This window comes from Oryza brachyantha, chromosome 1 (assembly GCF_000231095.2).
Source record: "Oryza brachyantha chromosome 1, ObraRS2, whole genome shotgun sequence".
Taxonomy (NCBI): Eukaryota; Viridiplantae; Streptophyta; class Magnoliopsida; order Poales; family Poaceae; genus Oryza; species Oryza brachyantha.
The window spans coordinates 8,030,529-8,091,476 of record NC_023163.2 but is presented as its reverse complement, the minus strand read 5'-3'; the positions used below and the strand labels follow the sequence as shown (position 1 = coordinate 8,091,476).

Sequence of the window (60,948 nt, the reverse complement as noted above, 5' to 3'; positions counted from 1 at the left end):
AATTTTTCATGTATGTTTAAATATTTATCTTATTTAAAAAATATAATTATTAATTATTTTGTTATAGTTTGATTTATTGCTAAAAAAACTTTAAGCATATTTATAATTTCACATATTAAAAAAATTTAAATAAGATAAATGATCAAATGCTGATGTAAAAGTCAATGTATTAAATATAAAAACATGAGGGAGGACATTAAGCATTAGGCTGCATTCTTGCTCCATATATATCTCAGCTTCTTTTTCGGTTTTCGTGCATGTACATGTTTTTGAACCGCTAAATCTCTCTTTAGGTAGTTAATTTTATTATTTATATCATTAAATAGCTATAGAAAACCTTTAATCTTCGGTCCAATCTCAAACTCCACTAGAACAAAAGTATGGTCACAGAGCTAACTAAACTTTAGGTAGCTAGAACAAAGTAGAAACTTCTCCGCAGCTTTTGGTCACAAAGCTTAATCACTGATATATGCGAGAGTGAAAGGTTATTAACTCCATAGCTAAACAATTGGCGTCAGATTACACGGCTCAGCCAAAGAATGGCCAGTCAAAAAGCTACGCGATTATTGCATATGCATGGCCGGTACGTACTCGGTACTCCATGCATATAGATATGTGATCAGCTGTCGCATCAAGCAAGGGTATTAATCATAAGCTAACTAGCTAAGTGAGTAATTAAGCTAGGATCTAGTACCTACCTGAATCCATGTATGCCTAACTAGACGCCGTGTTTCCATTATTCCATATATACCAACCTGCAGGCCGAACTAAAGTGATGGCCGATCTTGACTACCATCGACTATAAAATCACCATGTCCCCTCCCCTGCCAATACGTACACAGAGATCAAAGATCTGTAGAGAGAGAGAGAGAGCTAGAGAGAGAGCGAGTGAAATAGAGCTAGCTGGAGTACGTAGCTAATTGTGCAGTGGTTGAGATGGGTGGAGGGAAGGTGTCGTCGGCGCTGGCCTCGCTGTTCGGGTTCAAGAGCGGCGCCGGCGAGAGGCAGCAGGCGGCGGCCGGCGGAATGAAGCAGCAGCAGCAGCAGAGGTCGTGCTACTACCAGGAGCGGGGGAGGAGGGTGTGGCCGAGCGACGACGACGACGGCGACTACTACGCCGAGCGCGACATCGACCGGAGGGCTTCCGAGTTCATCGACAAGGTGCATCGCGGGATGATCGCTACCGGCAGCGACGACCAAGATGGGTGATCAATTAGTGTGTGTCTAGCCTTGCTTGCAGAGAGTTACAGCTTGCTTGCTAGATCATTAATTCATGGGTTGCCGGCATTGGTTGTTGTTGCATCATTGAATGGATTGGCTATAATTGCTGTGTAGTGTTTATGCGCTATTTACTTATAATTTGGTTGTCTGTTACATAAGTACAGTAAGTGATGTAATTGGACTGTAAAAATTATATGTCATATTTATGTTTATGTTGAGATGAGGAAAAAGAAAAAGAAAAGAGAATAAAAACGGGCTATAGATTTATAGTCAATTGCAGTACAAACTTTAAAACATTATGTTTATGAGAGATGGGTCATATATTGATGACATAGGATACGTTTGTATGTAACTATTGCAAAAATTGGCCGTATATTAGTCCTTAATAATAATTTTTTGAGCTAGCTGTTAACTCTTCCATTGACCTTACTCTTAAGTAATGCACTAATGCCGATCAATTGCCTCGTTCTGTAAAATTTGTACCGATGTATGTGTGAGAGAGAACTAATGATCATGCTCTCATGTACTGTCGGCATGCCTCGTTGTTTGTACGTCTTCATGTTTATGAACCATATATGTTTGTTGGAGATCACTTTAAGCAGAACATTTATGGTCATTATATTTGGAGGATTTTGTTATTTGTCAACAACCAAATGGATTGGTTTTTAGTCTTCCAATGTATATTTTTGTCTTTTCTGACTGTGTGATTCTTTTCCCTAGCTAGAGAAAGTAAAAACTCCTAACGTGAAGGTTGAACCAAATTAAACATTGCGGAACAATGGAGTTACTTTTACACCTTAAGATTGTATATGCACATTGGTCTCCTATCATTCCTCAAATATCGATCAACTAGTACGAACGATTCAAGAAAAAGAATTTAAGGGCCTCCAATTGTTGAGTAAATAGCACTTCCTCCGTTTCATGCTACAAGGGTAAATTTGAGATAGATAAATATAAAGCAACGAGAAGAAGAGAGAAGTTGCCTGACAATGGGCCAAAGGTGGGTCAAGGTTGCAAGGTAGGGAAAAAGAATCACTCTTCGTCTTTCAACTATTTGTCAAGTTTTAAAACTAATGCAAATCGAGTTCCTAAGCGGTATTGAGGGCGGTTTCGGCTAATATGACACGTACGTGGCACATTGACCTAGTCATCGCCCCATGTGTCATGGACGTTACGCTTACATGGCACTCTAAAGTATCTAGGCTCTGTTATTTGTTTAGTAATTAATGACAAGTGCCCAATTGTGGACTAACTATCGTATTTGAGTTCAAGGAAAATTAGGTGCACTTGATGTTTAAGCCAATGAAGATGACCACTTATTGAAATTGATGGCAAAACGCTACGAAGCTAAAGCGAAGAAATCTAGCATTCTGTTGTTATCAATTGAGGTGTTGAGCGATCTATCTTTAGCTAGGATTTGGTTTTAGCTTTGTTGTCCTATCAAGAGGGGTGGTAACCTTGAGGAAGAGAAAATCATAATGCCACACTAGAGCGTGCATGGACTAGGTGTTTTTCTCTTCCTTAGGTGTTGTCCAGTTCGATCGAGTGCCTTCGACTAGTCTAACTGGATCTATGCATAATTGCTAGGATGTTCTAGTGGGGATGCTAGTCTGACCTTGCACCCTTGGTCGGTCGAACCAACTACGTCCAAAAACGACGGGTTTCTCTAGGGGGGTGGTAGTAGGACCATGCACCCCCAACGGTTGAACCGATTGCGTCTAGACCGTTGGTGAGTTCTAGATTGTGCGGTGGTCGGACCGCCTGGTCGTAATGGTAGATACAAGGAGGGCCTCCCAGCGGTCTGGCCCCCTCTAATATAGTTTTTGTATGTAAACATTAAGCAATATTGTATTAGCTCCTCTTATGTTTAAAATTCTAGCTACACCGTTGATCAACATCATCTAGTACTACTAGCTCCTTTGAGGTAGGGTGTCAATCGGATCAATGAGCAATTTAATACAGCGCAACCCTTACTTTTTGAACCATTCGAAGGGCCCTGAAGTTTGATCGAAAGTGGGTAGAGTTGGGAGAGTATATATAATCACACCAACTACAAGGAGTCTCACTTGGCACTCCAATTCATTTTTATCAACCCCTTGCATTCGTTCTTACTCCTCTAAAGCACATGTACTCATTTTTAGTGGTTGGAAAGTGTTTGTAGCCAAGGCAAGCACATTTGCATCATTGTGTAGCTAGAGTGGTACTTGAAGGTTGATACGTGTTACTCTTGAAGGTTGCCACCTTCTAGACAACTTGGAGGAGTTGTTGGGTGACCTCTCCAAGCAGGTTGTGGAGAAGGCCTGTTATTGGTTGTAAGTGGTTCAAAGTTCATCACCATCAAGTGAAGGAAGAACTCTCTTAGTAATCAATGCTTCGGTAGACCACTTCTGAACTAGCTCCTACCTTGTCCATCCTAATAGAAGTACTAGGAGGCTTGGTAGTTTGAAAGGTGAAGTTGGGCTCACCTCAACAGGGAGTAGGAAACCGATGAATTTTTGAACCTTGTGGGAAAAATTCCTTTGTCCTTGTCTATTTGTTGCATTTACTTGTGTGAAAAGTACATACGTTTGAGCCCACGTCACCCTAGGATTGTAAAACATAATTTAGTTGCTTACTTAGTTGTTTTCACTCCAATATTAGCAACTTAGATTAGTTTTGAATAGTTGAAATTAATTTTTAGTATCACCTATTCATCCTTCTGTAATCGACATCTTGATCCTACACACTCCAATTAGAATTAAAAAACAAACATACATGGTACCCAAGTGTTAGTGATTATATCCCTTCTTCTCTACCTCATATGTCTCCTATTTTCCTATTCTCCCAAGGGAGTTTCGACATGGAGTCGTTGGCGATGGTGACCAATAAGCTTGAGCTCACCATCCTATCTATAGGGCGGTGGTAGTTGTTGCGATTAATCGATGAGAAGGTTTTAGACCCAACGCAACCAACACACCACCACATTCCTCCCCTATGCGCTCCCTCTTCTTGGTTATCGAGGAACAATCTTGTGCTCTCGTTACCATCGCCATCGGGTCTTTTAATCACTGTGCACCTAGTGTCATCACCGGCACACGCCCAATAGCTAGGCGTCGACGAGAGAAGGCAATGATCACTTCTCTACGAGAACCCATGCTCATGTCGTCAGATCCAAAACCGACAACCTACTTTGGTATGACCGAGGCAACTGGGGGATGCTTGACTTCCGGGCCATATCGTGGGGAGTTTTATACCCAACTATTGTTTGGAGACTGCCACCAAGGGGTTCTCTCGTAGATCCAGAGGCCGTGACTGCTAACCTTGCCAACTACTCGATCTCGATCAATGAATGATGATATTGTGGTGGAACGAAGCCTAGAAGCTTGACCTACCACTAGGGGAGCGCCACCCACCTCCACCTCTCTTGCTTGGATGGGCAGGTCAGCTCATCCCTCCTCACCCCCTGTCCCCACTCGTTGGCCACCATTACCACCGTGAGCCAACTCGATCTCACCGCACTTGGGAACGTCGCGTCAAGAACATGGAAAAGAGATGATGGAAGGAGAGAAGAGGTGAGAGAGAGGGTTGGTGACATGTAGGTGCCACTATAGTCGTAAACATTCATTGAAATGTGGGCATCATATTTTTTCTCTTCTAATGCCGCGTAAAAGCCACATCAACACTACATATGACAAATATCAAGTCAAACACGTCATTTAAGCATCACCTCAACTGAAAATTGCTCTCAATACTATCGAGGAACTCAATTTGTACTGGTTTTAGAAGTTAACAGATGCTATGGCTTCCATCTTTTTAAGTTAAAACTGCTTATAAGCCAAAATTATAATTCTAAAACTTAATTTTGAACTTAATTTCGTGATTTTCTCATCATGGTTTATTTTACAAATTTTTAGAGTTATTATTGATATATATATATATATATAAGTTTTATCTATAAATTATTTTTCATTTAAAAGAACACGGTTTCACTAAAACTATGAGAGTCTAAGTCCGATTTTATGGTTGAGGGATATACATAAAACTCGGGTCCATAGTTCAAAGACGTAAAGTCAACGTTTTCAAACAAATTACGAGAACCCAAATGAAGGCTCATATAGGCTTTTGCGAGCAGGCCGGATAAACGGAGGAAGTGGGCCGAGGTTGCAAAAATACGCGAGCCCATACGGAGTTTCCCCCTCTCGTTCTTCTCGCCGACGAAGGCGGGTTTCCTTGCAGTCGAAGCGACCCGCCGCAGCAGCAGCGTGGTGGTGGGGTGGGTGGTGCCATGGGTGGTTCCGACGAGGGCGGCGGTGGAGTGGAAGGGAGAGGGTGGGAGGCGGCGGTGAGGGAGGAGGTGGGGGCCGCCGGCGGGTGGTGGGACGATCCCGACGGCGCGGAGCTCCGCGCCAGGTTCAAGGCCTTCACGGGGCAACGCCGCGACTGGCCCCAGCCCAAGCTCCTCTTCTGGAAGGACCTCGTCCTCCGCGTCGCGCGCCGCCTCGGCATCTGCTCCGCCCCCGCGCACCACGTAAGCGCCTCCTCCTCCTCCTCTCCCTCCCCCTGCCACCCTACCTATGGTTCGCTTGTTTGCTCATCTCACACGGCGGTGGCGCTGACAACTGCAGGTGACGGGTGTTTTGTTCACGCGACCTGGCGGCCTCACGCCGCTCTGCTTGCCGCAAGTTCTGGTCAGTACGCACGACGGGCTTACTCTCTCTGTTAATTTGCTGCCAAACGGGGGCCAAAATTTGTCATTGTTCCAGGAAGAGATGCGTGCTGACGGCGAAATTCTGCTCAAATCGGAGCTAATCGATCCGACCGCAGGGAGCTTATATCAGTTGGTCAGGAGGGTGAGCCAGATGGCTCTTGTCTCAAAGCAGCCGATTGTGCAGGAGGACATCCTTGTGTTTACATCGTTGGTTGAGGTATATAGGAGTATTCTATTTTTTTTCAAGCTATGGCATGCCGAACGCGGCCTATGTGGATAGTGTGCCAGTGCTGGTAATAATTCTTATGTGGATATCTGCTAGTCGATCGCAGGAACGGGCTGCTGAGATTGTTGATCAGCTGAGGAACTCTCATTGGACGTCAACATGCATTGTTACTATTGGTAAATTCAATACCTTCTTTCATGGGCGGGAGAATTCTCATGTTGCGTTATGTTACTTGACACAATGTGGGAAAGCATGGTATATTATTGATAGGAGGCAAAAAGATTCTATTGAGGTTTGCACTCTTCACTGTCCATCATCTGCAGTTTCATTGCAGCAAGTGTGCTGCTGTACTTTACTTCATTCTGATTGTACCTTCAGGGTGTGAAGTTTTCGCTCATGGCTGCACAAGTTCCTGCAGTCTCAAAGCTTGACTATGATACCTTGCATTTAGTTTGGACAGAAGAAAAGTTGCAGCAGCAGCTTGATGTGCTTGATCGCCAATGGGAAATGTTAGTCTACCTTCCAGCTTTCTACCTGCAATTTGCATGCATGACTTGTGCATTATAAAGGAAGTGTTCATAAATTGGCTTTCTGTTTTAGATTTTAGCAGTTGCATAGGATAGTTGTAAGTTTGGGACTCAGGAGTGCAAGCATAGTATCACCTACTGCATTGTTTGTGATATGTTTTACTTCTGTTTGCTAGTTTTTTCTGTTATGTAAGGGACTGGCATCTACACATTCCTTTCTAGGTATTATCTAATTTTGTTTCATGTCAGATGAAATATCTGTTCACATTGTTGGAATTATGCTATCATTACTGTGTTTTCCCTTCTGAACCCCAAAATGAGAGGTTCTATTAATAAATGAGTGAAATTACGCTTCTCTAATGGTTTGATGTTATGATAGTTCAAGAAGAAGGGCATTGGTATCCTTCAAATCTGGCAATAAACAAGCAGCTTATCGATATGTGCGACAGTCCAAGTTGTTCTCAGAAAGCAGGAAAAGATGCACACCACTGCTGGAGAGGGTTGAAGAAGTTATAAGTCTAATGGGTAGTGCTGAAATAACTAAGAAGGTGTATTATTTTTGTGGAAAAATATAATGTTTACTAGATATAGACATGAAAAACAATGGATGTGCTGCATGCAAAATTAATTCATTACACATTGTCATTCTCTACTAGGTTAATGAGGCAATCAAAATCAGTATTCAAGCAATGAAGGAGCATCATGTGAGCATAGAGGAGGTTAATGAGCACCTAAAGGAGGTCGATGACCTTGTTGTGACACAAAGAGAAATTGATGCTGCCTTAGGTGAGGTTTCGTGTTCCTTTTTTACAAGGAAATTCCAGTTTTCAGTCAAGCAAGTTTATCTTACAGCAAGTTTATCTTACACATGCAAGGTAAGGTATTTTTTGTATGCTGTGATGATTTTCTTCAGGGAAAATAATATGCAGTTTTTGGTAGTCCGAGTTATCTACTAGATTTAGGGCTCTGTGCTGTATTGGGAAAACATTGAGCAACTTTTGTTGTTCCCAGCCACTAAGAGAAATTTTGCAAAGATAGACTGTTGTTTGACATACCTAAAATCAACCTAGCCAAACCTGATCCAGCTCAAGTTCTGAAATCCAAGTAACCCAAGCCCTTGCTCTGAAGTTCTCAAATGCAGATCAATTCCTTGCTTGTGCACTCATGTTTCCGTCAACTGGAATGGTTGCTCGCACAGCCTATTCCAGCCTATAGCAGCTTCTCAATGCTCCTTACTACATCCACTCAAGCCACCACAGCTATTAATGTAGTGAAGAAAGAGGGCATCTAAGAACATTCATGCTTGTGGGCATACAATCTATCAATTGGATGTGGTATACATGCCCTGCTGGCTGCAGCCTGCAGCGATTAGATCAGCCTGCAGCGATATATGGAGCATAATGGAGTAGTCTAGGAGTGCTATTAGAGAAAAACTGCGGTTTAGAGTGGTCTTTTGCAAAAGGGGTGCTACAAAAGCCAATTTTCCTTTGTTCTTTTGGTGGTACTTTTCCTGATGTGTACGTTCTTTTTGGTGCTACAGAACCCAACCATTTGCTATATATATATGTCTTCTCATCTACAGCATCAATTTGTTTCCCTCTTTTTGTAAAAGGATTTGTGGACGCTTGTATGTTACTTCTTTGTGAAATTCTGATTCAAATATTGCAGGATCAGTAATACTCCAGTCAGTGGATTCTGAATCCGAAGAAAATATAGAGGAAGAATTCATGAAGCTGGAAGCAGAACTGCAGGATAAGAGCTCTCACATTCAAGAGAATTCAGTTTCACATGGCAATGATGAATTACCTGATGAAGATGTTGATCCATTGAGCAATAACCTTTCAAACATTAAACTTGAGGCTGTCTAGATTTCCACATTAAATTTTGTACATATTGTGATTTAGTCACATCTTTCCCCCCATTAGTATGTGTTGTATTTCTTATGACTATTTTTACCAAAACAGGAATTCTCTATTGCAGAAATATTTTCTTACAAGTTTGACATGTTTTTTTTTTCGGTATCAAAACATTTATGCCTACTGAATGTCTGCTATTTGAAGTGTATGGCTGCCTTTTATGTCTGTAAAAATGAAAATTTGCTAGGAGAATGTCTACGAATTTACTTTGTAATGAAACCAAAAGAAATATCTGCTTCACATTTCATACTGTATCTATATTAGAAGCTTAGCTCTTGTTACTACTTTTTGGGCCTAAGGGGTCATGTAAATAATATATGTCCATTTTGATAATATCATAGTAATGCAGATAGATCAGTATCTTACATGATATTTTTTTCTGATTGGCAGGTTCAAACTTTATTCTTTTATGAAGTGTGCTTATTGTAATAACATAACCGTATTAATTGTCAGCTCATCTGATTGTTGTTGCAATCTGAAGGGTGGCTGCAAAGCATGAAAGGATCTTAATTCTTAACAATGGTATTGATTGGTCAGAAAACTGATTTTCTCTGCGTAATACTGGCATGTGAGAAATGGCTTGCTCCTTCAGGAACTCTAAATGCAGAAGCACTATCCGTCTGGCTGGTGAGTCTGTTAAATTAAGTCCTTTACATTTTTTTATGAGGGCCGTTGGATTAAGTCTACATTATTGATTTTGGTAAATTATTTGTCTGTATTCTGATTAAACAACACACAGTGGTCATCCAATAACCTAATAGTAAATATCACATCAGGAAGTTAGGATAAAGTAGTAGTTGGATCTTCGAAATAGAAAATTGCCATCAATGATAAATTCTGGTGAATTAAGTGTTTGGCAATGCCAAGCGAAGAGAACACAGATTGTTGAACATAATTTTTAAATGCTAAAGAAAATAAACATATATAAGAGGTGCTATGCTCAGTGTGCTTTAACTATATAATCATAATTCAACTATAATATTTATTTAGGTCGCAATAATGTTAATTCTAGTTGAAACAGCAATCCTTGTCAATTCTCAAACTGTAGGAGTTCAAAATGTGTCTGGCAAGATATGATGACATGTTGCTGTGTTTCTGAGTGTGGATTCAGCTAGTCCCGATAACAGTAAAAGTAAAAACTTTGGACTTACAATATAAATAGTGCCCAGTACCACTGTCCTATTTCTGTGGTTCTGTTTGAACATTGGAAAGAATCTTTACAAGCAGGATATCAATCTGATTAACTGTGTAAGGTGATTGTGATTTTGATTGTTGAGCCCATCACAGTGTACCTCTGGGTTTATTCCAATAATATCTAGAGTAGAGACAATAGAGTTCTCTTATCATGTGCATGTCCGAGGCCAACTAACACCACATGAAATGTTTCCCAGGCTTCATTTCTTAAGCTGGACCCACTCCATTCCTTGAATATATATGAACGTCAGTGTTGCCGTTCTCAGGCATCACTGTCCACAATTTCCCCGTACTGTAGATGATCAGGACATACATAGTTGCTGAATAAGACTTAAAGATATCTTGAGATGGAACTAAGTAACTGTACGCATTCAGTGGAAAGTAAAATATAGATCGCAGAAAAGGAGAGGTGGAGAATAAAGAGAAGCAGACGATAAGCTGGCAACAGTGAATAATCTTGCGAGGCGAAGCATTTCCTTATTTCGAGGGGATCAAGATCCATCAATGGGCGATCTGAAGATAGGACTGAAAACTGACGACAACACATATAGGTCTGAAATTTCATTATAAGAACTTGAATTATTGGAGGGGAACTTTGCTTGTGCTTTCTCCACATGCACGGATGCATGAATCCATCAGATGCCTGTCCACACCAGTCTTCAACGCTACGTCATATCAGGAATAAAATAGGAGAGGAAAGCAATCTTGTTCCTCCATTAAGTGTTACAATAATGCTAGATACCACATCTAGCTTATCCTCTTACACATGTTACTGTAGAATGATGTGCTTGGGCAATGAAAACCGTACAATTCAAGATGTCAGGGTAAATGAACCAATAACCTGTCAAACTTTTCTAGTACAACGAGGTGAGTGCTTTGCTTCTTTTAGACAAGAACTATATACTTTAATGGATTGATATGCAGCATTTTAGTTGTATCCCTTCATTGGTTTCCCGCGTCACACGTTGGTACGTGTTGGCACCTGAGCTTATTTTAGTACGACTGCTTAATTGTATTATAACGATAACACTGCCACCGATTGTTTAATGTTTGTTTCCTGATGGACTAACAAACTAAGTTGACGGATGAAGTCAACAGACTGATGCTAACATGTAATCAAGCATATGTAAAATATGCTCATGATTGAGCTTTTGCATGTCCTGCAGTAGGCATGTGTCCTTTAACCGAACAGCATACCTTTTTTTAGAAAATGGGACAGCGTACTGATTTATCCTTTGGCAGTTTGGCAAACTACTAGGCTGCAATTCAGGCGAATACTCTATTCTCTACACGCCTCATATAGTCATGTCCGATAAATATATTCATTTGTTATGTGTACAAGCGAGTAAATTGGCTCATTCTTCTCCGATGTCCTGTTATATTCAACTGATGTTTCACTGTTGACATAATTTTCAGGGTAGTGATGATACATACATCACCAAGTTCATATTTGTTGAAGAAAGTGTCTCTAAGTCTCTTCCTTCTACCGCTGCAAATAATCTGACCGAATTGGTTCTACCGATGAGCATAAGCAATTGTGTGTCATATTAATTCATGATTACTTGCACCAGAATGCCCTACACAATAACAGGTGAGAGTTGAACCAGATGTAGACCACGCGGTCCCGGCATACCGTTCCAAGATAAACAAGGGAAAATAAGATATATTGGTCCAAGATTTCTGACAGGGCAAAAACTACTCATAGGAAACTGCACTGTAAGTCAAGAATTACAGCTTGTAACCTGGTAGTATCTCTACCATCTACATTTTACACAAAATTTTGGAGCGTCTTGGATGACACATCTGCCTCGTGGATCTTGATACTCAAGTAAGTTCTCCCAGTTATGTATTGCTAACACTTTCATATCTGGAAGTTGTTAGTTGGTCGTACATGAAATTCCACGGCCATTGATCTTATTAGGAAAGGAACATTCTGCAGATTTCAGTGGTAGCTCTCAAATTTAGCATGAAAATCAAGTTACACCTACTGGCCTTTCTTTATGTTTCAGCCCCATCTCTCTCTCTAGCGTTGGTCCCCTTGCCGGTACCATCTGAAAATTGACTGCTTTTTGTTTGGGCTGAAGAGGGTATCTTAAAATGCTCGTTGTCACCCTGGAATATTAAAGTAAATCGGAGTAAGTAATGCTCGCAGGTACTAGCAAGTAGCAAATGTCTTCTATTTGCTTGATATCATTTGTTAATTAGTACCTGCATAATGATCTGCATTTGTGGATCACCTGGATTTGCTCCCTGTATGGCTTCCTTGTTCAGACATTGCTGCTGTTGATTCTCTATGCCTTGCTGCTGATCTTGCACCATGTTAGCCATGGCGCCTGACACTTGAGGAGGGACCCCGCTTGGCCTAACAGGAAGACCAGCCAAAGATGCAAATGGTGGTACACTAGACGCTGGCGAAGGAATTGCTTGACCAGGAACTCCAAACATTGGCATGGTGCTTGTGCCAGGGATCCCAAGACCTTGTGGTGACGCACCTGGGATCATCGGGCAAGGAAAGTGAGCACCAGGCATGGGTGGCATCGGAAGCGCTCCAGTGTTCATGTCGAAGACACCCATGCCGTACCCCAATCCTATGCCAAGATGCGGGAAATGAGCCATCGGTGGAATTTGCAAGTGCTGCATGGCTGTTGGCAATAGCATTGGAGGAATGCACATCCCAGTTCCCATGGACATCATCTGTGTCAATGACAACTGCACCTTGTCAATGCATCTTTGTACATATTCACCAGACAGTCATGGTACATTTGATGGAAGGCAGTATCAATGTACCTGTACTTGAAGCTGAAGGGTTTTGAGGTACTCTATAGCTTCATCCAGCATCGAAGCTTTGTCAATCTGCAAAAGATATCATCCCTGAAGTGACCAAATGTTCTTGATACAGAGACATCTCAGAAGGAGCAAGACGATGGAATGGTTTGTCTGTACCTTGTTGCAGTTGGGAATCAGTTCTTGCAAAGCGCGCATTTTCTCATTGATCCTGTCCCGTCTCCTCTGCAAGATTGTCGGGTTACAATATAGTCAATACAACTGCAACATGAGACTGAAGCAAATGGATGTCAGATGATCAGTGCATTGAAGATGTAAGCTGCTCACCCTTTCTGACAAGTTGTGAACTTCCGCTGTGCGGCTGCGTTTCGTGCTCCTGGCTGCGGATCTTCTCACTACGCCCGGTTCATCGTCAAGATCCTGCAAGGGAACCAGTTTTTTTTTTACCATGAGAAACTAGCGAAGGTAATCGTCAGCTGGTCTGCAATGCATCTATCTCATACCGTTTACTTACTTCATCTTGGCTAGCTGAACACTCTGTCTGGGCCTGGCTCTTCCGCTTCGGCGGGCGCCAGAGGTCGTCACTCCCAGCGCCGTTGGCGGAGCACACCGACGACGTCGCCACCGTTGCCGCCTCAGGTACCTTCCTGGCCTCGTGTTTGTGGATAGGCATGGTTCGGCCTGCTCTGTCACGGCCCGTCTCGTGCTGCAGGTTAATGGCCGCGGCCATGGGCGCGGCCGCCGTGGACGCGAACGGCGTCTCCTTCGGCTGCGGCGGCCACGCCGCCCTCCGATCGGCGAACGCCGGGGCGCTCCTTGGCCCGCTCGCCGTCTGCACGACCGTTGACTCGACGCGGTTGCTCGCCGTGCCATTGGACGCCTTGTCGGTGCCTTGCGGCCTCTGCGCGCTCTGCAGGGTCGCCCTTGCCAGGACGGCCGGGCGGGAGAAGAGAGAGAAGTTCATCACGCCCTCGCCGCCGCCCGGCCGAGGCAGCTTGGATGCGGCGCCCTGTGGCTGCTGCTCGGCTCGGGTAGTGGGAACCGATAGGCCACCGTGGCTTTCCTTGGAGGGTTCCCTGCAGGCGGTGGCAACTGGAGCATTCCTGTTAGTGGAAGCTGGCAGAGAAGCGAGATCGGCCGGCGGCGTCGCGGCCGCCGCCGCTGCTGCCGCCGCCTGAAGCTCCGAGAAGAAGTCCGAGCCATAGTCGGCTGCAGCCAGAGCAGCAGGGGCGGCGGCGCCGTCGTCGTCGTCAATTATCGGGTAATGGATCCACGGCACGGTGTCATCGTCGCCGTTGTTGTCGTGGGCGGCACCGAAGCTAGGAGCGAAGTCGTGCACCGCCGGAGCCATGGCCAAGGCGCCGAAGCCGGCCCCAACCTTGGCGAAGGCATCGCCACCACCGAGCTGCCTCTCTTGGGCTCTACTGCTGCTGCCGCCGCCGATGCCGAAGCCGAACGGCGGGAAGGCCGGCTGCGGGTGCTTCCTCCGGCCTTGCACCACCGCCTGGCCGTTCTCCCACAGTAGCTCGGCGAAGTCGTTGCCGTCTGACCTGCACGCACACAAACACACATGCATCAGCTTCCCCGGTCGGAAGCAGTAGCACAGGCGAAGGGCAAAAGGCTAAAGATCGCATTGCACCCACATCCGCGCAGCACAGGCGAAGGAAGACGATGGGCAAAAACTCCTACTGGACCTACTCCCAATTGCGGAGACGAGCTCCAAGCCGAATGCGAGGTGGCCGTGTAGGGGCCGCCAGGTGCGAGGTGAGGTGAGGTGAGCTCCGTCTCGCTCGCTTGGAAGCCGTAGACGAAGATAGAAGAGAAGAAAGGAAGCCGAAGCCGAAGCCGAAGCGTGGAGAAGTTTGGGTTCCACGCCGCGTGTGGGATAAGGAGAGGTTTGCCTGCGGGGTGGGGGGGGGACCTCGGCGGCCTCGGCCTCGCTCGCGCCGGGAACGGAATGGAGAATGGACAAAGCGCTAGCAGATAAGGAGGACGCAACGCCGCGCCCGCGCAGCCGGGTTCCCTGCACCGCCCTCGCGTCCATCCACGGTATGTGCGTGCGTGCATGTATCTGTAGTCTGTATCATCCTCCACTCCACCGTTTCACTAGTCTACCCCCTCTCCCTCCCTTGTGTTATTTTTTTTTCTCCTATCCCTTGGAACGACGCTCCTTGTACTCAGGACGAAGCAGTGACAGACGACGGTGCATCGATGGACCTCACGTTTTCACGCTACCGCCACCGGTACACACCTACGCAGCCGCGTGTCTGGGCGGGCCGGGGCCGGCACGAGGAAATAAATGGGCGTGTGGTTGGGTGATTGGAGGGGGACCAACCAAACCGATCCCGGGCTCGGTCGATCGCTCGATACGTACCCTGGCTGCCTGCAGCGAAAATGATGAGCAAGCTTTGCGCCGCTGAGGGATACTGGTCTCCTCCCGTGTCCCGCGCGGTCAGCAACGGCATGGCAGCTGCGCTTGTGTTTGTGTGTACTTTCCCTGATGCTCCCCGCTCCCCAGGTCCAGCATCCGTCGTGGCAGACGCAGCAAGCTGCATGATGCAGCGCAGAGCATGACATGAACTGAAACTATAGCCGAATAGTAACTGCAGGGCCAGGAGTTGGTTGGTTGGTCCTGACATATGTCCTTTTCCTTGATTATTCTTAAATTTTGGTCGGTTTTTATACGTATGTGTTTAGAATAGATAAATAATATATTTTTAATAAAGCTTTATATAGAAGTTCATTATCTGATATTTCTATAGTAGCTAGTTTTATTATTCACATAATTAAATAGTTATAAAAAATTAAATAATTTTTATCTTGAGCTAAGAAGAACCTAGCCGGGTAGCCAGTGGCACTCCTCTTTGTGGCAGGTGCAGGTGCAGGTTCAGCTCGATCGGGAAAGCCAAAAGGGGTGGTGGTGGTGGTTGCTGCTGCCAAAGCAACTTTTGCTCGGCGGAGATCCAGCCCAGGTAGGTGCGTGCATGGCAATGGCAGTATGAGCATGGCCGTGTGACTGGCTGGCTGACCGATGATGGGAAGGCTCGAGGACGACGGGCACAAACACTTCAGTCTCAGAACGAGCACTACAACCCCGCTAGTCCTTGCTTCCACCGATGACAAAGAAAGCTGCCCCCTCGCGTCACACATGTACCACATACCTCCACTAATGATTGACCCTGCCGCCAGCCAGAGGAGATACAAGAGAGAGAGAGAGAGAAAGAGAGGGTGCCGCTACTGTACTCCTACCACTTGAGCAGTAGTACGGCCACCTTTGCTTTGACTTGGGGCTGCCTTTGATTACTCAAATTCCATTTGGCAGATCAATTAGGTCTAATGGTCCTCACATCACACACACGCGGCACCACTGTCAACTGCTTAATGACATCACATCACCATCCCCGGTTGCTGCCTGCCGGCCGCTGCAAAGAGCAGAGACGGCGCAGGGAAAAATCAGATATCTCGCCGCCTCCTCCATTCCTCGGTGACTCCCTTTCTCGGGAGCCGGGCATGTGTAGTAGTAGTAGCGTAGTGTAGTGTAGCGCGCTGCAGGCAGGGGGCATTAAACATAAACATATGCCATCTTGAGCTACCGGGGAGTATGGGGAGCTCTTGTCGGCTAGCCTTTTTCCAGTCCGGAGACGGCACCCCGCAATGCTGCTGCATGGCTATCTCAGGAGTTGTTTTATACTAGTCCTATGATTTTATTACTACTTGGTTCTTCTATAAATTATCTTCAGATTTTTTTTTAATTTTTATGTACATGTTTTCTAAACAACAAAATGATACTCCACCTGTTCGTAATGTAAGATTTTACAGCATTGTTTAAATTCATATTTATGTTAGTGAATCTATACACATATATAAATTATATACATTTATAAATAAATAAATTTAGTTACATATGAAATGGATGTAGTATATAAAATTTAATTGTCTTCTTTGTAGAGTAGTTTTTTTTAAGTTTGTACTGGTCATCGTTTGTATTATCAAATATTTATAGACAATTTTTTTTGTCTTTCCATTCTTTATGAACATGGCCGGAGGTGTTTTCATATGACTCTGCTAGCATGATCCTATCCTAGGAGTGAGTGGTACAGTACCCCGTTGTTGCTCAACTGAATCAGGTGCATGTACCTGCTACAGTTCGTAGCTGTACGCATCACAAGAGATTTTTTTTCCCCGCCACAGGACAGCTCAAGCTTTGCCATTGGGTTTCTATTCACACCGTACGGTCAGACCTTGTGCCGTCCTCGTGCCTTACTAAAATAAACATAATAACAAAGCTAGGGCCATATGTTTATCAGTTTTCTGATTTTATATAACTTGTACCAGTTCCTCTTTTTAAACAGCCTAGATATATAATAACAAGACTTGTACCAAAATTGATAGCAAGAACTTCAATAGTTGTTCAGAGGTGCAAGCACCGTGTAAGGTGTGAAGCCATATTACACTAAATCAATTAAACTTTCCACCCTTTCAGAAAAAAAAGTCATACTTCTCCGCTTTTCCTTCGAGCATGTTTATGGCACTAATATTGCCGTTTCATCTTATCGATCTTTTATGTTGAACTACTAGAAGAAAAGGATCACTATCTAGCTAGGTTGATTATCACACATTATGAACTATGTGTACCACTAAAATAACTAACATTAGTTTTAGTTTGATTAATCCAAACACTGGTGGTGAACTACTATTAGTTCAATACATATGCGGAAATGAGACGCTGATTATAATAACCAATTAACCATGATGTTTAATTATCTTCAAAATACTTCTGCTGATGCTCATTGCAATCAGGACAAGGCAGAACAAATTAGAAGTCATTTAATCATCTCAATATTAAAAGTTGTGAAATGTTGCCAGACTCGCATATACTTAATATGCATAGTGAGATGTTGGTTTAATTTAGAGGTTGAAATTATATCATACCATCTTTTTTCTACATTGTTGATCAAGCTATATAAACATCAATTAATATTTTTGCAAATATAAGTAGGAGAAACTATCCATTAGACTACTAGGGGGTCTTTCGGAAAGCAGGAAGTTTACAAGAGCTTCATAGAAAATAGTTCAGTTCCTACAAAATCCATGATATCCTCCAAATCAACTCCCTAAAATTGTTTCCCCTAAGCAACATGTATATTGGATGGTCTATGTAAAGAAATTTAGTGAGTTATATGGATGGGATTGCAATAGGAGGGTGATGGGAAACAATGGCTGGCTTTAAAATTAATTTTGTAAAATGCTCGTACGATTTCTATTGATAGTTTCACAGGGCACATATCTACCTTTTTTTCCATATATACACGTGAGATTATTGAAGATTCTTTTGTAAGGGCATATAGGACATTGCCTTAGATTCTTTGTTCCTACTTGTGATGCTTTAATCATGTGGCAAATAGTGCATATATGCCAATTCACATCAGACAGATATTGCAAAACACAAGGGATAATTTGTTCAATTCTATGGCTATGGGTTCAACATATTTTGCATCTCCAATGTGTACCACCAATTGATCTATCATGCCAACATCACAAAACATATTAAAATTGACTTCAATCATATAAGACAAAGTTAATTTGTCGCCCATATAGAGTGTCGACATAGTCAAATGCCGTTACATGATCTACAGATTTTTTTTTTAATCGAGAAGTCAACATGAAGACACGTGTCGATCAAGGATCACCAAAGCTATACATGTGGCTATTGATTGAGATATATGTATGTAATTGAATTTTTTTTGCACCACATAAGTCAATTCAAAGCGAGTTTGTTGTTGTATACCATTGTGTTGGATAAAATCCTAAACAAAAATGTATGTATAATATATACTCAGTACACATAACTTGTCATGAGATAACAACAAAATGAAAAGTAAGGTCTCTCTAGGGGCGGAGCTGCTTTAAGGGAGGGGTTTTCCAGGAACCTGGTTTAGAAAATCTTTTAGCTAGAGTTAATCTATTTTCACTATATATGTACTCCTCTATCCAAATTGAGACACCGGTAGTAGTCTAAACCTAGTTCAAAGCAATAAAATATAAGTAAGTGACACCTCTCTGTATTTCGTTCTAGCTCGTCCTTCGATCTATTATCATTATTTGCTTATTATACTAGCAGCCTGAAAAAAAAAAGAGCACAATTAAGCTTGTCTCTGGTTATTGGCTACCACATTTTACAGATATAAATCTGGCTAAGTACTGCGGCAAAAAAATGTTGGGAAGATAACGCATATGATATACATGGGTCACTGTTATTTGACATATTACATATATAGCTATGTTGTGGCGTATATGGCAAGAGTATATATGGCTGGTCACATTAGGTTTTGCAAAAATATGGCACCAAATTAACCAAACAAAAAACTAAGTAAACAAAACATGTATGTAGCTAACCAAATGTAACATTAGCCACATGTGATATCTATGGGTCGATCGAATCATGTGGCTTTGAAGCTGCAGTGCGTCCATGGAACCATTACGCCCATACATGCATGTAGCTATGCATCATCCACATCGCCTCGTTGATCCTCATATCACAATGAGCATGCGTGGACACTGCACAACTCCTCACCTTGTTTTTCCCTGCAGCGAGAGATAGATATATAGAGCAGGTTGTCGGTAAGGCAAGGAGGGGTTTGCAACGAGAGGCCTGAAGAAGGCCAGCTGCCTGCTTGCCGGGCCGGCCAATTTATAACAGTCCAAAGCAACGTACGTACGGCAATAGATTTGAGCGAGCGAGCGAGGGAGGAGGAGTCGTGGAGAGCAAAATTCGCTTCGTTTTAATTTGTGATGCATGCAAGTGATGCGACGTCCGCCGTGGCTGTGAGGCGAACGTACTGACGAATAAAAGATTTTAGCGGACGCGCGTGCGTCGACGGAGGGCGGCCGGGTCGACGGCGACGCGCTGCAGCAGCTAGCCAATGGGCGGCGTCGGCAACAGGGGGCAACGCGCGGGGATCGTATAACGCTCTCCCGTGCGGTCCGTGCCGCTCGACGCGGACGCGCGCGCGCGCGATTCGCCGATGGCGAGCGAACGCTGATGCAGTGCACTAGTTCGGGAAATATATTCTAAACTAGGAAATCCTCTTATCTATTACTCCCTCAACGTGTTTGACTTTTTTACGATGTTTGATCATTTGTTTTATTCAAAAAATTATGAAAATATTATTTGTTTTGCTTATGAATTACTTTATTATGAAAATAACTTTGAACATGACTTGTCATTTTTTATATTTGTACTAAATTTTTAAATAAGACGAATGGTCAAACGATGCTAAAAAAAAGTTAAACATCTTACATTATGAAACGGAGATAGTACATGCTATTTAAGTAGTTATTATATTTTTCTAAAAAATATGAAGATAGATTTATACTAAATATATAACTTCACAAATGCGTAATTTTAAATATGACTTCTACAATTTGTAGCAAAATTAACAAATATGACTGTGAGGACGTATATGTATTCTATTCAGAGTTTAATTTGTTATTTTTGTTACGAATGATAGGACTCATATTTGAAATTGTATGTTTATAGAGTGATATATATTATATTAATCATTCTTTATAGAAAAATTATTATTATTTGGATAACATGTAATAGACGAGAGGATTTCTCCACTCTTGAGAGTTTAAATTTAACTCCCACTAGTTTGGAGTATATATAATATTCTCTCCGTTTTATGCCATAAAACTTTTTGATCTTGTCTAAGTTTACATGTGCACTAATAAATCTAGACATAGGCCCCGTTCGCTGGTGAGATGGATAAGATAACTTATCCAGCATGGAAAACGTAGCAATAGATTAGTACATGATTAATTAGTTATTAATTATTAAAAATATAAATTAGATTAATATGATTTTTTAAAGCAACTTTATTATAGAAATTTTTTACAAAAAATACACCGTTTAGCAGTTCGAGAAGCGTGCGCGTGGAAAACGAGAGGGATAAGATAACTTATCCAGCTCCCGAACGCGGCCATAGTAGTATATACAAAATCTACTGCTACCTCCGTTTTATAATATAAGATATTTTACTTTTCTGGTTGCAACGTTTTACCATTTGTCTTATTCAAAAATTTAATATAAATATAAAAAATGACAAGTCACAGTTAAAGTTCTTTTGATAATAAAATAAGTCACAAACAAAATAGATGATATTTCCATATTTTTTGAATAAGACGAATGATCAAACAATGTAAGTAAAAAAAATAGTCAAAGATGAAACGGATGGAGCAAGCCAAATCTGGCCGTACGAACACGGCGAGCGAGCGGGGTTGGCACGGCGCACGCGCGGCGCGTGGACGTTCACGTGCGCGCGACGGCGACGCGCGCGGCGCTGAGTCCTTTTGCGCGCTGGCGCGGAAGAGAGGACGACGGCGACGCGCACCGGACCGCGCGCGCGCTAGCTGGAGCCTGGAGCCTGGAACCGGCCCGGCCGGTGCCGTCGCCGTCACTGGAGCTTCCCGGCCGGAAGAATATATATATACATATGGACTTGGCCCAAGCGGGATGGGAATTGGGATGGCGACGGGTCGGCGGTGGCGTTGTCGACCGAACGCGCTAGCTGCGCTCGCCGGTGTTCGCTCGCCGAAAACTACCCCTCAACTTGCCGTCGTTCGCTTCCTCTTCTCTTCTCTTCTCTTCTCTTCTCTCTCTCTCTCGAGAACGACAGGGAGGACGATCACTATCTACCACGCGCACACTCTCTCCGCTCGCTAGGTTTATCTATCTCAACCCTGGAATGCTCCAGGTAAACTAGACTCAGACGAAGTTTTCAGGAAAGAAATTAAGAAGATGGAAATGCGTCGATCGATGCTGACCTTCTCTTGATGAATGCGGAAACAAAAACGTAAAGATCAATCTCAATCTCTCTCTCTCTCCCGATAACACGACGCATATATACATTCCATCAACGTGTAAATGTATACACTCAAAAACTTGTCCTTCGTAACAAACGGGCCTGTAGACCAGTGATTACATAGGCCTTAGTACTATTTGAAGTCCTGGGTTCGACTCCTCGTGGAGTCATACACCCAAAACTTATAACCAGGGGTGCATCCAGCCATTGAAGAATAGGTTAATTGCCTTCTTCCTTTTTCAAGCTACGCCATGTTATAGCCAAGCAAAGTACCCTATGCTACATGCTACGGTGCGTTACATGGATATCTTTTCGTGCTACAACACCCGCCAAATCTGAGCTACTCTTTTTTATATAACAGTGATGCAACGACCACTAAAGTTATAGTTATACCTGTAAAGTTATAGTTATACTTTTTATATACTACCTCCGTCCCTAAATATTTGACGCCGTTGACTTTTTTCTACGCGTTTGACCATTCGTCTTATTCAAAAAAATTTATCAAATATGTAAAGTTATATATATGCATAAAAATATATTTAACAATATAAGAAATAATATAAAAAATAATTAGTAATTAAGTAATTTTTTTTGAATAAGACGAACGGCCAAACATGTATAAAAAAGTCAACGGCATTAAATATTTAGTGATGGAGGGAGTATATGCTTTCTCACTAAGCTCATTCTTTGAAACGCATAAGATTGATGTAGTTCTTGATTCTATCCATTCCATTATTCTTCAGTGTTGATGCTTCCAAGGGTTTTCATTTCTTATACATATCCAGGAGAGAATATATTCATAAAGACATGCGCGACTAATCCGAGGCCGTACACGCACTAGTAGTGTTGGTAACCAAATAAAGGACAGACGACCAGTCATTCAATGAACAAATCAAAGAAATTCTACCTTAGGCGTTACTGTCATATACCCGTGGCCAATTTGTGCCCGGTCTAACCTTGCACGTACGTGTTCGCTATCTGACTACTCTATCTATTATAAAGTATAAACATTTATAAATTTTAAATTTTATACCATAATATAAATATTTACGTATTGATCCGCTATTGTTTCAATTATTGCAATTATTTCAGAGCCAATTATGTGTTTGGAAAGGGAATCTAATGTAAAATTTAAAAGTTGATCACTGAAGTGAATAAAACAAAATATTTGATATAACCATAGCATAAATAATCTTAAAAAGCTTATATTTTAGCACGATTCTAAACCAAGACACACATAAAAGTAGTAATGGACCTATGTCTATGTCTCCTATCACAATCCAACTCAGCCTGTATATATTTTTAGTTTAAAAACCTATAAAATTTTAGGTAACCTATTTTAAAACCAAAAGTAAAAAATTTAGTATAAAATGGAGGACCCTACCGCAAGGCACCTAGCCCACTAATTAATTGAACTTGGATATTCCTGCACGGGGCTTTCATGCATGTTTTCATGGGTCCCCTGGTACTTTGATTTGATGTGAGGCATATATTGCTTTGGTTGGTGACCTTATTTGTGAGCCCATAGCTTTTGGGGTCAGGCTCCTTTCAAGCTACATAGTATATGCGATGGTTGTTTGCGAAGGAAATTGTGTGGGTAAAATCTGTGAAAGCAATGGGAAAGGGTGGCTAAGTTGGTTGTGTTCGTGTAGCAATGAAGTTTGAAGATGGAATATTATCTAATTTTTTATATGTGTATAATAATATAAACAATAAAATTGACTATTACAAAGTTAAAAAATTTGGTTTTGAAAAGGAAACGAAGAGATAGGGTGATTTACTCTGAGATACACTCTCTTTATATTTTACGGGATGACGTTATTAATTTTTTTGGCACATATTTAATTTTATCTTATTTTAAAAAATATTGAAATATAGAAAATTTAAGGTATAATTAACAATGTCAAGAGTTAAAATATATACGATGGAACATATAAATTAGCATGAAAATGGGGAAAGGAGAGACATTCACAGCGTCAATCACGAGGGGATAGATAAGATTGGAATGCATAATAAAAATAATAAGTACAACTTATAATTACTTTTTTATTTCACATCGTTTATTTTTAAGTCTATGTTTAACCATTAATTTTGTTAAAGAAATTATGTAATTATTAGCTATTTTAATAATTATGATTTAATTTTTATTACTACAAACATTAAGCATGACTTAAATTTTATATGTTTATAAATTTTTAAATAATACGATGATCAAATATAAATTAAAAAGTTAACGAACGTCGAATAAAAAATCATACCGAGTCCTATATTTTTATTTATAGATAATCATGGAGCAATACACAGATGTTATGATGGCCCAACCCGGAAAAAGGCCGACGATGATGGACTGAAAGTCCTCAAAGGCCCATTCCAAAAGCCCAAGTGGGCAATAAGGCCGGCCCACATCAAGAAAACTGCAGCGCCCACGGGAATGCGATTCCCATTCCGGTGGGCCATTCCGAATCCATCATCCAACCAACCAACGCACGCCGCGCGGGAGGCACACCCGTATCGCATCCACTCCTCCTCCACCGCCGCCGCTCCGCACCCGAGGCGACGGGGAGATGGCCGCCGCAGCAGCAGCCGCAGCCACACCCGCTCCGCCGATCCGCTCCCGCAATGCGCTCTCCTCCGCGAGGACCAGGCGTGGCCGAGGCCACGTGCGGCGCGCCGTTGCCAGCGACGCGGCGGAGGCCCCCGCGGCGGCGCGGGGGCTGGCCGCGGACTGCGTGGTGGTGGGCGGGGGCATCAGCGGGCTCTGCACCGCGCAGGCGCTGGCCACCAGGCACGGCGTCGGCGACGTGCTCGTGACGGAGGCCCGCGCCCGCCCGGGGGGCAACATCACCACCGTCGAGCGGGCCGGGGAAGGGTACCTCTGGGAGGAAGGGCCCAACAGCTTCCAGCCCTCCGACCCCGTCCTCACCATGGCCGTACGTACGCCGCCTTCTTTTTGCTCCCTTCATCTTCTTCTTCCTCTCGCGCGCGAGCGCGGCGACATGTGAGCGGGTGGATGGATGGGGTTGGGCGCGCAGGTGGACAGCGGGCTCAAGGACGACCTCGTGTTCGGTGACCCCAACGCGCCGCGGTTCGTGCTGTGGGAGGGGAAGCTAAGGCCGGTGCCGTCCAAGCCCGGCGACCTGCCGTTCTTCGACCTCATGAGCATCCCGGGAAAGCTCAGGGCCGGCCTTGGCGCGCTCGGCATTCGGCCGCCGCCTCCAGTTTGTGCTCTCCCCCCGTTCCGCATTCTTGTTCCTAGGTGGTTAACAATGGGGCTGAGCGTTTCCGGCGAAGGTTTCAGGGTCGGGAGGAGTCGGTGGAGGACTTTGTGCGCCGCAACCTCGGGGCGGAGGTGTTTGAGCGCCTCATTGAGCCTTTCTGCTCAGGTGTTCATCGTAGCGCGCAATTGCTGTTTTGTTCAAGCTATCTGGTTTCGATTATTCGGACACGAATGCGATAATTTTGCTATCTAGGTGTGTATGCTGGTGATCCTTCAAAGCTCAGTATGAAGGTTGCATTTGGGAAGGTGTGGAGGCTGGAGGAGACTGGAGGTAGCATTATTGGTGGAACCATCAAAACGATTCAGGAGAGGGGGAAAAATCCCAAACCGCCAAGGGATCCGTGAGTGAAAATTTTGCTTATTTGTTGGATTTTTAGCTGTTCTGTTGTACTAATACGTATTCACCATTTTTAGCCGCCTTCCAACGCCAAAGGGGCAGACAGTTGCATCTTTCAGGAAGGGTCTTACTATGCTCCCGGATGCTATTACATCTAGGTTTGTTATCATTGTCTTTGTAATATACCAGTTAGTTAATTATAGACATGAGGTGATAGATGTACATTGGTCATTGGACAACAATCTAGGTAGATTAATTGCTATCTCTTGCTAAATTAATTGTTGCACTTGCATCACTGGGTTGGCATATGAAGCATATGGATAGATGTTTCAATCATTTCCTACAAAAACACATTTTTGACACCGTGCTTATCCTTTTTCATCCTGCTGGCTGTCCACAATATAGGTGTACAAAAAGGTATTCGGAGGGACAATTCATAGATCATGTTTGAGGGTTAGTTCATATGCTTTCTTTGAGGGACAATTCATCGACCATGCTAGGGTTGATTCAAATGCGTGCTTTGCAGGACAATTCATACACCTTAGCATCAACTACTAATGATCATGCTGCTAGGTTTAGCTTAACCATGTGTTGCTCTGCATTTCCTCCATTTTCAGGTTGGGTAACAAAGTCAAACTTTCATGGAAGCTAACAAGCATTACAAAGTCAGACAACCAGGGATATGTATTAGTGTATGAAACACCAGAAGGGGTGGTCTCAGTGCAAGCTAAAACTGTTGTCATGACCATTCCATCATACGTTGCTAGTGATATCTTGCGGCCACTCTCAGTAAGTTATAGAATTTTATTAACTAAGTTGTCCTTAAAAATACACTGGAGCACTCTTGTCTTCTTGGGGTCCTTAATTCATTTATTGGTAGACAGGAAGTAGCAATTGCACTTCTTAAGGTATTGATTCTTCGTGATATGCTGTTGTCACTTGTCAACATATCCACTGGCAATATACCACACAACCTGTTAACAGACTTGCTAAACATCATTTTGTTTGATTTGACTGGCATCTTAGCAGCTAATTATTATCTTCTGGGGGGATACCACATGGTTGATAATTCTTGTTGGAAATCACTTTTTGATTCTTATCGATTAGTATTGTCATAGAAGTTGGCTCCCTCCGGTTTGAATATTGTAAAAAGACTTTGTGAAACTGAAGGTCAACTGATTCACGAATCTAACAGTAGGTTTTGCCTTTTAAGTAAGTTTGTTGGTACGTACTGTTAAATGTCTTGAGCATGGTAACTTACCATATGAAAATTTCCTCAGTGACCAATAGTTACACTAAGTTTTTAATGTCTTTCACTGTTAATTTTAAACATACTTCCATATTTGTTCATTGAACTTGTTTCCCCTTTCCACAGAGTGATGCAGCAGATGCTCTGTCAAGATTCTATTATCCACCAGTTGCTGCTGTAACTGTTTCATATCCAAAAGAAGCAATTAGAAAAGAATGCTTAATTGATGGAGAGCTCCAGGGTTTTGGTCAGCTGCATCCGCGTAGTCAGGGAGTTGAGACTTTAGGTATTTATAGGAATTTAGCCTTTTATTGTTCTTCTTTTGTGGGTTGTATAACCGGCACGGAAAACATAGCAACATATTAGTATATAATTAATTATTAGTTATAAAAAACTTAAAAAGTGGATTGATGTGATTTTTGAAATCAACTTTCTTATATAAAATTTTCGCAAAATACATACTGTTTAGCAGTTTGGAAAGCGTATACGCGAAAAACGAGGGAATCTGGGTTAGTTAATCTAGGAAAGAACCAGGCCGAAATTAAGAAAGTAGGTGAGAATGATTGAATAGAGGTTGTGATTGGTTGAGAAGAGAATGTAGGTGAATAAATTAAATAGAAAAGAGTTGTGATTGGTTGAGAGGGAGTCTATGGAGAAATAGCTTCATTTTAAGACAGCTTAAGTGGTAGAAATAGCTGCATTTTTGGAGGGGAGTATAAAAGAACTAATATTTCCTGTCTAGTTTGCATTTATCTTGGGATTAATTTTGGTTATATTTTACAAGTTTGTTGTATTCTTTTGTAGGAACAATATATAGCTCATCACTCTTTCCAAACCGTGCTCCAGCTGGAAGGGTGTTACTGCTGAACTATATAGGAGGTTCTACAAATACAGGGATTGTTTCCAAGGTATCGCTGTCAAGTTGATTTTTGATCCTTATGATATTTTGTGACCATATGATACTGTTTGGCATCTCCAGCTGCTGTTAGGCTGCATAATAAATTTGCTACTACATGTTTGCAGACCATTTGACTGCATTTTAAAACGCCGATAGCCTATATTTTTAGTTGCCTTCTACTGCATTTCTAGTGATCCCGTCATGTTTGCAGACTGAAAGTGAGCTGGTAGAAGCAGTTGACCGTGACCTCAGGAAGATGTTGATAAATCCTAGAGCAGTAGACCCTTTGGTCCTTGGCGTCAGGGTTTGGCCACGCGCCATACCGCAATTCCTCATTGGACATCTTGATCATCTTGAGGCTGCAAAATCTGCCCTGGGCAGAGGTGGTTATGATGGATTGTTCCTAGGAGGGAACTACGTAGCAGGAGTTGCCCTGGGCCGGTGTGTTGAGGGTGCATATGAGAGTGCCTCACAAATATCTGAATACCTGACCAAGTACGCCTACAAGTGATCAGAGGGTCATGCTCATTTTGGCGCATAGATGAGTTGAGGCTAGAAGCTGCAGAATTACATGGACATTATGTGTTCTTCTTTTCTCATAATGTATTTAATTTTTACATCTTTTTCCCTGATCTTAATTAGCTAGAAATTAGAAATGTAGGACAATGTTCCACTCGCATGCAGTTCAGAATAATCGTTTCAGATTTCACCTATTCAATTTGTGCAGCCATTTATGTATCATGATCCTGTAAGTGCTAATACCAATAAACCAATGCCATATTGTCCTGCAAAAGCAATGAAAAAATGGAAAGTTTTTTGTATGTGACATTTTTTGTTCCCTACATGAGCTGAGGCCTGAGAGCAAAAACACGTCTCAGTCGTCAGAAAATTTAGTTACAAGGATAGTCCTAATGGAAGAAACTAATACGGTTATCATAGTATAAGAAATCATCTTTAAAAACCATCATTCATAGTAGAGGTGTCTTCAAGTAATAATTATTTTTTCTCTTTCTCCTAACTCTATATTTTTTCATTAATGATGAGCGTGACATATATCATATAGAAATTAGTGGTTTCTCCTCAATAACGAATTTATAGTTTTTGGTGTATTGGGTGGAAACTATTTGTAAGTTTTTTCCTCTCTTTCTTCATTAATTAAGTTATGATGACATCATTTTAATTTTGTGTCAAGCTATTTAATAAAGATAGAAACCATCGTTAATATACCATTGGGGTTGTTCTAATACTCATTCGGTTGTGAGTGGGATGAGGATTAGTTATCCGACGTGGAAAACATATTAATAAATTAGTAAATTAGTATATGATTAACTAATTATTAATTATAAATAAAATAAAAAATAGATTAATATGATTTTTAAAATAATTTTTTTATAAAAATTTTCGTAAGAAATACACCATTTCAAGACTCATAGGTGCGGCAAATAAGGGAACCAGGGGTTAAGATGTCGTGAGCCGAACACGGCCGTAGTGGGAACACATCAGAATGCAGCAATCTTTTCTTTTCTTTTTTTTTTTTTTGAAACAAGAGAATGCAGCAATCTGTTCAGTGTGGTTTTTGCGAGAAAATAAAAAGGGTGCGCCTGTTTTGATACAGTATTTGACCATCTAGATTACTGTAAACTAGCGAAGCTATTCCTCATAGCCATTTTTTTTAAAACAACTATACAAATCGAAGTACAAGTACTCAATTTTATATTTCAAGGACAGTACCAGGCAGTGCTCTTAATTTGAGATAACACGATCCTAGGAAGAACTAGTACCATGAAATAATTAATGACTACCACACCTTTGGCTTGAACTTGAAGGATGCCATCAGCCCATCATCATGCTTGCAAAATATACTACTCTACTCATCCTAAAATATACGAAGTTTTAAAGCTCGATATATGTCTTAATAAATTAGGAAAATTAGAGAGATAGTGATTGATTGAGAAGAGATATATAGAAACTTTAAAGTGAAAATTTGTAATTGGTTGAAAAAAAATAGATATATAGTTTGTATATTTTAGAATATGTTTAATATTAAAGTTAATGTATTTGGGGATGGAAAGAGTACGTCACAAACACATGCATGTGCCAGCTGTGATCACTTATGAACCATAACTACTCCTGCCACGATCAGGACAGTACTAATAAAAGAAACTGATAAGATTGTCGTAGTAAAAGAAATCATCTATAGAAATTATTTTTTATAATAAAAGTATCTTTGAGTAATAATTGTTTTTTCTTTTTTTATTCTAACTCTATATTATTCCACCAATGGTGAGCACGACACATACCCTCTAGAAAGTAGTGATTTCTCTCTAAAGATGAATTCATAATTTTTTGATGCATTGGGTGAAAGAGGATTTGGTTTCTTCACGAGAAAACCATTTCTAAGTTTTTTTCCTCTTTTCTTCATTAATTACGTTGTCATATTATTATTTTGTTTATGTAACACACTATTAAATGAGTTAATGAGGACAGAGACAATTATTAATATACCATTGGGACAACTGAACACACCTTCCTCGAGTCAAGAAGCCAAATGCTGAAATGCCTGTAAACTGCACACACATTGTCAAAGGCAGCAGCAATGAATGCAGCCGATCGAGGGATTTGATGCACAAGAAACTGAAGCAGGTCACCGAGGATGATGGATCCCTGCCTCCCTTTGCTGCCTCCTTTCGCTGATCACCCAATTAAACTCCCCGGTTTAACTTTCCTACGACTTTGACTGCATCGATCTGCAATTCTGCATCTCCGTCTGCATGATCATCTCCCTGTTCCTAGCTGCAGGCCGGCCGGTGAACAGACTGACGACCATGGAGCACAATCATTATTAGCTAGGGTTCATTCACTCTCGCATGGATCCAACATTGCAAGTTTATGCAAGCCAGTTGTAACTTTTTAGCCTTTTGTTTCTCCAGCTGATTGGTCCTGGACGACTGAATTCTTCAGAGCTCTGTCAGCAGCTAACTAGCCAGCCATGCATGCATGCATGCATGGAGTTGAAACAAGTTTGGCAGGAAGGAGACAGCTTTTGCTGCCTTTTGCTGCACATCATGCATGGAGGAGCTAGAGTTCATGGAGGACAAGGTGTTTGTGAATTGTTTGGTACTAGTACTACATGAGGAGCAGCTAGGTAGGGGTCCTCAGAGTGATGTTACATCTTTTGTTGTGCACGCAGCTCAATGCAACGTTCCAAAATACTATAATTATTTAAGATTGTTCATTAGGAATTAAGGTTAAGAAGAAAAAACTATGACACGTTCTCAACTGACATCCGAGGCAAATTTTTTCATTTTTTTACGCATGTTTTCCAAACTATTAAATTGTATATTTTTATAAAAAACATAAAAATATTAAAAAATCAGATTAATTCATTTTTCAAGTCTGCAAAAGTTAATTAGTTAATTTCGTGCTAATGTTTTTTTTCATTTTATGTGTGCCAATTAGACTCCTTAGCACAGGCTGGTGTGAACAAGCCATATATTATCCTAAGGAATGAATGGATGTGAGAGAGGGTATGTGGGGATAAAATATGAAAAAGTTTAGATGAAAAGTAATAGATGAAACATGTATGAAACGTAGTATTGTAAATAATGACAGAATTAGTCATATTTTGATATAGTATTTAAAGCCTGGAAATAATTATATTTAGAACGGATGGATTACTGTGTACATGAGTAAGTTGGCTAGTCCAGTACGTGTCGCATATGTAGCTGCTAAAATGTTAACTTGCTTGATCATTGTGTACCAGTTCATCTTCGAGCTCTTCATTCAGGTAGATGACATGGCACTGTTAGGTGGATTTGCCCTCTAAAGCCTCTAATTAAGTAATTGAAATGTTGAATTCTTTGTTAATTACGTCCGATGGTACATGCTACTCTTAGTCCAGTGTGGAGTAGTACATGAAAACACACACTCAAATCACATAAATATTGATTCATCTTCTGACCATTTGCTAGGGGACTCTAGATCCCTGCGTATGTAGGGGATTCCGAGAGGGCAGGGAGCAGCGTTACGTGAAACATGGATGCTTAGCTTAGCTTAGATGTGCAAGCAAGCTTGCTCTTCACATAAAGAGCAGGCGACCCTATGTTGTACTATCAATAAAATTATATTTAGGACAAGTGCTACGCAATTGACGTTTGATCCGAGTTAAATCATCGGACGGTCAAACTGTTTTAGTTGATAAAAATGAAACATTCACCAAAAACAGTGAAGAAGTTACGTGGGGTCATCTTTAGTATTTTTTAAAAAGAAAAGACCAAACAACATATTTACAAAAGAAAAATAATTTACGAATGAAACTTTTATATACGTGTTTATGACGATCTAAAAGCCAAAGCTGAAATATAAACTTCGGTGAAAAAAAATCTCAAAATCAATTCTTAATTTAATATTGAAAATTTAAATCTTGGGTTATAAGTATAATCCAAAGCCAAAAGATTGGGGGACATTTTTCAAAAGGTAAAAAAAGAAACAATTTCAATTTATAAACTGCAGTACCTCGAAATACTTAAGGAAACATGCAAGGAACATAACTCACACTTCTATAAGATAAATCGACCGGTTAAACATGAGAAAATTACTTAATAAAACATTCAAATAAGACAATGCATGGAATTTGAAAAGATCCATTGCAATACAAAATTACAAAGGGGTGAACAACATATTACAAATAAAAAAATAATTTGTGAATAAAATATTTATATATGTATTTTACCAATCTAAAAGATAAGGTTGAAAAATAAACTACGACTAAAAAACCCTAAAATCTATTCCAAATTTAAGGCTGAAAATTTAAATTTTTGGCTTATAAATATAAGCACAAGCGAAAAGATGGGGATAAAAACATAGCAATCTATAATTTTTTTTAAAATAATACTATTTTAAATGAAAAATATAAAAATACGTAGGGAAGTAAATTATGTAAATAGGGCAATGTCAAACTTTGTGTGGTACATAGGGCCCTGGTTGAACAAAGGATGAACAACAAGCCCCTATGGGACTATGCTACATTGGTGCGGGCCTCGTCGAACTCCCCAAATTCGATAGGTCCCCTCCGTGACAAATTTGTGGGCACGGTCGAACTCCCTTAGATCAACAGGCCCCTTCTCGTCAGACATGTGACGCTATCGAACTCTCCCAGTTCGACAGACTCTCTTTTGGCTAAATCTATTAGAAAGTGGAGGTACTTGTTGATCTAGGTCATGTCGATAGGCTCCCTGTCGAACAGATAGATGCCAAGAGATACCCTGTCGACTCGGCCCAATTCGATAGATCCATATTTTTGCAATTTCTGATATACAACTCCTATATTTACGATTTTCTATTTAAATAATATTATTTTTTTAAAAAAAATCACAATCTTGTTGGTGTTTTCTCCAAACGAGACCATCTAGTTTGAGCCAACCCAAACATCCACACTCCACACATGACCAGCGCCTCCCACCACCATGCTGCTGTTCTCCTTGACCGCAACAGTTCTAAAAATAACACACACACACACATCAGGAACCAGGTGACGGTAGTGGGGCATGCTGGCGTGTGGAGAAAGAGAAAGAGGACGGTGGTTGATGAGCGAGCTATGCCTCGTTCTATAAGGTTACTTTCTCCTTTTCTAAATATTTAACGTCGTTAACTTTTTTTATATATGTTGGATTATTTGTCTTATTTAAAAAATTTATATAATTATTAATTATTTTTATATCATTTTATTTTTTTTAAATATACTTATATATATACATATTTGACAAAAAATTAAATAAGACAAATAGTAAAATATTTATTAAAAAATCAACGATGTCAAATATATAGGGATGGAGGTAATACAATCAAATGTTCAATGGGATCAGATTAATAATATGCCCATGCGTATATAATTATGAAAACCAATATTTAAAACATACTCATGCATCCCTATAGACTCCATCACTATGGTAAAAGAGATTCTTTATATATGTTTTTTTCAACGTTCAGTTATGAGTTAGCTCGAAAAGTCGCAAAGTTGATTAGTTCCGGACAAACGTGCGCCGCGGAAAAGAGAGGGCCGGAGGAGGTTTGACAAGATGAGCCAGCCACATTTGTTTTTCGCAGGGTACGAAAAAAACGTGATGTGTGATGATGCGAACGAAGATCAGCGGGCGACGAGCCGAGGCGAGAGCAGGCGACCGACCGACCCAACTGGGAAGGAATGAAGCAGAGGGACGTAAGCGATGTCGCGCTACTGTCTCCATCTGCCTCCGCGCCTCTGCCCAACTACGCTCTAGAAAACTGTAAAAGGAGATTGCTGCTTGCAAGACAGTGTTCTTTTGTGTCCCGTTGTTGTCAAAAAAAAAAATTCTTAATTTCTGCAGCACACGTAAAGTAGAGTAATCTCTTGTTACTCGTCCGTATTAAAATAAAGGTATTTATATAGCTTAGTGGTTATAGTGACTTGAGTAGTATCAAGGTCATGAATTCAAATCTCCAAAGATGCATGAATTTCATATCGTGTATTTGAGGGGCCAAGTCACATATTTGGGCTAAGTTCCTAAATTAAAAAAAATGACTGCATATATTTGGTTGGACATAGAGGCCGGGTAAAAAATACCCTTCTCTACAAAAATCACTTTGACTAATTAATTTTCTTACCTACATTTTCTTTAATTACTCATACCAAATTTCTTAATCATCGTGCTCAGGTCTATAATGGTCAAATTTTAGAACGGAGGGAGTTACTCTTATTGTTTTAGATATCAATATAGTCTGATTTTTTTATTAAATTATACCTATAAAATAAGAAAATGGTTATTTTTGTTAAAGTATTCTCTATGACTTATCTTATCTTATGTTTTTAAACTTAATATTCTAACAATTACTAATAATTAAAGTTCTAAAATTTTAACTATGCTGCGACCTAAAGCGATAGAATTACGAAACTGAAGCATACACATATACAACAGCACAGACTGCACAGTTAGATATATCTTTTCGTGTGCTCTTTGCCTGTTTCTTTATAAATATCTGTGTTGCACTGTACTACTTTGGTGTATACTATCCCTGAACCCTGACGAGAGCTCGCTCTGAAACGAGGCAAGCCGGTATATGTGTCTCGTGTGTGCCTGCTAAAAGTTGGTGGCCCGGCTATAAAACAATGCGCCGCTTGTCTGAAGAAAGGCGGCCATATGCGCATGCAAATGCAAGCAGTCTGCAGCAGAAGCAGAGATCGATCGACACACGATCTGCAGCTGAGCTAGGCAGGAGGAGCTGGACGAGTAGTTTTTTGCTTTTGCTTCTGCCTGCTCGCGCTCACTCGATCGCAATCTTCACTCGCACTAAAGGTACGTAGGGGGGGCATCGGGCTGCCTGGCTCTCTCTCTTCCTCCCTGCTTTTATGGTTCCCCTCCCTTGTCTGCTTCCTCCATCCATCGGCAGCTTCTCCAGGAAACCTTAATGAGAACAGTTTGTCTGATTAATAGCCGTCACCTCGATCAACCTCCTCTTAATTGTGTCCCCTCCATTAATTGATTCATCGCCTACAGGTGGTGTGTTGCACGGCTTGCTCGTATTGATATTAGCCCTTGTTTAGTCCAAAAAACTTTTCTCAAAAATATCATATCAAATCTTTAGATGAAGCATTAAATATACATAGATAGAGTTATGGGGAAAATCGTGAGACGAATCTTTTGAACCTAATTAAGACGTGATTAGTCATAAGTGCTACAGTAACCAATATGTCCTAATGACAGATTAATTAGACTCAAAAGATACGTCTCATGGTTTCCAGACATAATCTAAATTTTTTTTAATTAGACTACGTTTAATACTTTAAATGTGTGTCCAAAAACTTAATGTGATGTTTTGTAAACTAAACAAGGCCTTATAGATAATATAAATATTTTGGTACCACGCTTTTTTTTTATCGAACACACAGGTAAACTTTTTTTTTTCGAAGTGTAATTGTTGTGTAAATTCATTATATTTACGATGTAATTTTCAAATGTTGCAAGCACGGTAAAATTTCACATATTCTAAATAGATGTCAAATAGGTGGGATATTTTCTAAATTGTAGAGGCTTAAGGTTAAAATAAGAGTCCATATAATTGCAGTTGCTAATTGTTAGTTTTGAATATCAAAATTAACTTAATAAAAGACAAAATTGAAGCCGAAGATGGGTATAACATTATATTTATTAATTTCGAATTTAAGAATTTGCTAACTTTTATAAACTAACAATAAAGAGTCGAAAGTATTTACAATAATGACATATTTTATTTTAATAAAAAATATTAATATGATGTACGATCATGATAATTTACTAATCAAAAGCTAACTTTTTTATTACGTAGGAGCCCACTGAATAATGTCAAATTAGTAATCCCTCTATAAGAAAATGTGAATGAATTTAGGTGCCCAGATTCATCTGTAAAAGTTGATAGCCTCGCCCTTTTGCTTTTCATAAGCATTAGCAAAATAACTTATTAATAATTAAAAAATAATTTATAGGTAAAACTTTTATATGTGTTCTTAGCAATCTAAAAAAAATCACGACAGATTAAAAATCCCAACATCATCTCCAAATTTAAGTTTTAAAATATTATTTGGTTTATTAATATAAGCATAAACGATAAAATAGGACTTATTAGCATGAGAAAAAAACGTGGCCTAATATAAAATAGAACGGATATAGCTAGATAGAGATTGACTTTGTTGTGGACAATGCCTCAAACTTTGCACGTGAACCCACAAGGCTGGACGAGACTTTTAATTTTGGTTGCTTGTTGAATTGATTGCCCGGCCGGTGTATGAATCCGAAACCTAGCAAGAATCTGATCATGGGGGAGGAGAAAATGCAGAGAAGAAGGTTCGGTGTAGGTACTGATCAATCCATTGTTCATATATTTGAACTATATAAGAAAACGGATAATATGTCACTCAGTTCGTGTGGCTTCGATAAAATACCACTCCTACAATAAAATCGGATAAAATATCACTCCATACGTTGTTAGTCGGATATTTTACCAAATGTCACTCCATACGCGCTGTTAGTCAGATATTTTGCCACTCTAACTAGTTTAAACTATTTTATTTACTATTTTATTGTTTTCTTCTCTCTATCATATGCAAAATGACGTTATTGCCCCTGAGGCAAATCACCATATCTCCCATCGTGCTCTCTCCCTCAAGCAAGAGAACAGATCGGCTCGTCGCTGGAACGGCGGTCGCCACCCCGGCGCTGCTCTTGTTTTTGGTGTGCTATGAATTCAAACTTTGGGTGAATGCAATCCAAACTTAAGCTATCAAATTATATGTTTGCTGCTTATTTTTTCTGCTTATATTTCGGTGCACTCACTTGTCCAAGAGAACACCATAGCGATCTGTTAATTTCGTGGAAAGAACGCACGGGCAGAGCACAAGCTTGCATGCACACAGCGATCTGGTGATTTGCCTAAGGGCAATAACGTCATTTCGCGTATGATAGAGAGAAGAAAACAATAAAATAGTAAATAAAATGCTTTAAACTAATTGGAGTAGCAAAATATCCAGCTAACAGCGTATGGAATGACATTTTATCCTGTTTTATTGTAGGAGTGGTATTTCATCGAAGCCACGCGAATTGAGTGGTATATTGTCCGTTTTCTCTGTTCCATATATAGGCTCAATTAGCCGCGCGCAAAAGTAAAGAAATTAGCGAATGGTATTTGTTAGTTAGGTAGTGATCAATCCACTAATACCTCATCAGTACGCTCACTTATTTTAATTCGTAGTTAGCCCTGCTGCCTAGCTCTAGCTACTTGCATCGGCGTAGTACTACACATCGGCAATAACAGCAACAGTTATATGCAACAGAGACTGCGTATACTCTGGCAGCGGTGCACAGTGCACTTCACTGCTGCTACGTACCATCATCGTTGCCTGCAGCAGAGGCAGCAGCTGGTGTGTGTCTGGAATTGCATCTACGTACGTACCTGAAATGTTTAATGTCACTAATTTTTTTACTAATTTTTTTATATATGTTTGATCATTTATCTTACGCGTGCGTGCGTAGAATGTATATCCTAAAAGCGGCTAGTCTTACGTGGACCACTCGGTTAGGATATCGTGCACTGTGAATGCCGTGACCAGCGTACAGCAGGGAAGAGGAAACAGAGAAGGTAGCTGTCCTAATAATAGTGGAAGCAAACAGGAAGCTATCTAGGTGAGTGCCTTTTATGTGTGTCTTGCTGCAGGGAAATGGAGAACAAGAAAAAGGAAGGTACTAAGCTAATTAACTAGGCAGGAAGCTTATTGGTAAAGCGCTGGTGGAAGTGGTCGATCTCGCTTTTGTCGCCGTCGTCCCTTGTTAATCTGGAAGAGCCTGCTGCCTTTTCACCCAACACCAAACTAACCACGTCGACAAGTTGGAGTTATATACTAGTACATGTGGATAGATACTATATACACCGCGAAATAATTTATACGCATAGGTCACTAGCTAGTTGTGCGTTTGTATATATACGTACTCCCTCCAGTTGATATCATGGATTTAATTTGCACAATGAGTGGTTGCTTGCGTTGCGTTTAGGGATAGACACGCGTCGGTTCACAGATAATTAATCTATGGCTATTTTTTTTAACTTAGTTCTATAGTCACGAATTACTCGTGAACCGAACTGTGTTCATCCTTAATTAATTACATTTATCCTCTCTTAACTGTAATATTAATAATGGTGCCACGCATGTATGTAGTGGTGAACCTATGTTCAGGACCCCAAGTAAATTATCTAATTCTTACTAAGTTATATCATATTAATTAGTGTATAAGTATAAAAATTAAATAATTAGAATTTATTAGATCTTCGATAATTTTTTGTTCTGGATTCGTCACGTCTTCCGGGGCCTGGCCGACGGCGTTGTCGCTGACTGGCTGCTATATATTACTAGCAAGGTCCTAGGTCAGTAGCTCGTGCGAAACGGGCGTAGAAAAAGACGAGGCTGGCTGGCAAGTTAGTGCGTCGCGGTCACGAGGCGGCAATTTGGCTGGCAAAACTGGACATATATTCGACGAGAAAACGACCACGGCCCCCACGCCGATGTGACCGCCGACTCGCGAAAGACGTACAACCCGATCGAGCAACGCAAGCTCCTCATCTCGATCAGCCTGAGGTGACGGGCTTGCACATCATCTCTAAGGCCATGGGGTGTTTAATTCTTCCAAAACTTTTTTTTAAGTCTCTATCATATCGAATATTTCGTCATTAATTACAAATACTAAATATAGATTATTAATAAAACTCATCTCATACTCTGAACTATTTCACGAGACGAATTTATTAAGCCTAATTAGTTCATGATTAGTGAATGTAATGCTACAGTAAACATTTGCTAATCGTGGATTAATTAGGCTTAAAAATTTTGTCTAATGAAATAACCTTTATTTATGCAATTAGTTTTGTCATCAGTTTATATTTAATACTCTTAATTAATGTCAAACATCCGATGTGACAAGGGACTAAAAAAGTCCCTGGATCCAAACAGCCACCATGTTTAGGGGGTGTTTGGGACAAGGGCTAAACTTTAGCCCCTTGTCTTATCAAATGTTTGGACACTTATTATAAATAGTAAACGTAGACTATTAATAAAACCCACTCATAATCTTAGACTAATTCGCAAGACGAATCTATTGAGCCTAATTAATCTATGATTAGTCTATGTGATGCTATAGTAAACATGCTCTAATTATAGATTAATTAGTCTTAAAAAAAACTCGTCTCGCGGATTACCACTCATTTATGAAATTAGTTTTTTTATTAGTCTATGTTTAATACTTCAAATTAGTGTCAAACATCCGATGTGAAATGGGGCTAAACTTTTTAGCCCCATCTAAACAACCCCTTAGTTCCCAAAAACTTTTTTCAAAAACATCACATCGAATATTTAGACATCTAAATGAACCATTAAATATACATGAATATTAAAACTAATTACACAGTTATGGGAAAAATCGTGAGACAAATCTTTTGAGCCTAATTAGGACATGATTAGCCATAAATGCACAGTAACCAACATGCGCTAATGACGGATTAATTAGACTCAAAAGATTCGTCTCATGGTTTTCAGGCGGGACCTGAAATTTGTTTCTTCATTCGTTTCCGAAAACCCGTTCTGACATCCGGTCAAATGTTCGATGTGATGTTTTTGCCAAAATATTTTAGCAACTAAACGCTGCCTAAACTTAACTGATCTCCGTTTTTCGGTCCAGGTTCACTCAACCAATGTATTTTCCGAACGGCAAAACTATATAACCTTCTAAAATGATTTTATAATAAACTTACTTAAAAAGTTATATATATTTTTAAGTGTTTTACAGCTAATAATTAGTTAATCAGTGGAAGAGGAGACTCCTGCCCTCTCAGCGTGTGCGAGGAGATGACGAGGAAAAGAGGAGGAGGAATTCACGATGATCAGATCAGATCCGTGGCTGCTAGCCTGGGTTTGGGTTTGGGTTTGGGTTTGGGCTTGGGCTGGACTGGGTCGTCGGTGTGATGCAACAAGGAGATCGCTTTCAGCGAGCACGGGCTTGTCCCCTGCCGTGTCGCCTGCCTGTGTCCCCCTGCCGCGGCAAGCCGTTGCCCCGGTGTCAAACCCACGTCCCCGTCCGTCCGTCGCTTCCCCTCACCCCACGCCCGCCCGCCCGCCCGCTTAGGATTAGATGGTCTCCTCTTTACGACCGACCAACCACGACCACAACCTGCCTACTGCGTACTCCCTCCCTCCGCCCATCAACATTTACTCCACTCCGTCCGTTTCATAATTTTTAAGTTTTACCTAAATTCATATGAATACTAAAGTATTCATATATATTCATCAATTAATTAAATTAGACAATACTAGAAAGTCTTACAATATAAAACGGAGATAAAATTAAATATGTATTTTAGCACTAGGATTATTTTAAGACATGTAGTTCTTGGTCCTAGATGGGTAGATAATAAAGTTTGGGAAGAAATAGTCGGTTTATTTTTTTATTAAATAATGTATGGCACGGTGGGAGGATAGGTGATATAATGGGAATAATTTTGAACTGGGGATGACTAATGAGGTAATTATTACTCTTAAGTCACAACTTTTTCGAAGTATTTTTTTAATCCTTCAAAGACCACTATTTTGAGACAAAGAGAATAGCATCTCAAATAAATTAAATTTTATCGAAATTTTAAAACAGTGACAAATGACAAATTTATTTTCAAACACTTGGTTCAATAAAATGTATACGACAGATTTTCTTTCTACGGTGCTCTGATAATATCATAAAGTTATTGAATTTCACGATATTCAACCATAAAATTGATGTATATATAAAATTTTAACCAAAGTTTATCAGAACATCGAATATTTATGATAAAGATAGTAAAGCTATTACACCTATTTCTTTCTAACTGCATCATACCACAATTTCATGCACACCGTCGATCACGATAGGGACGGTCCGATCGATCTTTGATCAGATAGATATATGAGCAATTTTACTATCCCATAAAAAGTAACGGGAGATACGATATTTTCTAGTAAAAATTTTAGTATCTTTAATTTTAACCCTATATTTACTTTTCTGCTTATGTTTATAATCTAAAATTTAAATTTTTCACCTTAAATTTTGAGTTGATTTTTGTGGTTTTCACCGAAGTTTATTTTTCGACCTACCTTTTAAATCGTTGATAATACGTATATAGAAATTTTATTTATAAATTATTTTTTATTCATAAATATACCGTGAAAAAGTCAGACAATCACCCCTTTATGTCTTGGAGTATCAAAATTTTAAACGTAAATTTTGATATTAGCTATTTTCTCAAATACGGCAAAATCACCCCACGTATACATATGGACCATCAAACCAACGTACACCGTTGGTTGCTCCATTATTCCGAGCGTGCACACATGATTGATGGCTGTTTGGTTTGGCGTCCACGATTAATTAAATTATAAGAGGAGCAAGCAAGCAAAGCTAATTTAATTTAATTTAAGCTTGGCGTACAAGGGAGGGAGGGAGAGGCAGCGGCTCACACACACAGGGGATTTTGGGTTGTGGTTGTGGTGGTGGTGGTCACATCAGCTGCACTCGAGTGCGTCCCACACCAACCAAACACGTCCGCTGTCATGGGGATCAATCTATTGGGGTGTGATCGATTAGTTTATGCTTAACACTAATTGTGTACTGCGCTCCAACTTTGGTCGACTTGCTAATTTTAATATATGCTAAACTGCAGCTTTATGTTATGTCTAGTGCAGTTAGAGAAACCTATCACGGAAAACAGCTAACTACGTGCTCTAGCTTAATTAGCTTAGCTTAAGAGTGATAATGGAATCTGATAAGTTGTCTAAGGGTTATTTAGATGGGGCTAAACTTTTTAGCCCTATTTCACATCGGATGTTTGGACAGTAATTTAAAGTATTAAACATAAATTAATAAAAAAAATAAATGAGAGCTAATCTACGAGATGAATTTTTTGAGTCTAATTAATCCATAATTAGCAAATGTTTACTGTAGCATCACATAGGCTAATCATAGATTAATTAGGCTCATTAGATTCGTCTCGCGAATTAGTCCAAGATTATAGATGGGTTTTATTTATAGACTACGTTTACTATTTATAAGAAGTGTCCAAATATCCGATATGACTAGGGGCTAAAATTTAGCCTCTAGAAACAAAAACCGCCTAAATCATGTACTATGTGGAACTGGATTTTGCTAACTAAAGAAAAAGACTTCGTAGTGAGTATATATGTATATCCTAGTTCGTGCTAACCAATTGGGTCTACCTATATATATACTCTTTCCAATTTTTCTCTTTTTCTATTTTGATACCATTAACTTTTGAGTCTATATTTGATCATTTGTATTGTTAATAAATAAATAATTTTTAATAATTTTATTGTGATTTAATTCATTACTAAAAATATTTTAAGAATAATTTATAATTTTTATATTTATACAAAACTTTTGAATAATGCAAACAATCGACCCCAAAATAAAACAGCAAAAAGAAGTATCAAGCACAAGCCTGTTGTTAATTGAAAAAGAAAAACAATCGCAGAAAGGAAGCCAAATTGTTCCACCGTTCTCTTTAACAACTTAGTTAATTAAACTAATCAGTTCCTCTATAGCTTTAATTAAGCCGCTCTACGCGCCCACATTTTTAGTTCAATTAACACCTTTTGGCATTTCTAGCGAGCGCTAGCTCATGCCATGCCTCCAGCTATATATACACATCACAAGCTAGCTGCTCTCTTTCCTAGTTTTGTTTTTCTCAACTCGGCAGGCAAGCTCGTTTCCACTCCCATCCATCCCTCTCTCGATCGCCATTAATTTCTACTCCACAGCGAGCTAGCTATCATCAGGCTATGGCGGAGTGCAAGGGCGGCGGCATGTCTCCGTCCTCCTCCATGGACAGCAGCACCCACCCGGCGCTCTCCACGACGTCGTCGGCTTGCCGGCCGCCGACGACGGCGGCGGCGGCGAGGGGGGACCTCAGCACCGATCTCCGGCTAGGGCTTAGCCTCATCTCGACGACGACGTCGTCCTCCTCCTCCCTCCAGGCTGCTCCTGAGAGCATCCCTTCTACCCCAAGGTTAGTTTGTTGGCGCAACGCCTGCTTCAGGTTTGCCTCCCTAGCTAGCTAGCTACCATTCAGCCAGCTGCATGATGCATATGCATATTCGTGATAGTTCTGAAAAATCATCCGTGTTGTTTTGATGGATTTTGTTTGAGTTCTTTTTCATTCAATATTCAAACACAGTTTTTTTTCTTCATTCGATATTCGAACATACATATATATGTGATTATCCAGTTCTTGATGTTCAATGTTACTCTGTCGATCTTGTTTTGTTTTTTCTTTGTACGACTCCATCGTGCATGCTAGCTTCATGCATGCAGTCTGCAGCTGGAGCCTGGAGCTTATATGTAAGTTCCTTACGGTGAAGGGAAAACAAATAAATAACTTGATCTGAGTTTTTAGTTTTTCACTTCTTGTGAACTGGCGTATATACAAGACTGATTCATCAAGCTGTTCCCATATATAAGCGAAACAGATCTAGCTACTATGATCTAATTTCTAACAGATCTTGGTCACTGGATCACAATTTCTACAGTGCATAGCTGCATATTATCTAGGCTATTACAACCAAAATCTGCAATCTACATAAAAGAACCCCCTCGCTGTTTATTGCATTTTAGTTCAGACAAACCAATCTGTTGATATGTCAATGGCCTCTAGCGTACGCTTTAATTTTTCTGATAAGGGACTTGATCAGTACAAAATACAAATACATCAAGAGTCTAGCTACAGCCAAGTTTCTCACATGAGCCAAACCTGTAAGACCTATTTGATCATTCCTGTCTTTACAACCACTTCACGATTCCTGTTCGCCATTACTGTTTCTTGGAAATAAGTGCACCAAAAACTTAATTGCGCAAACAGTACTCCATCCAATTGGGTCTCTCTCTTGTACCCCATCGTCTCCATCAGTGAATCAATTCACTGACCTTTCATCATAAATGGGCCGGTGACCGCGGCACGGCACGGCACGCACGTGTGCAGGAACCAAGTGCACTCCGACTGGCCGCCGATCAAGCCGTTCCTCCGGAGCGCCCTGCAGAAGGCGTCGTCGGCCGGCGGCGGCGGCCGCCGCCGGCGAACGCAGTTCGTGAAGGTGTACATGGAGGGCGTCCCGATCGGCCGGAAGCTGGACCTGCTCCTGCTCGATGGGTACGACGGCCTCCTCGTCAAACTCTGCCACATGTTCAAGACGCCCATCACCTGTAAGTGTGCTACCAACCAATTAAACATAATTGGTATTTTAATTAACAAAGTTTCAAAGGGTTGGAATACTGTAGATAGCAACAGGAAAAGAAAAGAAGAATATATTGGGTTGATATATCTACACTATTAACTTAGTAAATTATGAATGATCAGATCAAAATAGATAGATTAGAGAATCCCCAACAGGCCATCTAAATTTGGTCATTCATATCTTTATTTGGATGATCATCTAAAACAGTTTCATTTTCCGTATGTCTTTGTTCTCTAGTAGACCATCCATATATGGTATCCTCTAGGAGGATGGAGAGAAAACCTCTAAATACAGAGTCTCTCTCCAAATATAGATGATATCTAAAAATAGATAGATGTTCTATTGAAATTCAATTTTTACATTTCATCATCTATTTTTAAGATAAAAGATGAGATAGATGAACTGTTGGTGATGCTCTTAAGCAATCAGAACATCATAGTAAATATGAACAGATGTCTACTAGTACAATTTGCTAGCAACTGGACAGGCCACCAAAGATGTCAGAAAGCTTTGGCTTCAAGATCAGTTCTAGTTCGTCACGTCGAAATCGATATGAATTTAAATTCAATCCATGTGGTCCAGTCTTTCCTCGTCATGATACACACATGGCGATGGCTGTCGGGGGTTGTATGTAATCATATATGTTTGACATGATTATTAGATGCTGATGTTATGGAGTGCCATCAACAAGTTCCTGGCCAGAAGGCTGCCCATGTCCTCACCTATGAGGACCAGGACGGAGACTGGATGATGGTTGGGGACGTCCCGTTTGAGTACGCCCTGACATATACGCTTAATTTCATCCATTAGTTTGCATTTCATTTTACTTCTTACTCAAACTAATTAACTCATGTTTACTGTTCTTTCAGACTCTTCCTGGGCAGTGTAAAGAAGCTCAGGATTGCAAGAGTTGATAAATGCTAGAAATAAATTGGTGCATTTGGATTTCTTTGTTTTTTTTTTCAATTTTCTCCCCTTGGGTGGGAGGGTCCTTATATGTTAGGTTAGTTGAAGATGATTTTTGCTGAAGCTGACATTATACTAGCTGCAGTGTAGTACATTATAGTAAAGAAACGTAGTGTTATGAGAGTATAGCAGAACTGATTGTTATTTTTCCTCTACTTCTTCACCTGCTTTGTAAATACCATGTATTGGCCAAAGAAAGTAGTGAATTTGATAATATAAAAGTTACATTTCATCACCTCGGTGGAATTAAATTTTATGGCCTTTCAACCTTTACGAGCATTTTTTCCATACTGGAGAAGGTACTACGAGGTATCTTTGTTTTCTATGTAAAATTTAGGGGTTTTTTCTTACCTTTTTTAAAAAGTATCTTAAGGTATTAAAAATTTTAGTATAAATTTTTGGTACCTCAAGATGCAATGTATCTTAAGATACTACACTTTTTATACTAAAAAGTAGAACAATTTTACCATCTTGAAGGTACCAAATTTTACGTAGAAAACAATGATATCTCATGGTACCTCTTTAAGGGAGAAAAAAATGCTCAAAAAGTATGGTACCTTGAGGTATTTTTTTAAGGATGGTAAAAAGGTTTAAAATTTGATACCTTCCAGTATCTAAGGTATCAAGAGACATCAAATTTTAAGATTTGCTCCGGTCCAACAAAAGTACCTTGAGGTACCAAATCGTTTCTTACCATTGGATCTAGCTGAGTAGGATGTGCGCTGTTAGATCTAACGATCGGAAACGATTTGGTACCGCAAGGTACCGGTACCTCGAGATACTTTTTTGTTACTTTTTATTAAACTATAAAATTGCTCTCAAGTTTTACATATTTTATATAGAAAATAGTGGTACCTACTCAAGGATGGTAAAATTGCTCAAACTTTATATACGCTCCTCTGTACTCTCGCAGGTAACAAGTGTTTTCCGTATTTGATGCTATACTATCTACAACTCTTAATTTTCACGGACGGTTACAACTTTTATTATAACTGCAACTGTCTAAATCCCAAGTTACTATACCGTATGGAAGTAAGATTTTGGTACCAATATCATATTCTTCATGTTCTTCCAAAAATTGACGCACAGAAAAATTGAATCGTATCGATACCATAGTCATCATTTTAAAGGTAGGAGTAGAATATTATTTAGAAAATTTTAGTATGGAGAAATTAGTCACGTCTCCAACAGAAAAGTACAGGAAAAATATTATGACAGGTCATCTTTTTTATGTTGGCATAGGATATAAACATAACTTATCTCCACGTCCATCCAAAAGCTTGATGTTGAATCAACAAACTGCTATAATTACTCTACTGAACGGTGAAACCCTGAAAACAGAGACTGAAAGTGAAGTTAGTCTACCAATGACGTAACAAAAAACATAGTTTCAGCCAAACCTATACAACTGTTAAGAACAGAGAAGTAACTTTACCATCAGCCCAGGAATGCTACAGTTCATCATATTTAGGCCCAATACGGACCGATGTCAGATTGATAGTCAAATGAGCTCATATTGTGAAGGACACTCTTCTGCTACCCGCTAAAGCATAGGTTAAAATTTAAAATTTTTTAACCTTAAATTAAAATCAATGTTAATGTTTTTTATTATAGCTTATTTTTTAACATTTACTTTTAGATCGTTAAAAACATGTATATGTCATTTAACGATCACCCCCTGTCTGCATAAGTAGGGCAAACAATTACGCAGTGCACAACTGTAGCAGCATTCGTCATATGTTGGTTAATAAATTGTCTTGCATTTAATATATTCTTCTGTTGCTAACAGACACCAAACTCGTCCCCAAATGTTTCATCTATATGGTCCTGAATATCTCCTAACGTTCCCTTGACAAGTCTATATTCTTCAGTCTGAAGACAATGCTTAATTGTTGCAAGAATGCTCCACCTCTCCCATCTCTGTTCTCTAATTTATTTTAGTCTTAACCACCTATAGACATTTCCTTCCTGACAAGTTCACCCAGCATCTCTCTGAGACCTCATAAATCTCGTCTGCCAATGTTCGATGGTTGATCCAGAGTCCCATCTATTTTACTTCCACTTATGCTTATAGTTAAAATTTAAATTCTTAAGTTGATTTTGGGGCTTTTTCATAAACTATTTTTTTATTTGTAAATATATCTTTTAAACTTTTCATTAAAAATCCAAACAACCACCCCTTCAATTTCTGAAGTATCTAGAAACCCATTCATCTTGTTATCAATGTTGACTAAGCTGCATCTCTTCTCCTACATTTTGCTGCCTCCAGATCTGAGATCTCCATGTGATCTGTAGATATTAGCGAGAAGGACATATTTCAATCTCAATTATCAAATACATATATTCTTTTGCCAGCTCAGGTCAAACGATGATGCGTGCACAGGACAGATGTACCCGGCTTCTTAACTGACATCCGGTCAACTCCCACAGGATGACTCCTTGGAGCGAGCATATGCACTCTTCTTGCATGAGTTGCAACCCACCCATATATATGGTTTTGGGTGGGCCCTCGTGACGGGGCAACAGGGCAAGCAGGGGCCCAAAACGTAAGAAATTTATCTCGCGGATCTTCTCCGAGTGAAGCCCACAACTCGGATGGGCTAGGCCCAGCCCGAGTTAAACTCCCCCGGCCCAAAACTCATATCAGCCGGAGGGAAACGCGAGCCGCGGCCTCGTTTCGATAAGGCATAAATATGGCCCATCGAAATGGTTGGGCCGGCCTATTATTGACTACTGGGTTGGTGGTAATGAGGCCAACCATGAAGGGGAAAAAAAGTTCACTTTGGGTCCTTCATGTTGCGGTCAAGTTTTGATCGTGTCCATTAACCACAAAACCGGGGACAGTGTATCTCTCATCTGGTAAAACTAATGCAAATGTATTCTCACGGTGGTTTGTGGTTTGGAAGATGGTTTTGACTGACATGACATTCATGTAGCATGTTGAGTTTGGTTTTTATGTGACGCGACTGTCAAGTACTATCGTTTGTTTTATAGTGTAAGATGTTTGACTTTTTTTTGTTGCAAACGCTTGACTATTCGTCTTATTAAAAATTTAGTACAAATATAAAAATGACAAGTCATGTTTAAAGTTCTTTTGATAATAAATTAAGTCACAAGCAAAATAAATGATGTTTCCATAATTTTTCGAATAAGACAAATGATCAAATATTATAAGAAAAAAAGTCAAACATCTTAGATTGAAACGAAGGGAGTAGCACTTACCTAGCATAACAAATAAATAAATAAAAATAGTGTGACCTATATGTCAGTCACAAAGAAAATAATAAAAAAACATTTGGGCCCAACCACATCCTATTAGGCGATGCGCAAGCAGACTCCCTGATGACCTTGGCCGGTTAACGTAGACAGGAGCATCGGTGGCAAAGAGAAATAGATGAGCAACTTATCGGGCAAGTGCTTGTGGTGGTGGCATAGTACCAAAAACCAGACCGATGGTCAATTCACTTTGACCATTGGTTCAAGCGGTTCACTGGTCATACCACCGGATTTTGGTGACAGTGGACACGGGATTTCTAGGCTAGTTACTTACTCAATAATTGCCAATGTCATGAGGAGTCAATTTGTCATGAGAGAAGATTGAGAATGAAGTAAACTAGCTAAGCATACACATATATATGTAATATACCTACATATATTGAATTAATTTCAGTAATTTTTGGGCGTTCGCGTGAATATCCGGAGGCCTAGGAATACAAATCGACCACACTAGCTACATAAGCCTCAGTGCACACTACTACAAATCAAATAGCCAACCATAATCTATTTTCGTCGACGGTTGAAGTGCCTGTAATTTTGACATTTTGGTTTTTTTTAAAAATTTATTTTACAAATAGAGCACTTAAAAACTTATTACTTAAATAGATCTTTTTGATGGTGCCAATATTTGGCACCGTCGTTGAATATGATGGTGCCATTGTGCCAATATCGTTGTGCCGAGGACCTATTTGCAAAAAAAGTTTTAGAAAAAGATTAATCCGTAAGAAAAAAGATTTACATTTTCTTACATATAGATCTTTTTCTAGAAATTTTTGCAAATAGGCATTGGCGCCGTTCTTCTCCATTTCAATGACTTAGCTGTCTCGGAGACCAAGGTTATCGACATCATCGTCTTTGGCGCCGATATATTTATGGCGTCAATGACAATTGTGCCAAGCTAAATGTCCATTTTTTGTTAAAGTTTTTTAAGAGTTTATTTATGAGTAAAGTGTTTTGAAAGAGCTACAACTTAAAAATTGCAGGCTGAAGTGCCAGCTAGCAGTGAAAGGGTCACGTGACCATTCATGAAAACCATAGGTCCCGAGACCAAAAAAAAAAAAAGATGTAAGTTGGATCTCCAAAATAAAAGTACTGGATACGGCATAGGTGAAAATCGCTTTCCGCATACCATGATATTAAGAGGCTCGAATGTGCAATCGATTTTGACGAAAAGAATACAAAAAAATGAGGCTATTTCTAGAGCATGTGATAGCTTCTCCTCAACCAAAAAAACAATCTCTTGGATCCTATGGGTCGTAGAAAGAAATAATCACACTGCTGGACCAAAGTCCATAAAAAACAGAGAGAACCTATCACAAGTTCACAAATCAGATGATACATTATTCTGTATGAATAAGGTCCATTGACATAAGCAAGATCGAAATGATGTAAGCGTAAGGGCATCCTCAATGTTAGTCCAGATGAGACTCACTTAGATGGTCTTTTGCTATTTTAATTTACATGTACAATGTTACGAACGATTATATTAAAGGATTACCTATAAAACTAGGGCTGTTTTCTGTAGTGGTTATTTTTATAAAATCAGTTTTTTATAGGCGTTTTTCTTCTAAAACGACCATATAGAAGAATCGATTCCTACATATGGTAAATGACCAAGTATCCTCGGTATATTTTTCGTAGACAGGTCGTCTGTAAAAATTCAGATCGAGAAGTCTTGGCGTGTATCGATCCTGCTCTTGATGGAGACTTGGAGTCAATCAGTCAAGCGAACGCGACAGGGTGGTGCTACTTGGTACGTGGCAACCATTAAACTAGAACTAATTAACCACCACTACTCTTTAACGTCCGTGCTCCCAGTACGACAAAAAATACAGGCCATGTGCTCGTTGAATTGGTAATAACTAGACATGATATCACATTTTTGAAGATTAATATCAAACTATCTTCTGTTTTCTTGTCCGCAGAATAAATCGAAATACATGCACAAGTCTACCTGCGTCATTTAGGAGAAGGTTAGCAGGTCTCACCCCCACCTTTCTACTTATGCTTATGTTTATAAGCTAAAATTTGAATTTTAAAACTTAAAATTGAAGGTGATTTAGGGTTTCCTCATCGTAGTTTTTTAAATTTTATTTTTATATCGCTAAGAACACGTATAAAAAGTTTTAACTATAAATTATTTATTAAACCATTATACTTATGTTTAAGTTAAGTGAAACAATGAGGCTGGTGATTAACGAGAGGCAGCATACGGCAAACGCACAATTGTATTAGGAAAAAATGTCCATATATACCCTAAATCTTAAACATAAATCCAACCCCTTGAATTTTAAAACCAAGTATCTAATACCTGAACGATGCAAACCTTTTTAAGATCTCCAAAAAAACTCGCTCCAACTTTTAATGTTTGACATTGATTACTTTTTTGACCTACACTAATACTATACCTGTGCTAACTCTAAGACTTTATTTAGTTATACAAATAAAACATTTTAAATTTTTGAAATGCAATCGTATAAACCAAACATTCGAAGTTACCTGTCTATCCAGTATTTGTTACTTTGGTTATCTAAACAAACTCTAAAAGTAGCAACAAAGCAACTATTGTAGCTTTTCAAAATTAATTGTAGGTTACACACATTATAAGTGCAACTTTCCAATTTTGGACTGTAATTTCAGCAATACTAAATTTATACACAAATTCCAAAACATTGCAACAACAAGTTCAGCACTAATATATTTTACAATAATTGCAAAATCAACTTCACAGATTACAACGGTAATTTTAATTAAATAATTTATTTACATTATCTAGTATAAAATTTAAACTCTATAAAACACACAATGAAATGACCTATGATGTTTTCACTGGTTATGTTTACTGTTTGTTATTATCTAAAGATGTTCACATTTCTCATTCAATGATCAAAAAATGTCTAACCGCGTTGCACGTTTCACATAGCAAGGAATTCACTTATTTCACCTAAAAGATAGTGCTAACACAATATTTCTAAAACTTCAAATACTCATTCCTATTTACCAAATATTCCTGAAACTTCAAATACTGTTGATCCATTTGATGATGAGCGCAACTATGGCATGGCGATGAACATGAAGTTTATTATATTGGCATTATGATGATGAGCTGGAAAAGTATTTGATTTTATTTCACTTCTATTGTTTTCAGTTTATTTGAGATGTGCCAATTGAAAACTTTATATCCCTTCAATACATCGGGATGAATTAATGTTTTTAATTGATGTAATGTTGATATGCAGTCAAGACACTCGGAGACAACAACAAACATCTTTCGTTGTTAGTTTGTATAACATATTTGATCAAAATCAAGGTACACCAAAGTTATGCCTCTTGATCCAATGGCTCATGGTGCTCTTACCATATAGGTGTGTGGTAGTGTAATATGGAATGCAACAATAGTTTCTTTATCTAAGTAATAAATTCAAAATTTATACCTAAATACAAAAAACATGTTGTATTTTGAATTAAAATTATGCATCCAAATTATAATTTAAACTTATTATATTTGTAATCAATTCCTACTTCAAAATTTCAAACTATATATAGTTTAGAAAAAATTTCTTGACATTTTTTCAAATTAGAATGACTATGAGGAAACATATTAAATATTGAAAATCATATCTATCAGTAAATCATGAATGATAATTCAAAATACGTGTTCAAATCTGCATAATTTAGATTTACCATAAAATACCAATGTCCATACTATATTCATTTATTTGATTATGTCAAATTCAAATATTTTGGAATTCAGAACACATTTTAATGTTATTTTTATATAACAAATATGTAATTAGAAAACCATTTATTTATTTTCTAAAGTTTAATATTTATTTGCACATTCCTTGCATGCATGATTAGGATTTGGAAAGAGTAATTATGAGTTATTAATGCTGCTTTTTATCCTATGAATTATTTATTAAGACCTAAAAATATATAAATGAATTGTAATTCATTGGCCAAAATTGATTCGTAGCTCTTACATCTTGAGAGGTAAGATGGTGCACTCTAAAAGAGCTCTTAATATATATGCCTAATGCCTTATAACTTTGTTTGGAATCATGGTCAAAGTGAGTTCAAGTCAAGTGCACACTAATAACCTAGTGAACCAGGTTAAGTAACCCTCCATCCCCTAGCCCTGTAAAAGTTAATTAAGCTAGGCACCACTTTAAAGTAATTAACAAGAGATTTTCTTTAGTTCACAAAAAATAATAAAAAGTACCTCAAGATACCGATAACTCGCGGTACCAAATCGTTTATGATCATTAGATCTAACAAGGCACGTCCTACTCTAGTTTTACTAGATCTAATGGTGAAAAATGATTTGGTACGTCAAGATACCAGTACCTCGAGGTACTTTTTGTTGGACCGGAACAAACCTTAGTTAACAATATACTATCGATGGATGGGGTAGTAAGGGTTGTCATGGGAGCTTGGGTTTTCACTGGTTCGATCGTCTTTTATTTTACGTTCTACAGCACAGCAGCAGCAGCAGCAGCAGAAAGGAAATATTCTGTGAAAGCATACATCATATATATACAGAGAAACTGAATGTGCTATCAGAGGGAGGTAGGGCTTCTACCAGACTACCACATTATTGATTTCTTGTAAAATGAAATTGAACTCTTTCATATCGCTGAGTATAACTAGTCACAAGCGAATGAGTCATTACACAAAAATGCCTGCCTGGTAGAAGGTCCATCATACTAATGATTAAGAAACCAGCTTATGATAGTAAATTTTACCAGCTATATAAAGAAAAACATAAGTTATAAACACCCACCGAAAAAAAACCAACTGGCTTTAATTTAAAAACAGAATGAGCCACCGGGAAACTGACAAAGCAGAGTACAGCAGGACACAGCCGGTTTTTGAGCCCTGCTATATTAGCCGATCAGCGGTAACGTGTTATCAGTGTAGCTTAGGCTGCATTCTTTCTTAATAAAAAATAAAAGATAAAACATGTTCTAATTTTGTCATAGCTCGTGTAAACAATAAAATAAACTATAACAAAGTTTAAAAAACCTATGTAATTAAGATGTAAGATGATAAACTTCTGTACAATCTTTTATTTTGCACAAACAAATCGTTTAGGAAAATACTCCACGACATCGTCCCGTTCCGACGGGATCGCATTGAGTCGAACCGATACGCTCTACTTTTTTGCTGGTTCAAACATATACGACACATCCGTTGTCCATTTCACAAATCTCTCATCCTTCACCACCATGCCATTTCTCTTGCCCCACTCCCGCCCACGCATCCCGTCATCGGCATTTTTCTTGGCTGTACTTCCTCACGCGTGCCGGTCTTGTGTCCCTAGCCAAGCCCAAGCGTGGCGTCGGCATGCTCTTCTCATAGCGTTGTGTCCTTCCATCACTGGCGCTGCCTCCCACTGAAGTTGTCTCCCATCTATGTTGCATCCCACCCGCACCCAGGATACTCTTATTTTTTTATCAATGTTTTAGCATGGTGGAATGACAACCTCTTGAGTTCCAGTACACATACTCTTATATTTTTTTAAAAAGCAATTTTATAGTCCAACAATAAGTAATAAATAGTACCTCGAGGTACCAGTACCTCGTGGTACCAGATCATTCCTGATCGTTGGATCTAACAGCGCACATCCTACTCAGCTAGATCCTATGATGAAAAATGATTTGGTACCTCAAGGTACCGATACTTCGAGATACTTTTTGTTGGACTAGAGCAAATCTCTTTTTTAAAATATTCAACTTGGTGGAATGAAAACTAACCGATATCATCGAGATATCCTTATGTGATCAATTGACACCTATTGATACTTGTTGATACCTACTGATACCTTCTGATAACTTATGTTATTATCTGATACCTATTGATACTTGCTATTACCGGTTGATACTTTCTGTTATCATGTTGATATCTTCTGATATCATGTGATACTACTTAGAACCTAATGGATACCCTATTGATACTGGATGACAACATCAGGTATCGTCTGGTATCATCTGACACCTATTGATATTAATTGGTATCATCCATGTTTCCATATAAAATCAAGTGATATCTATTAATATTTGCTGATACCTGTTGATACATGCTAACATCATGTGATACCACTCAGAACCTAATGGTTTGATGTGCTATTTTGTGAAATCTAATGGTTTCATGTCCGACGCACCCGAACGTGATCCCTGATCTCTCAGCTTAGCTGCCACGCGCATCGTGCAGCTGACAAAGTTGAGGCTCAGCCACCCAGCTTAGGCCAGGCCGGATTTCGATGCCTACGAGGACAGCGAGCTTGCTGCCATAGAGATCAGCTTGCTCGGTGTGGCCCGCTCCGCTCCGTTAGCAGGCGCTGGCTAATCTAGAACAGAAATACTATAAGTCGCTATTAACTTAATTATATCGTTCGTACGGCATACCATCCGCTAGTCAGACTCAATCATTTATCAGTTTAGTAAATGTGAATATAAAAGGCAAGGAAAATGTTACGTATAAACCGTGTTAAAGGACGCAATTAACAAGCTTCTAACCAACGGGAAAACTGTGGGACGTACGCCGCGCCGCCCGCCGGTTTTAGGGTATGTACGTGATGATCTGCCTGGGTTTGGACTGAAAATGCATGAAAGCGTTGACGACTGGCCGTTGACTCTGCTGTATTTAGCTAGCCGATCGGGCGATCGATGATGCAATTAAGTCGATCATCCACTGCAGTTAGCTAGCTAGCTTGCGCCGCCGGCGTACTCAGTAAGTTGATCGGCAAGCTAGCTAAGCTTAACTAACGAGCTGCACGTACGATGAGTCACCCTCACGACCACCATCACCACCACCACCACCACCACGACGAACATCACGTCGGGGCCAACTGCTGCAACATCTTCCTCTCCATCCTCCTCCCTCCTTTCGCCGTCGGCGTCGTCGTCGGATGCAAGGTGTGTTACTTCTGTTTTTCAGTTTTGCAAATTAAACTAAATTACGTGAGAGTTTTACATACGCATAAATAATTTATGTACCTGGCTAGGATCGTGACTCTCTACCATCATTTTTCCTCTAACGTAATTACTGACATGTTAGTGATCACGTTATAATGAGAAATAATACGTTAGAGAAACTGCCTCTGTGTAGCTGCATTGTCATCTGATCCAACGAGAGTTTGAACTCAACTCCCTGCGTGTAAATCTACGTGCAGAAGGAGTTCTGGATCTGCCTTCTGCTCACCTGCCTCGGTTACATTCCGGGGATCATCTACGCGATTTGCACTATCAGCAAAACCCATATCGGCCACTGATCATGCATCTCTACCGCATTATTCAAGGTGAGCACTGTGATCCAGATCTCAATTAATTCTGGTCAAGTTAACTGTTTTCTGAGACAATTGTTTACGTACATGAAAATGGTGATTAACGACATATTGTACAATTTGTATTCTTGCAGGAACTGTGCAGACCGACGCAGTACGTAGCTTTGTTTGAAATCAATTATGAGTCGTTAAGATATATAGTAATAAAATAAATCCCATGTTCATGGTTGGAGTTGCAAAGACAGCCAGAGTAATATGATGAGTGGCACATAACCCTAAATATCGTGGATTCATGGTCTCAAGGTTTCAAAATCCATCTCTCTATATTTGTTTGCACATGCAAATACATATATATAATTAAAAGAGTAAATTACATGGGCGATCCTTAAACTTGAGAGCGAGTGTCACTTAGGCCCATCAACTTGAAAATTGCATATCTATATCCACAATCTTGGTTTAATGATTCGTAGTGGGACCAAACCTCATTTGACCTAGGCTAACTGCCGAAGTGGCAATCCACGTAGGCATAACATTTACAATTTACCTCCTCCACGATGAAGAATACTGGAATAATTATAATTTAAACCTTGAATGTAAAGTACCTCTCTAGAAACCTCCCCAAAAAACACCCAATCCCTCACCTCCCTCCTATTCTTCCCTAGCCATAGCACTTGATGAACTCCGGCGACCCCCAGTCGCTGCTCTCCTTTCCTCGAATGCTATGACTGGGGAAAAATTGGAGGGAGGTGAGAGATTGGTGGATTTTTTGGGTTTCTAGAGAGATATTGTACTGTCAAGGTTTAAATTATAATTATTCTAGTATTCTTCATCGTGAAGGGGATAATTGCAAATGTTCTGCTTGCATGGATTGCCACGTCGGTTGTCAGCCTGGGTCAATTGAGGTTTGGACCCGCTATGAATCATTAAATCAAGATTATGGATCTAGATATGCAATTTTCTAGAAACACTCGCTCTCAGGTTTAAGTACCGCCCATGTATTTTACTCTAATTAAAAATATAAAGTGTATCTATAAGCTTTTTACTTATTGGTTTCTTGGCTAAAGTGGTTTAATTCTTCATTTCTTTGAATATCAAATATGCTAAAGTTAATTGTAAATTGAATAAAATTGAGTTTGATGAAGTCTTTTAGACCATAATATTTATGATCATGTGCCACAAGTCATATAATATATGTCTGGTTTTCCTGTGACTTTAACTAAAGTTCATGTGGTTCTCTGAAATTTACTCTTGCAATTGTGAGTTAATGGATCACATATGTACGTGTTGATCGGTGTAATAAGCCTTGCGGGCTGCTAGATCGATCCATCTCAATTCAATCACTTAAGTTTGTATCAGTTCATAATCGGCCTCTTCAATTATATACATGTGCATGTGTTTGCTTCCATCGATAAATGGGGGGCTGTGACTTGCTTGTCAGTTCACTACTGCTAAAACTGCTCAAATGTGATCCTTTGGCATCGTCGCTTAGATAAAAAACTTGTATTGATAGGGAATTGCTCGCCATGAACCCTCGGTCACCCTAGCTGAAAAACACCGGCTCTAATGACCCCACATGAATGCTGGTTCACAAAACAAATTGGCTTGTCATATCAGCCGACACAGATATAAATCAACACTCTCAAAGTCGAGCTGAAGCTGAGATAAAAATGGTTGAGCTGATCAAGCTCTCCCTACATTCCCTCTCCAAGGCGAGCGGGGCCCTTTGCCTTCTCCTTGACGAGGAGTACCCCTCTGGCTCTGGCTTACCCCATGGTTCCCTTCCTATCTTTGTAGATATAGCTGCCACAAGCTTGAGGGTGGGCCCCATCCCATCATCATGGCAAGTTCAATAGTATAGCCAACTACTAGCTCCAATTCATCTATAGTCAATCTAATAGTCAATTCATATAATAGTTAACTATAAAAGATTAATACATGATCCCACATGTCACACACACATTGCGTCTTGGAGCCCGTGCTGCAACTGGCTATAAATTAGTAGTCCACTTCTCTTCTCTCTTTAAAATATATTTATAGCTAGCTTATAGTATCTGCTCTTAGATTTGTGGGCTACGCGATGACGGGGCATGATAGTGTCTAGGTCTTGGGTTACGACAACCTCCTCCAACAAGACGAGGATAATAATGGGCGTCATGGGTGTTCATGTTTTTCTTGAGTGTGATTTGTGCCTTGCTGAGAAGTGACATAGGTGATCCAATTTTTATAATATTTTCAATTTGATGAAGTTTGTGACATGTTAAAATTCATTGTGATGTGTTAATTTATGGATGGATATTCCGTGCCTTTGTGTTTGGTTTGTAGTTTGAAATCATTGTAAACAATAGCATCAAATGGTGCATAAAACAGGCACACCTTTGGTTCAAATAAATGTCGTTTTGCCTTGTTAAACCACCATCTATGGCCGTTCTACAATCAGCACCAATGCTACCACAGTACAATGCAATTTCTACCATGCTGGTTGAAAAAATGGCAACAATAGTTGTCTCTAACTACCCATAAAAATATTTTTCCTAGTAGGGGTTAATCTTAAAAGCCGTGGGCAAAAATTCAACCGCATTTACTGTATTCACACTTAAAAAAATACTACCTTCATCCCTAAATGTTTGATGCCGTTGATTTTTTATGCATGTTGACTATTCATCTTATAAAAAATTATATAAATATAATTATTTTTATATCATTTAATTTATTATTAAATATACTTTATGTATATATATATAATTTATATATTTTACAAATTTTTTTGAATAAGATGAATAGTCAAACGTATAAAAAAAATTAACGGTGTTAAAAATTTAGAGATGGAGCGAGTAGTTAGCTAGAGGAGAAGTGAGTTGAGACAGAGGGAGCAAGCGACTAAACATACGTACCAAGGCAAGAGTGGCACGGGACGAGCATGGCGATAAGTTTTTTTTGTCTCATGTCCTGGCCCATTAGTGTGGGCTGGGCTGCAAATTGGAGGTCTGGCTGGCCCAAATTATATCGCTGGAAAGAGAAGTCCGGATGGGCTACTAAAATCTCAAACTGTACCATGGCTCTGTGCATGAGGCTTACGATTTTTGCACAATCCAGAAGTCAGAAGCTCGCCAAAGAATAATTAGCTCTTTGAGAGTATGTTGTTATAGAATCTAGAAAAAAAACTAAAAATTATAAGTTAAAAAAACTCAGCTTTTATAGATTTTGAAAAACTATCTTCTCATCGACTGTTTTTTCTTTAAATCTTAGACACTCTAAACAGCTTATATTACGCTGGGCACCGGAGAAAATCCAGAGGCCAGCTGAATCGCGAAATTGGATAAGAAATATTTCCTTCGTTCTATATAGGTTTGCATATGTATATGTTTTGTTAATATGTCTTGATTTATTAGCATATAAATAAATCTAGACAAACTCAGAAAGTCTTATAATACGAAACAGAAGAATATGTATATAGTATCATACATAAATAGTACTATTCTCCCGTATTCATCTCTCCCTGTCCAATCCAAGTATCCTACTGATCCGTGATGGTGGAGTGATGCGATAACGATGCCATGCACTTGAAATCTTGAGGCACTCATGAGCTGTGCTTCAAAAGACAAAAAGAGTAGCGAGAGAGTGGAGAGTGGACTGCGCTATGTGCTAGCCGGAAGTGCTCTTGTTGCAGTCAACGAAGGCGACTGTCTACTTTGTGGTAGGTAGGCTGGTAGCACGTTGGGTGCGTTCTTTATCCAATATCTTTCGTTTTTTTTACGTTTTTCGAACTACTTAACGAAGTATTTATTATAAAATTTTTGAAGTTTATCATCTTATCTGTATAAAATAGATTCTTTTAACTTTGTAATGGCTAACTACAACATGACAACCGCCAAAAACTAACTTAAGACTTATTGTCTAACGTGCTCGCTTCCATCATAAAATTAAAAGAGGATACTCGGTGAAATCTTGGGAGCCTCCGTTTGAGTAGTGAGGGCGGAGTGCCAAGCTGAGTGCTCTGGTTGGAGTCAATGACGATGACTGTCCACCTTGTATAATTGTGTACATGTTGCTATGTGGCAAATTAAACCACCATCATTCATTGCCTAGCGTGCTCCTACCATTAAAATATATAATATCAGATTATTTGCTACTCCTTTGGCTCGTAAACACAAGCAATTATAGGACTAAGGGGTGATTGTTTGATTTATTTAGGAAAAAACCGAACGATATATTTGGAAATAGAAAATAGTTTGTGAATAAAAATTTTATATACGTGTTCTTTGTGATCTAAAAGCTAAAAGCTAAAGCTGGAAAATAGACTCCGATAAAAAAACCCCCAAAATCTACTCCAATCTTAAATTTAAAATTTAAAATTGTCTTATAAGTATAAGCATAAGAGAAAAAATGGGTCTCTAAATTTTATACACATTAGAAGCCTTTCCAGAGTAGCATTTTTTAGTCCACTCAATTACCTCTGATTTGAATATCATATCATCTTATCCGCAACCATACACCCTATGCCAACAACCCCTCGTTTTATAAGAGCTGTGATAGTCTTTTCTTCTTAATTTTAGTATGTGATAAATAACATATAAATGCTTTATATATTACAAAATTGAATTAGTAGTTGTACTGGTATTATAGTTTAGAAGCCGTTGAAAACAGATTACTCACTGGATTATTGTTATGAAATTTAAATAGTTTGGGAATACTTGCTATAGGGATAACTATTGTGAGAAATGAACTTAACAAACAGCTTAGACCATGCGGTGTAATCAACACGGTACATAAAGTTTTTTTTCTTGAGAAATGTAGTTTTATAGCCATGGAGTGAATAGTCCATGGCAATAATCCAGTAAAGTACTACCTCCATGGCATATTATAAGACTTTCTAGCCTTGTCTAATTAAATTGATCAATTGATGAATGTATATAATTTATATATATATGTCTAGATTCATTAGCATCCACATAAATCTAGGCATGACTAAAAATTCTTATATTATAAAATGGAGGGGTAGTTGAAAGAACAGGCGAAATACCAAAATTTCCATGTTTTTCATCCACCGTGGTAACAAAAGGCGAAATACATTTGCAGGCCCTACATCTTTTGGAACAAGAGACATATAACAACAGGAAGATGCATGTAATCACAAGCACAATGCATAATGGCCGTTTCCTTGATTCCAATTTCCAAAAAAATAAATGACACAACAAGATGGCGTGTACAGTTCCACACCTAACAAAACTTACATTATAAAGTATAAGCTTAGCAAATAGTATATATAGTAGGTAGTGACATGAGAAACGACGACATGAATGCATATAGTTGTTGTTGCTGACAACAAAAATTAAGCTAGAAGGGCAGCTGGTGCTCGCAGTCGAGGTTGGGCCCGACGTCGACGCCGAGGGCCTGGCAGTACCTCCGGTAGAAGCCG

General features: G+C 39.5%; 6 protein-coding genes across 7 annotated transcripts in view; 4 read left to right on the top strand and 2 right to left on the bottom strand.

The window, feature by feature from the left end:
* The first annotated feature begins 857 nt into the window (after window positions 1-857).
* LOC102717839 lies at window positions 858-1,459 on the top strand. Its single transcript, XM_006644018.3, has one exon. It carries the CDS (start codon window positions 937-939, stop codon window positions 1,207-1,209), a length of 273 nt encoding a protein of 90 aa, XP_006644081.1. The 5' UTR covers window positions 858-936; the 3' UTR covers window positions 1,210-1,459.
* A 4,026-nt stretch (window positions 1,460-5,485) lies between these two features.
* On the top strand, window positions 5,486-8,729 carry LOC102717562. The gene is made up of 8 exons (XM_006644017.3): window positions 5,486-5,728; window positions 5,826-5,888; window positions 5,964-6,125; window positions 6,241-6,426; window positions 6,513-6,643; window positions 7,041-7,209; window positions 7,318-7,447; window positions 8,330-8,729. Exons 1-8 carry the CDS (start codon window positions 5,486-5,488, stop codon window positions 8,527-8,529), a joined length of 1,284 nt encoding a protein of 427 aa, XP_006644080.2. The 3' UTR covers window positions 8,530-8,729.
* Window positions 8,730-11,414: 2,685 nt separating this feature from the next.
* On the bottom strand, window positions 11,415-14,676 carry LOC102711850 (transcription factor PHYTOCHROME INTERACTING FACTOR-LIKE 15-like). 2 transcript variants are annotated; one of them, XM_040521651.1, is made up of 7 exons: window positions 14,199-14,676; window positions 13,070-14,105; window positions 12,883-12,975; window positions 12,715-12,780; window positions 12,559-12,624; window positions 11,980-12,480; window positions 11,415-11,883 (listed from the first exon to the last, which is right to left on the bottom strand). In XM_040521651.1, exons 1-7 carry the CDS (start codon window positions 14,597-14,599, stop codon window positions 11,770-11,772), a joined length of 2,277 nt encoding a protein of 758 aa, XP_040377585.1. In that variant the 5' UTR covers window positions 14,600-14,676; the 3' UTR covers window positions 11,415-11,769. The 2 variants fall into 2 exon arrangements, with proteins under 2 accessions (XP_040377585.1, XP_040377589.1); XM_040521655.1 differs by having other exon boundaries at window positions 11,980-12,465.
* Window positions 14,677-23,915: 9,239 nt separating this feature from the next.
* LOC102717290 (protoporphyrinogen oxidase, chloroplastic) lies at window positions 23,916-28,000 on the top strand. Its single transcript, XM_006644016.3, has 9 exons — window positions 23,916-24,349; window positions 24,452-24,637; window positions 24,718-24,802; window positions 24,890-25,037; window positions 25,111-25,191; window positions 25,651-25,822; window positions 26,409-26,568; window positions 27,087-27,190; window positions 27,392-28,000. Exons 1-9 carry the CDS (start codon window positions 23,984-23,986, stop codon window positions 27,689-27,691), a joined length of 1,602 nt encoding a protein of 533 aa, XP_006644079.2. The 5' UTR covers window positions 23,916-23,983; the 3' UTR covers window positions 27,692-28,000.
* A 14,467-nt stretch (window positions 28,001-42,467) lies between these two features.
* Window positions 42,468-45,028, top strand: LOC102717011 (auxin-responsive protein IAA4-like). Its single transcript, XM_015837043.2, has 4 exons — window positions 42,468-42,783; window positions 43,753-43,973; window positions 44,667-44,778; window positions 44,875-45,028. Exons 1-4 carry the CDS (start codon window positions 42,557-42,559, stop codon window positions 44,927-44,929), a joined length of 615 nt encoding a protein of 204 aa, XP_015692529.2. The 5' UTR covers window positions 42,468-42,556; the 3' UTR covers window positions 44,930-45,028.
* A 15,586-nt stretch (window positions 45,029-60,614) lies between these two features.
* LOC102711580 (chitinase 10) overlaps window positions 60,615-60,948 on the bottom strand; it is a 1,221-nt gene continuing 887 nt past the window's right edge. Inside the window, exon 2 of the mRNA XM_006645719.3 lies at window positions 60,615-60,948. This exon is cut by the window's right edge and continues 285 nt beyond it. Coding sequence (XP_006645782.2) covers window positions 60,867-60,948 — 82 coding nt within the window. The 3' untranslated portion in view covers window positions 60,615-60,866.

Excerpts from the sequence above, each read along its gene's own strand:
- LOC102717839 (XM_006644018.3), top strand. The coding sequence starts at position 937 with ATGGGTGGAGGGAAGGTGTCGTCGGCGCTGGCCTCGCTGTTCGGGTTC.
- LOC102717562 (XM_006644017.3), top strand. The coding sequence starts at position 5,486 with ATGGGTGGTTCCGACGAGGGCGGCGGTGGAGTGGAAGGGAGAGGGTGG. Across the intron at positions 6,427-6,512 it reads GGCAAAAAGATTCTATTGAG|GGTGTGAAGTTTTCGCTCAT; the intron begins GTTTGCACTCTT and ends TTGTACCTTCAG. Across the intron at positions 7,448-8,329 it reads AGAAATTGATGCTGCCTTAG|GATCAGTAATACTCCAGTCA; the intron begins GTGAGGTTTCGT and ends CAAATATTGCAG.
- LOC102711850 (XM_040521651.1), bottom strand. The coding sequence starts at position 14,599 with ATGGACGCGAGGGCGGTGCAGGGAACCCGGCTGCGCGGGCGCGGCGTT. Across the intron at positions 12,781-12,882 it reads TTCACAACTTGTCAGAAAGG|AGGAGACGGGACAGGATCAA; the intron begins GTGAGCAGCTTA and ends ACAATCTTGCAG. Across the intron at positions 12,481-12,558 it reads CCCTTCAGCTTCAAGTACAG|TTGTCATTGACACAGATGAT; the intron begins GTACATTGATAC and ends GACAAGGTGCAG.
- LOC102717290 (XM_006644016.3), top strand. The coding sequence starts at position 23,984 with ATGGCCGCCGCAGCAGCAGCCGCAGCCACACCCGCTCCGCCGATCCGC. Across the intron at positions 24,350-24,451 it reads ACCCCGTCCTCACCATGGCC|GTGGACAGCGGGCTCAAGGA; the intron begins GTACGTACGCCG and ends TTGGGCGCGCAG. Across the intron at positions 24,638-24,717 it reads GCATTCGGCCGCCGCCTCCA|GGTCGGGAGGAGTCGGTGGA; the intron begins GTTTGTGCTCTC and ends CGAAGGTTTCAG.
- LOC102717011 (XM_015837043.2), top strand. The coding sequence starts at position 42,557 with ATGGCGGAGTGCAAGGGCGGCGGCATGTCTCCGTCCTCCTCCATGGAC. Across the intron at positions 43,974-44,666 it reads GTTCAAGACGCCCATCACCT|ATGCTGATGTTATGGAGTGC; the intron begins GTAAGTGTGCTA and ends CATGATTATTAG. Across the intron at positions 44,779-44,874 it reads GTTGGGGACGTCCCGTTTGA|ACTCTTCCTGGGCAGTGTAA; the intron begins GTACGCCCTGAC and ends CTGTTCTTTCAG.